General features: G+C 45.3%; 3 protein-coding genes, 2 long non-coding RNA genes and 2 pseudogenes across 13 annotated transcripts; 4 read left to right on the top strand and 3 right to left on the bottom strand.

Annotated features, from left to right (window-relative positions):
- Positions 1-2,545: 2,545 nt before the first annotated feature.
- LOC125538104 lies at positions 2,546-5,224 on the bottom strand (annotated as a pseudogene).
- Positions 5,225-6,564: 1,340 nt separating this feature from the next.
- Positions 6,565-9,007, top strand: LOC125540013. The gene is made up of 3 exons (XR_007297137.1): positions 6,565-7,453; positions 8,062-8,144; positions 8,501-9,007. It is a non-coding gene; the product is annotated as an uncharacterized LOC125540013 (long non-coding RNA).
- Positions 9,008-20,351: 11,344 nt separating this feature from the next.
- On the top strand, positions 20,352-38,497 carry LOC125540012 (collagen alpha-2(I) chain-like). 7 transcript variants are annotated; one of them, XR_007297136.1, is made up of 4 exons: positions 32,768-33,264; positions 33,375-33,433; positions 36,596-36,685; positions 37,805-38,497. XR_007297136.1 is itself a non-coding variant. In XM_048703577.1 (3 exons), exons 1-3 carry the CDS (start codon positions 20,380-20,382, stop codon positions 38,437-38,439), a joined length of 684 nt encoding a protein of 227 aa, XP_048559534.1. In that variant the 5' UTR covers positions 20,352-20,379; the 3' UTR covers positions 38,440-38,497. The 7 variants fall into 7 exon arrangements, 4 of the variants coding, with proteins under 4 accessions (XP_048559534.1, XP_048559537.1, XP_048559535.1 ...); XR_007297134.1 differs by having other exon boundaries at positions 37,756-38,497; XR_007297135.1 differs by having other exon boundaries at positions 37,695-38,497.
- On the top strand, positions 25,825-31,716 carry LOC125540010 (myosin heavy chain-like). 3 transcript variants are annotated; one of them, XM_048703573.1, is made up of 8 exons: positions 25,833-26,145; positions 26,825-26,998; positions 27,110-27,162; positions 27,810-27,863; positions 29,112-29,271; positions 29,376-29,444; positions 29,686-29,811; positions 30,535-31,716. In XM_048703573.1, the coding sequence occupies exons 1-8, from the start codon at positions 25,987-25,989 to the stop codon at positions 31,504-31,506; spliced, it is 1,767 nt and encodes a 588-aa protein (XP_048559530.1). In that variant the 5' UTR covers positions 25,833-25,986; the 3' UTR covers positions 31,507-31,716. The 3 variants fall into 3 exon arrangements, with proteins under 3 accessions (XP_048559532.1, XP_048559531.1, XP_048559530.1); XM_048703575.1 differs by lacking the exon at positions 29,686-29,811 and having other exon boundaries at positions 25,825-26,145; XM_048703574.1 differs by lacking the exon at positions 27,810-27,863 and having other exon boundaries at positions 25,829-26,145.
- Positions 38,498-43,025: 4,528 nt separating the features above from the next.
- LOC125538101 lies at positions 43,026-44,211 on the top strand (annotated as a pseudogene).
- A 4,596-nt stretch (positions 44,212-48,807) lies between these two features.
- LOC125534275 (c-Myc-binding protein homolog) lies at positions 48,808-50,838 on the bottom strand. Its single transcript, XM_048697538.1, has 5 exons — positions 50,696-50,838; positions 50,108-50,180; positions 49,975-50,023; positions 49,682-49,805; positions 48,808-49,239 (listed from the first exon to the last, which is right to left on the bottom strand). Exons 1-5 carry the CDS (start codon positions 50,696-50,698, stop codon positions 49,195-49,197), a joined length of 294 nt encoding a protein of 97 aa, XP_048553495.1. The 5' UTR covers positions 50,699-50,838; the 3' UTR covers positions 48,808-49,194.
- A 3,329-nt stretch (positions 50,839-54,167) lies between these two features.
- Positions 54,168-55,206, bottom strand: LOC125534274. Its single transcript, XR_007294437.1, has 3 exons — positions 54,871-55,206; positions 54,480-54,755; positions 54,168-54,396 (listed from the first exon to the last, which is right to left on the bottom strand). It is a non-coding gene; the product is annotated as an uncharacterized LOC125534274 (long non-coding RNA).
- Positions 55,207-62,892: the final 7,686 nt, after the last annotated feature.

Here is a 62,892-nt window from a genome sequence, read left to right as displayed (position 1 = left end):
ATCCATGTTATCTGTTTTGCATCTTCTCTGAAATTAAGGACATTGCTGGCATAATTGGTCCATCAATCACCCGCTGCTAAGTGAAAAATAATTGAACAACTGAAGTGGGGCCACACACTCTATATTAGATAGCATATCGAACAATACCAAATGTACCAAAACTCAATGAGAAAGAAATAGAGGTAGACATGAACATTTAAAAGTTTAAACAGCATGCACTTTACAAGAAAAATTGGACTGGTCTCTCTTGTCATTATCTTTCAAGTAGATTCCTTATCTTTCAACAGATTAACAGATTCAGATTCAACAGATTCAGATTCTACTACATATATCTGACAATGCATTTTCTTATGAGTCCTGCTACTACAGACTTGAGCTCCTTATTCCGAGGTAGTGAAGAAAAATTGGACTGGTCTCTCATGTCTGATATTATAGTAGATTGATTAACACTCTTGCCTAACATGCTGAATTCTACACATGAAAAAGCATCACCTCGAGGGTCAATTCTAGACATGAAAAAGCATCACCTAGAGGGTCTGAAAATTAACGCAATGTATGGATTTGGATGATGATTGACGCTCTGTGCATACATGGCTGAATCAAATGTTGGACCTGGCCGGTGTCTACTCTGCTCACGGCGCTTGTTAACAGGGGTCAAGTGGAAGTATACCTCTGGTGTAGACTCCGTAGGCGACATTGGAGTGCTGGACGGATGTTTGTGTACCTCCGGCGAACTCGGAGCTTCTTCCTCCTGTGACGCTCTTGACTGTCGTATCTGAAACTGATGAGAATTTTGTTTGCAACCAATTAGGCGATGATATGGAAACTGATGTACCCACTCAACAATTGGAAAAGGAGGCCATGGATCTTCAGAACGAAGAGCAAAACAAGATGGTTGAGGACCAGTGTAGATGGTTGAGGACCAGTGTCAGGAAGATGCAGCAGAAACTGCACCAGTTTCCTCTGACGAGCAAGACGGTAGCACTGAAGAAATAGAAAGAAGAGGCCATGGATCCTCATAACGTGTTAACATGGTTCAAGGGGAAGCATACCTCTGGACATTGGCGAACTCTGAGCTCCTTCCTGCTGCGAACTCGGCGGAAACATTGGATGTTTCGTCGACAATTAACGTGATGGAGATTCCAGCGTAGTACTCTTCCTTCTTATAGCAAAAAAGAACAATCCGGGTCAAACACTCGATTGAGTTTTGTTGGACAAGGACACGGTCTGCATCATCTAATCGTAATCGGATCCCCTTATGTACATGTCTGCATTTGGTCTACTGCTAAGGTTCCATCACCGTGCTTCTTCCTGATCCTGCCCCCTCTTGCGCAGCTCTTGCTTTCCTGGATCTTCCTCAGCCACTGTACAAGAGATGATTGTGGAATGGATGTTGAAGACCGAGTACCCGCGCTCGGCCCAGCTCTCGACAGACACCGAGGGAGCTGGCAATGCGCGCTCCTAGTCGCCGCTGGCATACATGAGCTGGTGGAGACGCCGGTCAGCGTGCGGGATGGAGCCGGCGGGGACGGCAGCCACGGCGCCGCCGCTGGCTTCCGAGTCTCCGCGGAGGAGGGGGGCGAGGCGGGCCTCGATGCGCTCCACACCGGCGGAGGCCACATCCTCGTCCCGCAGGTATACCAGCACGGCGAACACCTCGGAGATGAGCCCCGTGCGGTCGGCGCCCGTCAGCTCAAGCACGGTGGCCGTGGCCGCCGCCGGCAACGCCGTTTGTTCGCACGGAGAGGCGAGGTCGAGGAGGAGGCCGGGGTTGCGGAAGACGGCGGCGTGGCGTGGCTGGGGCCTCGGGGTAGCGCGCGTAGAGGTGCGACGGTCGCTGTTTATGGTCGCCGGCGACAGCGTGTGGCGAGTGGCCGCCGGAGCGGTGCAAGGAGGCGCGAGGCGCGGGCACAGGAGCTCGGGCGCGAGCGCGCCTCTCCGCGCCGTCCATCCTCCCGGCGATCGCACTCCATCCTCCCGCGCGAGGCACGGCGGCCGCCGGCGCACGACGGAATGGGCGTAGCCGCCGGCGCAGAGTGGATAAGAGGAAGGAAAGGACTGCGGACTGAATTGAAATGCCTATAGGTCTTTTTTTGTAAAAGTGAAACGTTTTCTCTGGGTGCCACTAAAACAGGGACTGCGGGTTGATTTCCTGTAAACCGAGGGGGCTTTTTGCGAAACAACCACGACGGACGACCAGAAGCAATAGCTGATTTATTAGTAAGGTAAAGATAAAGATTATAAATACCGATCATAGCTTTCGTTCCTCCTTGAAGTTAGCTGCAATCAATCTCTTTTTAATCTCTCCTTAATAATAAAGCATCGTTCCTCCTTAAAGTTAGCTGCAATCAATCTCTTCTTAATCTCTCCCTAATAATATATATATAATAATCTTTACTACTATTAAACAATCAAACAAGAACTTTCTTACATACACCTCGCAATTAGTCCCACAATAACGCACGAGCCAATCAGCACCACACGATTAGGCCAACAAGTCTCAATCTAACGGCCATCATTAATCCAATACCTCTACGGTGTGCACTTAGCATTTACCAATGACTGACCGTACTTCACCAGGAGAGTAGTAGTCGAACAACCAGCCCCGCGCGTCCCCTACAATCACGGAAATCAGATCGCAAACTAACAACCAGCCCAGCGTCCCCTACAATCACGGAAAATCAGATCACAAGCTAAGGGAACTTCACGCCCTTGACCTTGACCTCACCGCCAGGCACATACGCCGCCAACCAACGGCATCTCCTGCCTGCACGGCGACCACGCCGCACTGCACCATCCCGTCACCTCCGTGCATGATCGCCATCGCCGATTGTTGCCGCTTGTAGCGTGGCATCCGTCCTGCGAGATCGCCAGTGCCCAGGAGAGAGCCTGCCCCGGCACCCGCACCGCCGTGCCCGCCCTGCACTGGAACCCACGCCCGCCGGGGCAGGGCGCCAGCGCCTGTCGCGTCCCCTGAACCAGCCGGGCACACGCAGCTGTGATTCTTCCGAGGACTTCTTCAGGTTCGACTTCTTCCTTTGACTGTTGCAGCATTACTCATGATTAGATTTTTGATAATAGAGTTCTAACTAATAAACAGTTGCACAGCAAAATGCTATAAGCCTTTCATTTTACATACTGACTATACGAGGATAATGAAACTGGATTTGTGTTGCACAAATTGCCTTTACTATATCAAGTAAATACAGGAAAGTGACTTTACTATATCAAGTTCCATCAACATGACCACCAACACAATCGTTCTACAAAGTAATATAGCATCTATCCAGCTCCAGGGTGTTACAATGAATTGTATAAATCTGTATAAACCCACTTTTGCACACCACATGATTGAGAATGTGCATGATTATTTAAACTGAAAACATCTGGACTACACGTGATCCATTCTAATTCTGAAAACTAAAGAAGTCGCACTTCCTGCTCCCTGAGTACAAAATGGTGCATTTGAATGTCTGTTTGTTGGAACTACGCAACTTTAGCATATCTTTTTTTTTCATGTGCATCTCCTAATAGGTGAGAGCATCAACAACATTTTGTTGATCTATCATGAACCGGTTTAGAATATATGTTTTTGCAGGACTAATGCTTGTGGTAAGCCATCTAAGAAATATTTAGAGTTGCCGACAAAGGTAATCTGGAAGTATGATTTAGTAAACAAATATGCCCGACCATCACATCAAGGAAATGTTCCATATACAACTACATGAATTTCTTAGAACAATAAAAATATTGTGCAATGCAACGAAGATTCAAAACATACTCTTTGATTCAGACTTGTTGCTCCCATCCCCTTTCGGTATCAAAAAGTGTTCAAGTTTTGTACCTGATCTGGAATCCAAACCCCTGGCTTGCTGAATGACTCGAGCAGGTCAGAACCACATAGCAACATTACCTTGACACTTCCTGAGACAAAACGCAAGTCGTAAACAACTGATTTATATACAGTGTTATAGTACTGATACAATTGGTGATCCAACAATGTGAGAGAAGACACTACTGTGTTGCAACAACAAAAATCATTGTCACATACCTTGATCAGCTAAGCCGTCCTTGCACAGAAGAATTCTTAACTCTTGAGAAAATGGTCAAGGTACGCTGATGACCTTTCTGCATTGCCTGTATCAAGAACACAAGAATGTGTCCATCAAATGAACACATCATCCGAACTGAAAGTACCTTATGTGATAGCGAAAATCCAATGGTACGCATGTATTGATAACATGAAAAATCAGGTTATTATGCATGGATCAACCATCACGAAAGACGAGCTTCAACATGCCAATTCGCAGAGGCGAATCCGGTGAGCAGACGGCAAGAGGTCATGAGCAGCCCCAAATTGCAAATTCGGTCATGAGAATGTGGTGTTAACACAAACCCATACACATTTCCAGTTCCGCATAGTACCTTCTTCTTGTTAGCATCGGTTCACCAGGGACATGTATCCATTAAGGCAGTAACATCCCAGCACCGACTACCCTCGCTGCTGCAACTCATCCTTCGCAAGCTCTGTACGTATGAAACAAGAGATGGGGTAATATGCAATCTATTTGTTCTGATTCTCAGCCTGTTCTAATATTAACACAACACTTCAGAGTTGCTAAACAGATTTAACAGGTGTTGCGGCTTACCAAACATGCCTGTGCATGTAGGTGGGAAGGTTGAAGCTCCCGGTGGCCACCAGCACAACACCACCCCGCCTTCCCCCGTCTCTGCGGTCATCCAGTTGAATAAGGGAACGTATGGTGGACTAGGATGACTCTGAATAACGCAAGTGAAGAAATCCAAGATCAAGTTCTTTTCTTTCTGCTTACAGATTTGGATCCGTGGACAACTCTCTGTGGGGACGGGAACTTCCACCTCCTCCAAGGCCATGGCCACAGCCGTCCTCTTCAAATTCCCAGCTGAGCAAGAAGCCGGCACAAAATCTTCGCTTCTCTCTTCCTGGGGTCGGCGTGCGCCCCCCGCCTGAGAGGTCGGTAGTCCGGCGTGTGCGGTAAGGGGCCGGCGTCACCGGCGAGCATGCCAAGCTCGACCGCCTCCTCGAGCACTTCGACGGCCGAATTCGAAGGAGGAGTGAGGTGGAGCAGGGGCATGCACGTCCGCCGGCGTGGGTGACGAAGGGGAGGGGCGGACTTACAGGGAGCGCCGGCTATGGAGGGAGGGATCTGGCGACCATGGAAGATTAGGGAAGGGAGGAGAAAAGACAGGGGCGGTGGAATGACTGGCTTTTTTTAGTACAACTACAGTATATACTAGCAGTGTCCAGAGAAGGATTGTGAGTGACTGTGGCGTTGTCCAAACCAATTTTCTTTCATCCTCTAGAAAAATACTTTTCTTTTATAGGGCATGTTCGATTTTGGGTGCCATTTCTTTAATCATCATGGCTTGTTATGATCATGATGATCAGTTGATGGTTTAAAAAGTTTCGTATAAATATCTATAAAAATTAAATAAAACTGAATATATTTTATGTTTTTTAATCCTGTAGGTCATCTTGTGGAGTACTTCACCGGAGATATAAATTTTATGGATCTATCAAAACTAACTAACTCTGATTACTATTTTATAGGATCATATGACATATTTTAGAACAAAACTACCTGTCATTTTAGTGGATGAGGAATAAAATGATGATATTACAAGAAATCAAGACTTGAAAGATGACGGAAACAACACAGACCCCAAAGATTGAATGATTATTGATAGACCCCCTCCCCCCCCCCAAAAAAACATCGAACATATCACCCGAAGTTGAGCTCATCTCACAATCATTTATCCTTTCACCGACTGTCACTCCAACAAACGATGACTTAATAGAGTAACTTTGTTCATCGGTATGATTGATGATGTCCCTTTACTAGAGTAAGACATATTTTTTCATATTTTAAAGTATGAAGGAAATGAAGTTGACGAGGAAGTTTTTGATATATATTTTAAAGTACGAAGGGAACGAAGCTCAAACCAATATACCATCCATCGGATGAAGCACCATAGATCGTATCAATAAATGGACCTTCAAGAGATAATGGTGTTTAGTTGTGTTTTTTTTAAATTATGTAACAAATTATAATAGAATTATGTGATCATCAATGTTATATGAAGACATTTTTATGGGTCGTATGTTACACGCGCGCTCATATCACTGAGCATAAGACAGATTTGAATGGGTCGGTAAAAAACTCGCTAGAAGAGAAAATATACTCAAATAGATGTTTTTATTGTAGATTATGATATGTGCGTTGCACATGCATGTGTACTAGTTAAAGCATACATTGAGATTCATCATCGCATAACTTTTGCAAAAAAGTTCTTAAGTATTATGGAAATAAACCCGGCGTCCACTATAGGCCGACCATAATAATAAGTGAAAAAAAGTCTCATATGCAGTCCCGTCGTTGACATCGCTATCGCGCACGAGAAGACGAGGGTTCCCTCTGCCCCGCCGCCACGCCCCCATCCTCCTCTCCTCGATTTCACCGCGCCGGCGTGCTACCGTCTTCCTCCTCTCCCTCTCCGGCGCGCTCTACCCACCACCAACGGCGCCACAGACCGCATACTCCTCATGATGCGCCGCATGCGGGCGGCCACGTCTCGCCCGACCGTCCGCCCACACGCCTCCTCCTTTGGGGTCCGGCGAGCGGCATCGGCGGCCACGACGAATCGGCACGTGTGCGGCCACTCTGCTTCGGTTCAGGGGCTACAGACTATGCCGGATTGGCCACCGGCTCAAAGGGGACGTGCGGACGTCCTGGTCCTGCTCCTCCCGACCAAGTTGATGTGGCGCGGGGCGGCGGCCTCAGAGCCTGCGGTGTACGCCTGTTGACGGGGCTCGGGGTGGCTGTGGCTGAATATCACATCTCCTCCTCTTGTCCTCATGCTCTCTGCTTTGTGTCATCTTATCTCTCCGATTCTTCTTTGGCCACATGTGCAGGTGTTTGAGGCAGGAGCGGTGATTAGCATCGGCGAAAGTACTCCGCCCACATCCTGTTTGATGTTATGCTATGACAGACTGGGAATTTTCAGATCCAACTCTTACTACTATTTAGATATTCAGAATGAAAAAAACAAGTGTATCTGATGTCGGATCTGCACCTAAAACAAGTGTACATGATGTTCCAAGCTGTCCGTGTTGATGGCCAAAGAGTAGGCGAGGGTCCACTGTTCATTTGATTTCGTGGGGATTATCCAGAACAATGCGATCTGAATTGAAGCCAATCCGATCCAGGTGAAACAGAAGTTGATAGATTATTCTGGAGACGAGGTGATATATATATATCAAGCGGAAGTCTGTTTGTGTGACTCTGCCTGTATGTTGTCAAGTTGCAAATAGCCTGGTTTTATCAGTTGTTGCTTGATGAGAGACCAACCAGTTTATGCCTGACATTTGTGACTCTACATTTAATGCAGTACAATCGAGAGCTCACGGCATTAGGTATGCTTTAGATACAAAAACTCTCGCTCAGTTTAGTTCCCGTGTAGTGTTAAATTCTGGTGAACTATATTCGTTACAAATGGTAAGCTAAAGCAGATTTAAAAAGATGATAAATTTGCTCAAACCACGTTCAGTTTCAAAACTGACCTGAAGCTACACTCAATGGCCCTATGGATCCTCTCTTTTAAAGAATCTACCTGTTTGTTGCCATTTTGTGGGACTTATAGGAAGAAGACATGAGGTGGAGTACTTCTTAAGATAATCCTACTCAATGCATACTAGAAATTGCTATTTGAAAAAGTTGTTCTGAAGTGACTCTTCAGGGCTTGGGAGGTTGTCAATTTTTGTGTACATGTTACTGTTGTATACTACTAATACAAATTTTGTAGTCTACAAGGGGTCTGCGGTACTTTCATAGTAGCGAATAAAGAATGAATCAAATGGGATTGATTTACTACTATACCTAAATTAGTTACATATATTGCATCTTGTGGATTAATTCTTGGTCAACTAGGTGTAGTTGATTTTTCAGTTTTGACACACACTTATCCATTTACATAATGTGGTCATATGTTTCATTTTGTGGCTAACCACGTGAAAGTATGTAGGTTCAAACCGATGCTGTGGCCAACACAGATAGTAGCAGTCAAGACAATGACTTTTTGGATGAAGAAGAGTGACTTCATGCAAGGTACTAACTTGATTCGTGAGGACTGCTACCATATGCACACAGAGTTGTTCAAGATTTTTTTTTTTTGAAGGTTGAACATTTCTCTTGGGAAGCAAATCTTGTGGCCCATGAGCTTGCTAGGGAAACCAAATTTACTTCTCCTTGAATTTTGTTGGATAATCCACCTAAATAGCATGTACCTTTATTAGTTAATGATGTAACAATCATTGAGTAATAGAAATACTTTTTTGTAAAAATAAACTTATTACTGGCATGGTGATTTTGCGAATTGATGGTTGAACTGAATACTTCGATTTTTTCCTTTTGGTCGATCGCCTAGCAGATATTTGTCTTACCTAACCTTTTGATGAAATCAGGAAATGAGTTCCAATATTGGTGTGACGAGTCCCTTGACTGAAGGAGGAGGAGGACGTCAAGGGAGGCATGAGCCGGCGGTGGCAGCATGAGCCATCACGACGCATCGCTGGGAGGCTCCGGGCGGGGGGCATGAGAGGTGTGACACAAGTGAGGAGGCGAACTAGAGAAGATGAGTAGATCGAGATGGATCATACAAGGATGAAGGGATGTTATAGAGCCGTTAGCCGACGGTGCTAATTTCCTGTGTGTGTCGATGTCGGTTGCCATGCAGTAAATGAAGAGTGTGTGTATGCCTGTGGCACCCTCCATTTTCATATTTGGAGTCCACACAGGCTGGGTGGCCGAGGGGAAGAGTGAGCGATTTTTTTGTTCCGTTTTCTTTGCCTGAGTAGGTGTCTGTGAGGACTCCTCCCCCCAGGCTTGGTGATTTTGGTGATGGTGGTGAGATGGTGGATTCTTTTTTTGCGGGATCGTGTAATATACATAGAAATTTTTCTGAGCTTCTATTTTACATGTGATGATTCATAATTCCATATAGGCATCAGGGGTTGGGTCGTTGCATGCAGAATATGACCATATTCATATCTTTTTAAAACATATACCCCCTTCGTTTTTAAATATAAGTCTTCTTAAAAATTTAAATATGAACTATATACGAAGTAAAATGAATGAATCTACGTTCTAAAATATATCTATATGTATATTCGTATGTTCATATATTTGTATGTAGTCCGTATTGAAATATCTAAGATGACTTATATTTAAAAACGGAGGAAGTATTTCATGTTTTCACTTTTCAGACAGATGGATGGATAATGTCAGTGTTTCGAGAGAAAAAAAGATGGTGGGCACCTACCTACCAAGTTTTTTTATGTGGACAATGCGAATGAGTTTTGCTCACACAATGTCAATTTTTTTTCCGTTGCGACGCACGGGCATATGTCCTAGTCTATCCCTAATTAATAATAAAGCACGGATTGACTCCGTGGATTCACCGTCACAATACACTTTCTTCTCCTGAAATTACGCTTTTAGTTTCAATTTAAAACATATACGCGAGGTGGTACTAAAGCGTCAATTTCATTCAAATTGTTCGGCATCGAGAAAGCGAACGAAACAGCCCATCCAGAAAAGGACCCACCTTTTTTTCTCCCGTTGCAACGCACGGGCATATGTCCTACTCTATCCCTAATAATAAAGTACGGATTAACTCCGTGGGTTCACCGTCACAATACACTTTCTTCTCCTGAACTTTCTTCTCCTGAAATTACGCTTTTAGTTTCAATTTAAAACATATACGCGAGGTGGTACTAAAGCGTTAATTTCATTCAAATTGTTCGGCATCGAGAAAGCGAACGAAACAGCCCATCCAGAAAAGGCCCCACCTTTTTTTCTCCCGTTGCAACGCACGGGCATATGTCCTACTCTATCCCTAATAATAAAGCACGGATTGACTCCGTGGGTTAACCGTCACAATACACTTTCTTCTCCTGAAATTACGCTTTTAGTTTCAATTTAAAACATATACGCGAGGTGGTACTAAAGCGTCAATTTCATTCAAATCGTTCGGCATCGAGAAAGCGAACGAAACAGCCCATCCAGAAAAGGCCCCACCTTTTTTCTCCCGTTGCAACGCACGGGCATATGTCCTACTCTATCCCTAATAATAAAGCACGGATTGACTCCGTGGGTTCACCGTCACAATACACTTTCTTCTCCTGAAATTACGCTTTTAGTTTCAATTTAAAACATATACGCGAGGTGGTACTAAAGCGTCAATTTCATTCAAATTGTTCGGCATCGAGAAAGCGAACGAAACAGCCCATCCAGAAAAGGCCCCACCTTTTTTTCTCCCGTTGCAACGCACGGGCATATGTCCTACTCTATCCCTAATAATAAAGCACGGATTGACTCCGTGGGTTAACCGTCACAATACACTTTCTTCTCCTGAAATTACGCTTTTAGTTTCAATTTAAAACATATACGCGAGGTGGTACTAAAGCGTCAATTTCATTCAAATCGTTCGGCATCGAGAAAGCGAACGAAACAGCCCGTCCAGAAAAGGCCCCATCTTTTTTTCTCCCTTTGCAACGCACGGGCATATGTCCTACTCTATCCCTAATAATAAAGCACGGATTGACTCCGTGGGTTCACCGTCACAATACACTTTCTTCTCCTGAAATTACGCTTTTAGTTTCAATTTAAAATATATACGCGAGGTGGTACTAAAGCGTCAATTTTATTCAAATCGTTCGGCATCAAAAAAGCGAACGAAACAGCCTATCCAGAAAAGGCCCCACCTTACGTATATCATTTGGCCACAGGATTACTCATGGGCCGGCAGGCATGGGTAGGCAAGAAAAAATAATTGCTTCATGCGGGAATTGAACTCATGACATCATGTCCCAACCACAAAGGAGCTACCAACTAAGCTGTCTCATGCTCATGCAAAATATTAGGATACACAATCTAACTAATAATCCTACATCGCTTTTTTACACCAAATTCCATTAACTTATATACACACGACTGCGAGAATCAACGGGTAGAGATGTAAAAGAAAGCAACAGATAACAGACATCTAAAGATAGATATATTTGCATGTGATGTGATGTCGTCCAACAAATCGCTATCCGTTGTGTTTTCAATTTTTTTTTCTCTTGCATCGCCCGGACTGCTTGAGGGCAGCTCCTCTGAACTAATCTTCCGGCTGCAGTGGTAAGCATGTCCATGTTCGGTGCTTCCAACAGCACGCAATTTTCTACAGTGTAGGTCTTGTAAGTGCGAGCATAGTAAATATATATGATTTATCTAATCCATTGTATTAAGGAGTTTTATAGTTCTGCTTCATGCAAAGACTATTTTATTATTAACGGCTGCTGCTACCGATCAGCCGGATGATTTCCAGTCTTCCTTTCCTTTTCAGGCGTCTACACACAACGTGCCCTGTGATGACACCACATGACCTTCTGCACAAAATGAGGTTGCAACAGCAATGCCTCGGCCGCGGCACCGTCGCCGGCAAGCACACAGCAGTGGATGTTGCAATCCCGACGAGCACAGCTTCGACGAGACACGAACCTAGACACTATCTGTTCCATCTCTCGCCACGCAGTAGGACTCATGCTACGAAAAGTCTGAGCGACGCCGGCCATGTCCTCGCCGCTGGTGCCTCCATGTATGTGACTTTGCAGCTGCGCCACCCCCACCCCGTCCGTGGATGCTTCGCAGCACGCACCAGCTCCCATGGCAGCACCGACGACGTCGGCGACGCTTCAATGCAACTCCGGTGAAGCTTCAATGCACCTGTGGTGCTTCAATGCAGCTCCGGCGACGATTCAATGCAACTCTGGTTGCGCTTCATTGCAGCGTTCAACGGCGTCGCGGTGCTTCATTGTAGCTCCAGCGGCCCCATCGATGCTCCACTACAGCAACGTGCATGGCGAGCTCCATGGCAGCATCCGCGCCGGCGGATGCTGCGACGCCGCGTGTGAAGGCAATGGGGGATGCACCGATTTAAGAACGACAACAAATGGCGGCGCCAATAGATGCTTCGATGCAGTGCCCGCTATCGACAGCACGCGGCGGCTCCGATGGATGCTGCGACGCCACGTGCGACGGCAATGACGGATGCTCTGATGCAACAACGACAACACACGGCGGCGCTGATGGATGCTTCGATGCAGAGCCCACTATCGACAGCACACGGCCTCCAGTGGATGCCGCGACGCAGTCCTGTTGTGGTTCTCGACGATGTCATCCTCTCTAGCTTGAATCAATGGCAGCTACGAGCATGGCGGGATTTGCAGCTGCAGGGTGGCTCATGGGGCAGGGTAGCATCCATGCGGCGACGGTGGCGGTGGCTCTCAGTTCCCAGTTGTGGTGGTTGGTGGTGCTTGCCATGGTATTGACGGCCTCTCCTGTGGCAGTTACGAACAAGAAAGAAAGGGGAAAAAAGAGAGAAAACGAGTGGAGAAGAGGGATCGCGAGGAGACAAGGCTATTGGAGTAGTGGGTGGCCTTTCATGGGACATGTGCTGCACATAGGAGCCGGTTTAAGGGAGTAAGAAATCATTTGGCTGAAAGTAAACCTTTTTCATTATTAATTCGGCTATATATAGTGGGAAAATCAAAGAGTATCCTACTTAGTCAAACTGTAAAATGTACAATGTCAAAGTGTTGTTATCTTCGTCATCTCCTCCCAATTGCACAATATATCTTTATTATTAATTTCACCACAACAGAATTATTGTTCTTTTTTTACTTGAGAATTATTTCACCACAACAGAATTATTGTACTTAGTATGCGAAACAACATGTTATTTCTCATCCTCAAACCAGAGTTCAGGTAATTCTTAAAACTTGAACTTCTCGCGTGGTCATGGCCTTTAGTAAGATGCCATCTGGTAGTTTCACAATAAAAAATTGTCATTATCCCGAAATTTTATTTTATTTTCGTTCATGAGTGTTTTTTTTGTTCAGGAATATCTTTCATGGGTTTCAAAATGATTTTTTAAGGTATAGGGCCTATTTCTAAGTCACCAGTGATCGATCCCCCGCCGTTGCCGTTGATCCTTGCCGAGCTTCAAAGATCCTCTCAGGGCCGGGCCCATAGTTGTGCAGACTGTGCGGCCCGCACAGGGTCCATAAATTTTGGGGGCCCCAAATTTTTGTATAGGCCTATGACTAGTATAGCTGGGGGCGTGGATGGCGCTGGCTTCAGTAGCCCAACATACAGCCCAGGCCAAAGCCGTCCTACTCATGCGGTACACATCGAATGACCTAACGCACTGGACTGGAGGGAGGCGACGCGACCTGCTCCTGCCAGTCCGCCGCCAGCCGCCAGAGATGTCTTCCCGCTCCCCGATCGCCCCCTCCCAACCCATCAGCCATGCCCTGGCCGTGCTGCGCCGGTGCGCTCGGACCCACGGCCTTCCACCACTGATGCGATGAGCCCAACCTCCGCTTCGCCCTGCTGCCGTCGTGCTTCCATCCGCCCCAGCCAAGGCCGGCGGTGGCCCCTGCCTATGCCTTCACGCTCCCTTGTGCAGAAGATGATCTTCAACGATATGGGAACTAGTTGATTTTCGAAGGAAATTCCCAAGGAGATGCGTGCTTCAGTGCTTGAAGATAGATCAATTTGGATCCATTAGAAGAACGATGGAAAGCCAAGGCATTACAGTACATGCAGATGCAGAGCTAATTCAATGGTGTTGTGGTCAGCAGATGCATATTAGGCTGAATAAATATGTAAACTGTAGGTTTCTAGTCAACAATGACACTGAAAAATTAGGATATTGGCACTTATATTTGAAGAGTGAATATTAATAAATATATAACTGATTCTAAAATCACAATGCTTGAACAGAAGCATACATTTTAACCTGAAATCATACAACCTTAAAGGTCTCGCAAATGGTTTTTATATCAACCGAATGGTAAGTATTTCAATTTATATCAATGGTAATTATTTCACCTGATGATTATGCATTTTCTTATGAAATTATACTTCTGATGCCTTGAAGGTATTGGTTCTTCTTCTACTATTGATCTGGTTATGGAAGCTATGGATGAAGCAAACAATTGATTTGGTACTCTTTTCATCCCTTTATTACTATTTGCAATTTTCCATGTTTATCTACTTTTTGGATCATTACCAATTGAGTTCAAACTCTACATTTATTGAGTAACCGAGCTTTATTTTGTATGTTTTAGAATGGGGTATTTTTTGGGAATGTTATGAGGTATTTTTGGGTAGTAACAACTTGCCAAAATTTATCTATGTTGCCGGAAAAAATATGACCGGGGGTTTGCTTTCCGCCACTGCTTGCCACCTCAGTTAAAGATCATAGCATAGCAGTTCAATCGGACGGGACACAAGACTAGGTGAGTTAGACGGTTCGTCTAATTGCCAAACATTGACGCATAATCTTCAATTGGTATTTGCTTCATTTTTTTCTAGTGAGATAGGGCCCCAATTTTGAATTTCACACAGGGCCCCGGATTTTGCCGGCCCGGCCCATCCTCTATCCGAAGTTACGCTACCACAAAACGCCAGTTCACTAATGTATTCTATTATTTTTTCTGATTTTGTGTCTATACTGTAGTCCCATGCTATACAATTCCTCTCAATGAATTAGATAATAATGTGCATCTTCCTATTTTTATAAGTTTTGTTATCTGGTTTCTCTGGTTGATAAAGGAATTTGCATGGGTGCACTTAAATTGATTATTGTTATAGATGACGTATGACCTGCATCGTTCAATTTGGTACATTCTTGTTGCGCCTAAACTTAGGTATATACATGTTCATTGAGGTTGAAAAGTCATTATCGTTATTTGAAATTATTAGGATCTCAGGTGTTGTCAGGTTGTTGTACGTGATATAGAGCAAGAAGAGTGCCAACCAGGACGCGGCGAGGTCAAAACAAACATAATCCTCCATGTTTTCTTCCTTGCTCATTTCGCTGCCGTGACAAAAAATTAACAATGTATTCCCGTTCGCACAAGCAATTTTCTTACTGAATCTGAGTACACATCAGTATTCTCTCCCGTTGCAACGCACGGGCATTTGTACTAGTAATAATAAAGTACGGATTGACTTTGTCGGATTCACCATACAATACACTTTCTTCTTATGTCATAATACGTTTTTACGATTATTATTTGCACCGTTTGATGAGAACATTAACAGTTTAGATTTTATAGTTTTTACGTAACACATATTTAACATGTATATGTGCCAACACATTGAGTTGTCATGTACTCCCTCCGTCCGGAAAAGTTGTCTTCGTGGCAATTTTACGAAAACCTCCTCGGTGTATTCTGTTGGGGAACGTTGCAGAAAACAAAAATTTTCCTACGGTTTCATCAAGATCCATCTATGAGTTCATCTAGCAACGAGTGATTGGATTGCATCTACATACCTTTGTAGATCACGCGCGGAAGCGTTCAAAGAACGGGGATGAGGAAGTCGTACACGACGTGATCCAAATCACCGAAGACCTAGCGCCGAACGGACGGCACCTCCGCGTTCAACACACGTACGGTCAGCGTAACGTCTCCTTCTTCTTGATCCAGCAAAGGGGAAGGAGAGGTTGAGGAAGATGGCTCCAGCAGCAGCACGACGGCGTGGTGGTGATGGAGCTGCAGTACTCCGGCAGGGCTTCGCCAAACGCTATGGAGGAGGAGGAGGTGTTGGAGAGGGAGAGGGAGGCACCAAAGGTCGGGGTAAGAAGTCCTCCATCTCCCCCACTATATATAGGAGGGCCAAGGGGGGGGGGGCGCCGGCCCTAGGAGATCTAATCTCCTAGGGGGGTGCGGCCAAGGGGAGGAATCCCTCCTCCCCAAGGCACCTAGGAGGTGCCTTCCCCTCTTAGGACTCTTCCTCCCTTGAAACCCTAGGCGCATGGGCCTCTTGGGGCTGGTGCCCTTGGCCCATGTAGGCCAAGGCGCACCCCCTACAGCCCATGTGGCCCCCCGGGACAGGTGGCCCCACCCGGTGGACCCCCGGGACCCTTCCGGTGGTTCCAGTACAATACCGGTGACCCCGAAACTTGTCCCGATGCCCGAAATAGTACTTCCTATATATAATTCTTTACCTCCGGACCATTCCGGAACTCCTCGTGACGTCCGGGATCTCATCCGGGACTCCGAACAACATTCGGGTTACTGCATATACATATCCCTACAACCCTAGCGTCACCGAACCTTAAGTGTGTAGACCCTACGGGTTCGGGAGACATGTAGACATGACCGAGATCGCTCTCCGGTCAATAACCAACAGCGGGATCTGGATACCCATGTTGGCTCCCACATGCTCCTCGATAATCTCATCGGACGAACCACGATGTCGAGGATTCAAGCAACCCCGTATATAATTCCCTTTGTCAATCGGTATGTTACTTGCCCGAGATTCGATCATCGGTATCCCAATACCTCGTTCAATCTCGTTACCAGCAAGTCACTTTACTCGTACCGTAATGCATGATCCCGTGACCAAACACTTGGTTACTTTGAGCTCATTATGATGATGCATTACCGAGTGGGCCCAGTGATACCTCTCCGTCATACGGAGTGACAAATCCCAGTCTTGATCCGTGTCAACCCAACAGACACTTTCGGAGATACCCGTAGTATACCTTTATAGTCACCCAGTTACGTTGTGACGTTTGGCACACCCAAAGCACTCCTACGGTATCCGGGAGTTACACGATCTCATGGTCTAAGGAAAAGATACTTGACATTGGAAAACTCTAGCAAACGAACTATACGATCTTGTGCTATGTTTAGGATTGGGTCTTGTCCATCACATCATTCTCCTAATGATGTGATCTCGTTATCAATGACATCCAATGTCCATAGTCAGGAAAACCATGACTATCTGTTGATCAACGAGCTAGTCAACTAGAGGCTTACTAGGGACATGTTGGTGTCTATTATTCACACATGTATTACGATTTCCGGATAATACAATTATAGCATGAATAAAGACAATTATCATGAACAAGGAAATATAATAATAATGCTTTTATTATTGCCTCTAGGGCATATTTCCAACATATTCCCGACAAACGACGCACTCCCCCACCTCCGCTCCTCTCCCCGCCGGTTCCCCTGCTTGTCTCCTCCCTTGTCGGAGCCCTCTGCTCGGCTCCCCAAGAAGCTATTGCTGGCGTCGCCGGAGATTCCCCGCGCAAGAAGATCCCTGCTCTGCTCCCCCTCCTTGCTCCCCTCCTCCTCCGCCGCATTGCTTCCCCGGCGAGGAGAAGCATCGATTTTTCCGACCTCCTCCGACAGAAGCCGCAGCTGCCCTACTCCACCACCGCCACAGCTTGCCGCCGCCGTAACTGCCTCCTCCGCGGCTCTCTCCTGCTCGCGCAGCTCCAGCTTGCCTTCCTCCCCTAGCTTCCCTAGTGACCGCCGTGCTCTGCTCCGGCTGCTTCAGATCCGGCGTCGGCAAGGCTGATATGGTGGCTGCGAGGCCAGACGGCAGGAGACGTAACCGACGAGCCCGACGACAGCAAGCTTGATGGCGAGCTCGACGTCGGCGGAGACGTCTTCTGTACTGCGAGCTCCACCATCCCTGCACATACTGTACTGCGAGCTCGACGATGGCGGTGGCGTCTTCTTGGCAGGTTAAGCCTCCCTCCTTCAATTCCCCTCCATGATTTATGTGTCAAAACTGATTTTTTTACTGAAATTTGCTGCTTCTGACATTTGCTTAAGACTACGAGGATCACACTTGTTTCTTCAGTTAGCAAAACCTGGTAGACAAATCTCACTAGGCCATTTGTTTCATGATGTGGCAAGTAATTTAGTCATTGTTTCAGACTGCAATCAAGTCTTCTGTCATTGTTTCAAAATTCTTCAGACTGCTAGATTCAAGTTCTGCTATAACTGAAAAAAGGGACATAACCACACCTGAATAATTTTCGAGTTCAGAACCACACATTTTATCATCCTACTTCCAGGAATTTTTCTTGATGAACCTGAGATTTATTGGTAAGAGTATTCACTAGTCTACTAAGTCCAGGGTATCAGTAGCATTTTCTTATTCTTTTGGCAAGCCTTTTCTTGGTTGCGCGGTTAACTGATCTTGTTAACATGTTAACTGAATTTTGCAAGGAAAATTGAACTTTGCGTTGTTGGACTGACAGGAGTAGAAAATTTGGAGTACACAGTGTACTGAGTTCTCTTACTCCGTCAAATTACTCTTGGCTGTAGCTCCCATACAAAATTAAAGGATCAGAATTACTATTGCAAATAAATTTCTGATGTTTGAAAACATCACAATTTTTGAAAAATGCCCTTGGGTACAATGTAGGTGTAGTAGGTTTTTGCCTATTTGCAAGTTTGGCATATCTTGCATGGGTTCAGGTACATCAGTATGTTGTTTCTATACCAGTAAGCTGGCATCAACCAAATACTTCTATTATTCAAATAAATCCAAATACTTCTATCCTTTCTTTTCCTATCCTTTCTCATTGAACACATGACACAATACATACACATGACACAAAGCCATACACATGACACAAGACATACACATGACACAAAGCCATACACATGACACAAGACATACACATGACACATGACACATCACATACTCCTATACAGCGGTTATTTCCTCTCCAGCATTTTGTAGACGGTCCTTGTGTAGATGCGGCAGCTTATAGTTGTTTCCTCCTTGATCTTTCATCACTTCCACCATGACTGCTTGCAACGTCATAAAGCTTTTCAACAGCTTATGGGGATCGTAGTTCTCAAACTCCTCCTCTACACCCTGTACCAGTTCCTGTATATTCATAGGCGCTCTGCAGTCGGTTAGGGATTGGAGGGAGCAGTGGAAACAAAGATTCAGAACATTGAGCTCAGGGCTGTTTGGTGGTTGTTGCAATAATCGAATATCCAGATCTGTCTGTGCCACGGCTTCTAGAAAACCAGCATCATTAGGGAGGACATGCGGTGTTGCATTATCTTGTTGAATAAAGATCGTTGTGTCATCGTCACCGTCCGGCCATTTGTCTTGAATGGCAGGGATTACTTTATTGATCAAGTAATCTCTGCACACAGGTCTAGTAACTTTGACCGGCTTCAACTCTATTGTCCCCCTATCTCTATTCTGGCTTGTTCGTTGTGCCTCGGTCTGTACCACGAACGGCCAAATGCCAAGTTTCCCATCAAATATCATCTCCCCATCTTCATTGTAGCGAGGTTTGGCTACAGCTGTTAGAAACATTACCTTCCCAATGCTATGAGTATTGTGCACAGTTCGGTTTGGTTCTTCTTCTCCAGGCAGTACGTAGTAGCTACTCTTCACTCGGGTCATGTCATACCATTTCTCGTCGATGTGGACCATATTTGTCATTGGCTTGAAACTGGGCCAAGGACTTGATATCCATCTTTCATCCATCATGGATAGGCAGAACTTTAGTCTCGCTATCTTGTTCTGTGGCTTGAGGGGGGGTTTGATGGTGCTTGTGATGCTTTTCAGCTCTTGCAATTGAAATCTGTCATGTAGGGTTGATCGGGGCACACCTAAACACCTTGCTAGAGACCGGATTGTTCTTCTTTTGTTCAAGGGGATTGTGGCTGTTCTCGACAGATCTAGTTCTTTTCTCTTCCTACCACTTTTGTTCTTCTTGCTTGAAACATCAACTTCTTGGCCTGCCGCAAGTTGTCGTTTGGCTAGATTCCATATTCTTGTAACTGTTCGCGGGTGAACATTCAGCATCGTCGCAATGAGCACCTTGTCATACACGTGAACCTGTCCATCTCTAAGCTCGATTACTCGCAGAGCAAAGTAAACACCATGTCTCTCCTTGTCTGTCAAGTCCTTGCCTCTTGGATTGCCATGTGCATCAGCTTCTTCCAATTCTGCATCTTCTTGTGCCTCTTGAGCTTCTTCCAATTCTGCATCTCCTTGTGCCTCTTGAGCTTCTTCCAATTCTGCATCTCCTTGTGCCTCTTGAGCTTCTTCCGGCATCAAGTTCAAATCAATAGCATCACCCTGTTGAGCTTGTTCTTCTTGTTGAGCTTCGTCCTCATCTTCCTGCATCAAGTTCAAATCAATAGCATCACCCTGCTGAGCTTGTTCTTCTTCTTGAGCTTCGTCCTCCTCTTCCGGCATCAAATTCAAATCCATAGTTGTGTGCTCCTATCCGATCTCATAACAAGAGTATACAAAAGATGAATGGTGAGCATATAATCATAACAAGAAAACCATGAAGAATCCTAGACAAAAAGCAAAGAAACCAAGAAAGAGAAAAGTAGATATTAAAAGTACTCCTTGTTCATAAGCAACTACAGGTCCTACTACATCTCTCTTTTTTGCAGGGACTAGGGCAGGAATTAAAAAGCAAACAAAAGCAGGGGCCATGAGTACATCTCAACTTTTACTGTATTTCTTGTTGACAACTAGTGCAGGTACACATTTTGAATATTGAAATTATCTTCTGTTAGTAGACCATGGCAGTAGTTATAGAACTATGAATATCTATTACTCCCTCTACAACATCAGAAAAGTTAATAACATCCTCTACAACATTTTCTGTAGAATAGAGTAGGCTTCAATTTGTCAAAACTGAATTTTACTCACTAAAAATATGATAGTGGAGTACTGTCCAAACTGTATTCACTGTCTAAATTTCATTGATGTCAAATTTTATTTATGTGTCAAGTTTGACATCAACTTGACTGAACATCAACTTGACAGATCAAAACCTGACAGAAATTGACAGGTTTTGGAACAAAATGACAGGATCTGAACATCAACTTGACTGAATAATATAGTGTCAATTCTGATTGTTAACAGCAGAATAATACAGTTAATAGCAGAGTAATGGAGTGAGAAATCTTACTATAAATTCAGTTACTGTAGTTACTGAAACTTCACTGTAATTATGCAAATGAAACTATTATTCTGTAAATTCAGTTAACAATCAGAATTATGTAATGGAGTGAGAAATCTTAGTGTAAATTAGGTTAACAAGAAATCTTAGTGTAAATTCAGTTAATAGTGTGTTCCTAAATAATCTGAGATTTATTGTCAAGTCTGAGATTTTGACAGAAATGTTGTGACATGTTCAGACTAGGACTAATCAAAGTTCAAAGAATTAGTAGAAGAAGCTTGTATTTTCAGCTTATAAATTTTAGGACTATGTGAATAAAATGCTTTCAACTAAGAAGATAATCTGTCTTCCCATCTCACTGCTCACTGCTAGCAAGAGTAGAAGAAGAAGAATTCCAAATAATGTTTCCAATTTGGCTAAATCTGGCCTGAATTTGTTGTAATTTAGTACATGATTTTTTCCTTCTTTTGTCAATGATTCTGACCTCTATAACCTTTCTCATCATCTCATGATTCTGCCCATGACTTATTTTTTACTGCCATGAATGATTCTGCCCCTCTGTAACATTTTTTTGGCAGTACTAAAGATTGGTCCATCAGAAATCAACATCAATGTTAACTGAATTTTTTCAAATTACAGAGCAAGCAAGCAAGCAATGTACATAGATCAGTTATGTTTTAAATTACAGAGCAAGCAAGCAAGGCACTGGAGATGAACAAATTACAGAACCCTGTACTTGTTCTCACCAGCAGCAGCACGAGTAGGGGACCTCAAGCGGCAGCACACGAGAAGGGGATCTCCGGGCGGCAGCACGAGCAGGGGAGGAGCAGCAAGTTGCCGAGAAGCAGCAGAAGGGGCTCCAGCTTGAGGTCCAGGATCGCAAAAGAGCTTGAGGATGAGCTTGAGGGAGCTCGTGGTCCAGGCGCTCGAGACCCAGGCGCGCGCGGGTCTTGGCCGGCGGCGGCGCAGGCCCTGCGAGAAAGGAGGGGATATCGTCGACGCAGGTCCTGGGCGGCGGAGGAGCACGTCTTGTGCGGTGACGGAGCAAGCAGGGCGGCGCAGGTCCTTGGCGGCGGAGGAGCAAGCAGGGCGGCGCGGGTCCTGGGCCGCGGAGGAGCACGTCATGTGCGACAACGGAGCAAGCAGGGCGGCGCGGGTCCTGGGTCGCGGAGGAGCACGTCCAGTGCGGCGGCGGAGCAAGCAATTGGGCGGCGCATGTCTTGGGCTGACGACTGGCCCTGGCGACGCGCCCCGGCGACGGGCGGAGGAAGAAGGAAGAAGACGCGACCTATATGGTGACCTGTTTGTAACAAATTTGAAGTTATAAGGGTGTTTTTGAAAAATTGACATTACACTACGCTGTGGACAATTTTTCCCGAACGGAGGGAGTATAATATAAGAGCATTTTTGACACTGACCTATAATATAAGAGCATTTTTGACACTCGACGAGTGTCAAAAATGCTCTTATATTATAGGACGGAGGGAGTATCAGACTAGTCATTAGCCATTGGATATTTGGATTAGAAGCAGGATGTATGTTGGATCTACTACTGTAGGCCCGCGTGAGATTAGTTGTAGCCGCTAATTGAATGCTTCCTAACTGCTCCGGTAACCCACGCTCAGGTTATTATCTCTCTCCATCTGTTTCTTTTTCCCTAAGACGTTGCTTCCTTGTTGCATTGCTTTCTTAAAGCACGCTAGGTTAGCAGGTTCAAGCACCAACGATGATGGAAGCATTACTTGTGAGAATCACTACATCTGATCTTTTAGGAAACATAACCACTAAATTCTAAGGTATAACCCCCATAGATGATGCTTCTACTGTAGGTGACGAATCTCCAAAATCTTCCTGATTGTTTCTATTCCGTAACACATATGGCAATGGAAGCATTTTCCTTTCTTTTTTTGAATTGCAATGGAAACATTTTTTCATGAGATGAAAACAATTTATGTAGCTATTGATGTAAACAATTATTCAGCCAAATTACCCCATGATTTTTTTTGCGAGGTAAAATTACCCCATGATTGATTCTATTCCATAGCCCAACATTTGTCACATTCCATTGAAGTTATTGGTGCAAACATTTTTTCAACCAATGGGCGCATACTTATGTTTTGTAATGGAAACATTTTTCAGTGTCAATGAAACACTTCTTCACGTCGGTGCTTCATACTCAATATTTTCCACAAAACATAATAGAGCTTCATTGCTTATCATCCGATGTGTCATTCAATTTGCTTCATACAGAAATTAGTAAAGATTCATTGCTTATCATTCAATGCTTTGGTTACACAAGCTTTGTCATATCTCAATATTTTCTGCGATGGTAGACCAACGCATATGCAGTATATATATGAAATGTAATATGTTAGCAAATCTGAAAAAAATGGATTAGATGAAATAAACAAATGCACTCGCTATCTGATGAAAAATAATTGTATGGAAGCAAGGCATTAGAACTAAGAATGCTTGTTTGTTGAATGCAGTACAACAAGCAAGAATGTAGGAAGCATGGAAATATGGAAACTCAACACTAGTAGACAAGGAAGTAAGATTTGTTTTCTTTTTTGGCAAGAAAGTAAGATTTGTAACATCCTAAGGCCGGCCCTAGCATCTCGGAAGCCCTAGTGCGAACATGGTACAATGGGCCCTACGGTCTCCATGTTGGCAGCTGCACGTTGCAGCCGCAAGTTCGTTCAAACTATCCCTTGACCCGGCAGGAGAACCCATCGACCTCGACGACCTTGGATGTGAACGAGGGCATTTTGCCAATGCGGTCTTCGCTGCAACAATGCAGTCAAAAAATAGATGTATAGATTCAACAACCGCACATATTGTGTCACCTGCATACATTCCTGAAGCCCAGAGCGGTTTGGGTTGCCTCTGATCTTTGTTTTTAATTTCGGTCGTGTCGCAGTGGCGCACGTGCTGCCGGGGAGCGAAAGGAAGGTTTGATCACGCAGAACATGGAGCGCTAGGTGGGATTCCAAATTCAATGACGTCAAGCAAGATGCATGGCACACTGCGATTTCTTCCTCGTAGATCAGTTTTGCTTATCAATGGTCAGAGCATTGTCCTGGACAGTCGTTCCTTACTCCTTAGTGCTCTTATTATGAGTTATGGTGATGAAGAGGCAAGACAAACACATTTAACCTAGAGAGAACTCCACTAAGTTTGTGTGGCTAACGTTACTGATGGATTAATTCTGCCATAATGCTTAATTTTGCAGGAGAAGAGAAAATATGGTTTCTTGAACCACTCCCTCCGTTCACAAATATAAGATGTTTGGATATTTTAATATGGACTGAAATGAGTGAACAAACACACTAAAACATGTCTATATACATCTAATTCAGTAAAAAGTCAGAACATCTTATATTTATGAACAAAGAGAGTACTTCTCAACCTGGGGATCTACTTGCCAACCAGGAGAGCTTCTTCAAAAGTGGCTAAACACAGTATCCTTTGTTTTTGGATGGCCATAGTGGGGGTAACATAGTATCATGTACTTGGGACTCGCAAACATGTTTATGTGGCAGTCAATTAAAGAAGAGAGAGATGGTTATAGTAACATAGGTAGATACCGTAACATAATAAATGTGGTGCTACTATGTGTCATGCATGACAATAAATGAGATCATCTATGATACTAATCTATGATACTATGCACTATAGAGGTAGTAACATAGACTAGTAACATATGCATGTGACTAGTCTAAGTTACTCCCCACTATGGCCAGCCTTAGTATTATCGATGCCACATATGGCCACGCACAACAGAGTAGGGGCACCTTTTTACAAATTCCTATGGGAACATTGTATCGCAATTCGCAGAGGTGATGGTCTAGGAAATGCAGTTAAGCACTATGATGGAAATATTAAAAATTCTTTTTAAAGATAAGGCTAAGGGCTAAAGTTTGTTGCACATGATGCCATCTACTTTGGAAGATTCACCACTAACATTCCTTAGTTTCTATTTTCCATTGTATTTGTGCGCTTCAATCTTTGTGAAGGGATTGGGCAGCCGCTACTGCATTTTACTCCTGCAAAATGACTGGGAAGCCGCACGCTATGTTTGCATCTTCCGAAAACGTGGTCCGGATTCTTTGCAATATACTCCCTCTTAGTATAAAGTTGGGTCATCTATTTTGGAACGGAGGGAGTATTAAGCACACATCGGTGACTAACTATTTGCATGTTTTTGTTACGAGTTGTCTATTTGCAGTAACTGTAAATCAGGATGTCGTTAAAAATAGGGCGGTTCTGAAAGAGTTTGGGAAGAGAGAAGAAACGACACCATGCAGTATTTGGTTTCCAATTGTGCGGCACTGCACAATAATAAGCAACTAACCAAATGATCAAGGATATTTGTTTCCACCTTGAGCTGGAGAGATGCACGTGTGTCTGGACTGGAGAGACGAGTCTGATCATAAGTTAGATTGCTTGTTTTTGAGAGAGATCATAAGTTAGATTTGATCACATGATCTGAGACCAGTCGGTAGATGTTTGTCCAGTTTGTAGATTAGCTGACGTGACAAAAGAACATGCATGGCTTGCTTACTAACGAAGCAACAGAAGGTACGAACAAAAGAGAGCAATCCATCTGATTGGGGCGAGGAATCCGATCGGCTTTCATTCACATTATTGAGTCGCAATGAAATGACGTACCTCCATGAAATCATTGTTCATAGAAAATTTTGTTCTCTTTCATGTTTGAAAGCCCAAACATGCGAGTGTTTCGACGAATTAATCGTATACATGCATGTGAGTGTTTCCACGAATCAAAAAGGCCTTGGTTTACAAACCCGTTCTCAACACAGAAGAAGGATAAGAATTGGCTAATATATATATACCCTCCCGTACATATATAGTACATGATGTCTATATCCACAGGCAAAACAATCAAAAAGCAGAAGATGCTACCATGCTTTTGCTGGGTGCAATGGAGTCTTTCCACTTTCTTAGATTAGAGACATCAACCCCACCTCCCAACCACTTGCTTCCGATATGATCTGTTTCACCTGCCCACCAAGTAGCACACAGATTTAAGGTAGCCGGGATTCCCGAAACAAAACAAAGCAGAAGCATAGAGGACGGAGCTACCCATAGCACTGATTAATATTAGATCTCATGGGGAACATACACCAGGCCGGCGTCAAGAAAGATGACCATGGCGGCGGTGACAACCAGCAGCTACAGGTGGTCTCCGTTCTCGAGCTCCAGGCCGGCGTTGTGGAAGACCAGCCGCAGCCACTCGGCGGATGGCATGCCGTCGAGGCAACCTCCATGGTACGTGCTTCCTTGCCTAGTGCGTATACCTGTGCTCCGGCCACGGCAAGCCAGCATTTTTTTTGCGTGTGAAGTTTATCGCTGTTGCACCTATTTCAATTCCTGGTCAAACTTCTTTTGGATGAAACAACTCTTTCATTATCTGCATTGAAGATGACAATACAAGAAATTTGTTGATTTGTAACGCTGAGATTATGTCGGTTTTGTGATGAAATTCAGGTGGTCAAAAGTTGAGCATCATTACTAGACTGTACTACGCTTCTGAAAATTTTTAGGTGGTTAGAGTGGATTTTTGAAGGAGTTTGGGTTTAGGATCTTTCATCGAATTTCACACAAGAATACCTTTGCCTGCTCCCATCTTAATTGTATGATTTTCCTACACTCAACATGAATCTTGAATTCACCAAAAACCTGCTAAAAGCTCGAGGTAGGCAACTTGAAAAGTTGTAGGTAGGGGCCGGTCACCACTCATATTCCACTTAAAGTCAATATGACTGAAACCTTTTTTTAGGGGAGTAGGACTAAAACCTGAAATAAAACATTAGTCCTCACGATGGCTGGCTTGTAATTTTTTCTCTCTGATCAACGTGGAAATTATTAGGGAGTATGTAATTAGTATAGTGTTTTTTTTAATAAATTTTGTGATTCACCTGTGCCTAATTTGTGTATGCTCTTGCAGTTGGAAAATTGCAAGACAAACAGTACTGCTACAGATGGAGGCACCAGCAGCAGGATAGATATCCTCGGGCCTGCAACAGAACAGAATATCCCAAAACCCAGTGATCCTCCTCATCCATGCCCGCCGCCACAGTCGCTGCCGGAGGGTGTGCAGTCCGTGCTCAAAACGTCACGGGTCAGATACGATAATCCATCATTCACAACCCTGATTAAGTTTAGTTTGTTACCGCCAGCATCTAGTAAAGTGATCTTAATTTGTTACATGCATGGATAAACACGCGCACAGGTTAATCGAAAGTGCATTGGAGACGGCGATGGCTTCACTGCTTATGAGGAGAGGTATATGCAAATTAACTCAACCTAGCTAGATTTAGTTTCCTGTCCCTGCTCCCTCACTTCAAATATATGACCTAGCTTTAATTTCCTCTCCCTGCCTCGCTGGAAAACTAGCTACTTCAATATGCACATGTGAAATATTTGTTGATAAGAGTAAACAATATTTTTTTAGTGAATTTGGTCTCACTAAAACTAATTAAATCACAATGCTTAATTGTGCTGCATATGTGAATATACTATGCATCTAGAGAATTTGTGAAAACATCTAAATCTCTCACTGAACTGAGCAAAAGTTGGATTTAAATTCAAATTCAAATTCAATTACGTTAACGGAAACACGAGCTTTCATGATATACTCCCTCCGTTTCTTTTTAGTTCGCATATAAGGTTTGGTCAAAGTCAAGCTTTGTAGAGTTTGACTAAGTTTATATTAAAAAGTATAAACATTCACAATATGAAATCAATATTATCAGATGCACCATGAAACATATTTTCATACTATATAGTTTTAGTATTGTAGATATTCATATTTTTTTATATAAATTTGGTCAAACTTTGTGTAGTTTGACTTTGACCAAATCTTATATGCGGAGTAAAAAGAAACGGAGGGAGTATTTTTCTCTCGTCTCATTCAGTATTTCTGTGAGCAGGATTGCAGGTGATACAAACATCCGAGATCCACCGAAATACAAAATTAGAATGAAGTATGTATATTGTTAATTCTTTACATGGATGGTATTGTTTTTAAAGTTCAATGTACCTAACTAGCTAGCCTTGTAAATGGCAACATCTAGCATATTGTATAGAGCTAGTCCTATTTCCATTGTCCACATGGTCATTTTGAGTACTCATGGAGCCCAAATGGACATTCCATGCAAAATTTGTAGCCATTCACCAGCACTGTCGGTTGGCTTTTTTTCTTCTGTCGCTCCCAACAAACACATCATAGGCAGGTAACACTTGCAAGTTGTCACTATTGACATGTTATCACTGACACACTGATTCATATTGGAAGCATCCCAATCTATGATAGTGTCTCATCCTTGAGGGGATTTGTTAAGTACTCCCTCTGTAAAGAAATATAAGATCATCTAAATGATCTAAAGTAGATGATCTAAATGATCTTATGTTTCTTTACAGAGGGAGTACATGTTTGTACTAGTGAGGATTGTGTCTATTGAATTGGCAGATGTGTTTGATAGATTGTCAAATTTCAAATGTAGACATGTAATTGGGAGTTTCAATTTTAGTACATAAAATATATTTTTTAATTATGTAAATGCATTCTTCTTTTCAAATGCCGAAACATATATTTAATAAACAATAAACTTCGTAGTACTATTTCTAGAATTAAATGGTAGTTTTAGTGTTATAGCTACAATTTATTTAAGGATATTTAATACAAATTTGAATTATAAAGAAATTATAACATAATATTTTGAAACATATAATATTGAATTCATCTTCAAAAGTGTTCAAATATCAAGACCAAAATAACTCATACTTGTACATTATATTTACTGATTAACTTGTGTTTGACCTTAGGACTGTATCTACACATAAAAAGTTGTTTTATATTATTTATAAAGCAACATCTCCATCGAGACTTGCCTGGCCGCTGCCAGACTCAGTCAACAAAGACTACATACTCTATTTTCACCCCAAGATGGTAGCAACAATGCCTTCACCAGCAATGCCTTCATGAAAGTAACACCGCACAAACATTGTCCTTGCCAGATTTGACCACCAGGGCAAACCTAGGGTCTTGTCTCTACCGATGACTGGCATTATTTGGCTCAAGTCACAACTCGTACTTTTTATCTATTTTGTCAAAGTTTATAGTAACTAGTACATATTGTCTTATGAGAATTAATTAATGATCATATGTCGTGCCATCGGCTTTTACAATAGGCTTCAAGAGAAGAGTGCATTTACTTTCTGTGAATCAATAGGGGGATTGATGCACCGGAGCTGGATATGGAATATGGCATGGAGTCAAAGGATGAATTGGTGAGGCTTATTGGGGGGAAGCGTGTTTCGATTCTTGTGTATGGGCCAGACAAATATGGACGATCTCTTGGTGACATCTACTGTGACGGTGTCTTTATCCAAGTGAGAAAGAAGATCTGATCTTTTATCGAAAAAAAGAAAATATGATCTAGCTTGTACATCTTTTCCCCCTGCAGTTCTGTGATGTTTGTGTCTAAATTCTTCAGGAACAAATGCTGAAAGGGGGCTTTGCCTGGCACTACAAAATGTGCGACAAACGTCCTGAATTTGCAAAAGTAAGATATCTGATCTCAATCCATTTTTGATACCCCCCCCACCCCCCTCAAATCATTCTAGCATCTTCAACATAATTCTTACAAGCACTTTTGATACCCCATAACTTAGCATATGATGCCGGTTTGTTATTAACCAATGGTCAAAACTCCAAAGCGAATGCCTATAATGTGTGATTTTCTCATCCTTAATTATACATGGCATGTGTTTCTCACTCACATTTTAATCAATTGTTTTGTTCAGTGGCAGAGAGAGGCGAAAAAGGCACGACGAGGGCTTTGGTCGTTAGATAAACCACAGAAACCATGGATTTGGAGGAGAGATAATCCACGCATCGACAACAAGAAGGGGAATGCAGATGACATTCAGGTTAGTGAAAATTCCCTTTCTTTAATGATCCAAGAGCATGGTTTTGGCGTGAGGTTACCAAGAGCTTCACCCAGATGCGCGCTCTTTGGCTTTTTGGATAGATGCACATCCAACAGTTTAGGATTGTTCGTAGTTTCATAGTGATAAGAATGTTAACAAATATAGGCACAAATGCCTAAAATAACCAGGAAGAATAGAGACTATGTCTAAAACGCCACCCATGTGGCGAACATAAAGTCCCTGGTAGCAACTTCTAGTTTGTGAATAAGTGGCGGGTTTTTCAGTTAGTAACAAGCAGGGTATTGGATAGTGGCGGGTTTTTCAGCATGCTCTGTTGTTACAAGCAGGTAGTTAGATCAGCATGTTTTTCAACATTTAGGTGCTAGCCAATGACATGCTACTTCTTCCCTGCTGTGCAACTGCTCTTCTACTTTGGTTGTAGCTAGATTAGCAGTCTTCAAAGAGCCTGTTTTCGTTTCTCCTTGGGTCGCTTGTAATCTGACTTTATGTTTCTATCTACTCCCTCTGTTCCATAATATAAGAACGTTTTTCAAACTATGTTAGCTTGGAAAACGTTCTTATATTATGAGACGGAGGGAGTATTCACATAGAGTCCTCGTGCATGGTTCAAAAATAAATAAATTGTACGTTATTTCTATGTGTTCATAATGCACTTGTAGATAGTCCAACAGATTGTTTTACGGCTAATTAAATTTCTTGCAGGTAGAACCGCAGAACCAGGTCAATGAGAGCAGTATAGCTCTACCATTGCTGATAATGAAAGATATGGAGGATCTGGGTAGGAAATGGAAAGGGAGTTTGGAAAATTTTGTGTCTGAGAACATGAAACTACACGATCAGGTACAGGAGTTAAAGAGAGATAAGAAGGAGGCTGAGGAACGTGCTAGGAAGGCAGAAAAAGAAATGGAAAGTGCTGTGGCTGACAACATGAAGCTGAATGCTCAGCTTCAGGAATCTGAAATTAATAAAAAGGAGGCCGAGGACCGAGTTTTACAGTTGGATTTCTTCTCAGGAAGTGTTGCAGCTGTGAACATGGATTTGCACAATAAGATTGAGGTTTTAGAGAATGAGAATAAAAAGGCCGAGGACCGAGCAAAGGAGGCAGAAAGCGAAATGGAGAGTGTTGTGGCTGAGAACAGGAAACTGAACGATCAGCTCCAGGTAGTAGAGGGCCAAGCAGTGAAGCTGAAATATTTTTGTGAAAAGGTTGCAGGTGTAAACATAGTTTTACACCGTAAGCTGGAGGGTTCAGAGGAGAAGAATAAAATGTCCGAGGAGCAAGCCAAGGAGACAGAGAAGGAGATGAAAACTGTTCTGGATGACAATGTGAAACTAAGCGGTCAGATTCAAAAATTAAATAAGTTAAATAAAGAGATTACCGCCTTTGCTAATAATAGTAAAAGGAAATTGCAAAGTGTTCTAGCCGTAAACATGGATTTGGATAAGAAGGGGGAGGAGGGAGCTACTTTGCCAGATAAGGGATTGGAAACCGTTGGAGTTGAAAACGTGAAGGGGAAATTACAAGGCATAAGTCACAAGAAGAGTGAACAAATTGCGGAGACCCCATCGGCAACTCCAACCAAAGACTCTGGCATGAAAAAACCCACTGTGTGGCGGATAAAAACGACCGCAACGACATCTTCGGCGCCTCCACCAAAGGGTCATTATGAATAGACACAACTATGTGTTGAATTTAAGCTATATATACAAGTTCAACGGCGGCATGTGTTGCTACAAATTAAAAAAAACTATAGATTATATAATCTATAATCACGTGGCATTTTGTGTTTCACCCAAACATATTTCCTTTTGTTTTCTATAAATAATATAATGACATTTAATTCTATCGTATTGATCCACCCCTGTTGGAGAGGGTCTCCATGCTATTTGGCCTTGATCCGTAAGTAGGTATGTTTACTCCTGTCATTATATTATGCGGCTTCGTTCTTCAGGGTCGATAATGTGACGGTGTCGAGCTCTCTTGCCGTGTCAATTTGGTTCGTGTTCCTTTTCTGAAGTGCGGGTCCCCTTCGTGGTCGTGCAATAGCGACGACAGACCTCTGATGGAGCTAACTATGGTCTGCTTGTTGTGTCCCTCCTATGGTGCTCCCGGTTGCCACACGACCATTCGGATTCTCGGGGGAACCACTTCTCCTTCCGACGGTGCGGTATCCTTTTGATCTGAATGGATGTCGATGTGCCCATGTTGTTCATCATTCAGGAATGGACTTGGGCCGTCACCTTTCACATTGGAGCCCCCAACAAGTTTTGTGCTGCTTGTCTAGTGCTAGCTGCTTTAGCGGACGAAGACCCCGACGAATCAAGTTCATTTCCTTGGTTCATCTTGGTAGTTGCTTGTGTTGTATTCGGTCTGTGCACAAACTTATTTGCAGCATGCATCTGTCGTCTGAGGTTGTTTGACCATGGTTTCTTTTTTATTTCTTTCTGATGCTTGTAAGTGGTTGATCATTGTAATTCTGTCTGGGGTTTTGGTAATTGTAAGTCGGGCTAGGTTTGAGCCTTTTCTTAGGCTCGGACGATGTCTTTTTCTAAAAATAAGGACTCTGACAATACACATCTTAACGTGAAAAACAACCAACTAGTATTATGTAGTGCTGAGAGCATGACTGATGCCAAAAACATTTGGCATTTTCTAAGCTTATCAAAAATTGACAAGCAAAATCAAGCAGCGTTGCACGCTCGCTGTCCAAAGAAAAACAACATCGAACACTTAATTACAAATTTTCAATCGATCAATGCGGCGTGTTCACCAAACCATGTCGCTGGGCAGGACACACCCACTGAACCGTGTGTCCTGCCCAGCGGCTTTGTTTTTTTTTCCTGTAAAAAAAAAACCACGCCGCTGGGCAGGACACACCCACTGAACCGTGGGCCCCGCGTGTCAGCTTCACCTCGCCAAAACCACCAATCCCCAAACCCCACGGTGTCGTAACACCCAAACCACCTCCCACTCCTCTCTCCCCTACCCCTCGCCCCATCGCCCCGCCGCCGCCGCCGCCGCCACCGGCGACGGCGACCCCGATGGGCGCCTCCGCCTCCGTCCTATCTCTTCCCGTGGCCGTCTCCTTCCCTGGCGCGGCCACCGCTATCGCGGGCGCCGCCGGCTGCTTCGCGCTCGGCTACTTCCTCGCCCTCGCCCGCCTCCCCATCCACGCCGCCGCCGCCCCCGACTCCGGCGACGACGATTCCGAGGACGACTCGGACGAAGATGATGACGAAAATTCCGGCCGCGCCCGGCCGGCGAAGCGAGCCGCCGGGCGGAAGCGGACCGGGCTCAGGCTGCTGTTCTGGTCCCGGAACGTGGTGACCAAGTCCGACTCCGCCAGGGAAGCCGAGAGGGCGCAGGTCCAGACCGCCGCCGCCCCCCTGGAGATCGAGAACCTCGCCAAGATAATAGAGGATTTCAAGATGGTATTGGAGTTTCTTTCTAGCCAACACTTCTTCCCTTTACTCGGATTTTGGTAATTTTCATTTGGGGGAGGGAATGGGAAATAACTTGGCTGATGTTCTTGCTGGTGCAGGTGCTTGTGGTGAGAAACGACCTAAAGATGGGAAAGGGGAAAATCGCTGCGCAATGCAGGTAACACATTTCAGTATCAGGATTGGCTAAGAATAGAAACTTACTAGATTGGGAACCGATATCGATGGTTAACACAGAGTGATGAAATGGTCAGTGTATCATGTTGTTAAGAGTTGATGTCTTGTTAAGTTTGCCCATGTTTACTGTTTACAACAGGCGATATTGGGCTGGCATACCTGTTTGACACTTTAGATTGTTGTTACAGCTGATCATGACATATTTTTATGAGCTTCAAATTGAACAATGATTATGAAATAGACAAAATTTCCCTTTCTGTTAATATAGATGTTTTTTCTGGAATGAATGCAGTTGCACACAAATTGTTCATGCCAAAGCCATGTGGCAATCTGTTATTTTTCTTGCTACTTGTTTTCTATGAACATGTCTGCTAAGTGCCAATGGTGCATGTCATGTCCTTTCTTAGAACTATCCTGCAGCTATAGTACACAGTTCATGACTGCAATTGGCATTCTTTACATCTTACTTTTACATTACAAAAAGTATTGGGGTGTAGGGGTTCAAGGAATGGAAGACTATTTTGGTTTGGGCTGATGCTCAAACCAGGTAGCCGCCTCACCTAATTCTTCGCAATTGCTATTTGTTTTGAAAACTAGATGGTAGTATTTTCCATAACACTTAAGCCAGCTGGCTTCTTTATCCAAGACAAGAGGTATGTTTGCTTTTAGCCTAGCTTTACCCTAGCATATAGTTGGCTGGCCAAAATTTTGGTGGAGTTGCTTGCCCACGAATTGGCCGACATTGGCAAGAAAAGTGAACTAGATTGGTAAAAGAAGTATTGGCATGCCAAAAAGTTGGTTGCCATCCAAATATAGACCAAAATTTTGGTCATGATTTTTTTAGTAGGGTTGATTTTGGCCACCATCCAAACACACCCAAGGTTTCTGATCACCAGTATTCAGTCCTCCCAAAAACCGAGGCAAAAATTTATCATGGCTGCATGAATGCTTATTGCGGTAGAACTTTTGCGATGTCCCGATGTTGATCTTTGTACTCATACCAACCACCCTATATATTTTCCATCAGATTTCCTTGATCAGACAGCAAGGAAACACTGCATATCTACTAGCCGCGCCAAAGCTGAGGTACCAGGATTCCCCTCCCCGCCACTGGCCGCCGGAGAGGCATGTAGATGGGAGGCGAATCCACGGGCTCATCGGCAGAGATCAAGGGGAGGAAGGCTTTGCCCTAGTCACCTTACAAGAGGGGAAAGAAAAGCACGTATATGACCGTTACGTTATCTTGACGGCATCAACACTTATCAGGGAGAGCTTGGACATCATTGCTCGGGCAAATGTGTCGTGCATGCTCTCTTGAGTAGGTGACGAGGGCCTAACTCCCTTGCCTGATCAGACAAGCAAAACTATACCCGATTGGCAGGCCAGTCACCGGTTATTTCCTCTCCAGCATTTTGTAGACGGTCCTTGTGTAGATGCGGCAGCTTATAGTTGTTTCCTCCTTGATCTTTCATCACTTCCACCATGACTGCTTGCAACGTCATAAAGCTTTTCAACAGCTTATGGGGATCGTAGTTCTCAAACTCCTCCTCTACACCCTGTACCAGTTCCTGTATATTCATAGGCGCTCTGCAGTCGGTTAGGGATTGGAGGGAGCAGTGGAAACAAAGATCCAGAACATTGAGCTCAGGGCTGTTTGGTGGTTGTTGCAATAATCGAATATCCAGATCTGTCTGTGCCACGGCTTCTAGAAAACCAGCATCATTAGGGAGGACATGCGGTGTTGCATTATCTTGTTGAATAAAGATCGTTGTGTCATCGTCACCGTCCGGCCATTTGTCTTGAATGGCAGGGATTACTTTATTGATCAAGTAATCTCTGCACACAGGTCTAGTAACTTTGACCGGCTTCAGCTTCAACTCTATTGTCCCACTATCTCTATTCTGGCTTGTTCGTTGTGCCTCGGTCTGTACCACGAACGGCCAAATGCCAAGTTTCCCATCAAATATCATCTCCCCATCTTCATTGTAGCAAGGTTTGGCTACAGCTGTTAGAAACATTACCTTCCCAATGCTATGAGTATTGTGCACAGTTCGGTTTGGTTCTTCTTCTCCAGGCAGTACGTAGTAGCTACTCTTCACTCGGGTCATGTCATACCATTTCTCGTCGATGTGGACCATATTTTTGTCATTGGCTTGAAACTGGGCCAAGGACTTGATATCCATCTTTCATCCATCATGGATAGGCAGAACTTTAGTCTCGCTATCTTGTTCTGTGGCTTGAGGGTGGGTTTGATGGTGCTTGTGATGCTTTTCAGCTCTTGCAATTGAAATCTGTCATGTAGGGTTGATCGGGGCACACCTAAACACCTTGCTAGAGACCGGATTGTTCTTCTTTTGTTCAAGGGGATTGTGGCTGTTCTCGACAGATCTAGTTCTTTTCTCTTCCTACCACTTTTGTTCTTCTTGCTTGAAACATCAACTTCTTGGCCTGCCGCAAGTTGTCGTTTGGCTAGATTCCATATTCTTGTAACTGTTCGCGGGTGAACATTCAGCATCGTCGCAATGAGCACCTTGTCATACACGTGAACCTGTCCATCTCTAAGCTCGATTACTCGCAGAGCAAAGTAAACACCATGTCTCTCCTTGTCTGTCAAGTCCTTGCCTCTTTGGATTGCCATGTGCATCAGCTTTCTTCCATTCTGCATCTTCTTGTGCTCTTGGAGCTTCTTCCAATTCTGCATCTCCTTGTGCCTCTGAGCTTCTTCCAATTCTGCATCTCCTTGTGCCTCTTGAGCTTCTTCCTCTTCAGGTGTCTTCATCCTCATCTTCCGGCATCAAGTTCAAATCAATAGCATCACCCTGTTGAGCTTGTTCTTCTTGTTGAGCTTCGTCCTCATCTTCCTGCATCAAGTTCAAATCAATAGCATCACCCTGCTGAGCTTGTTCTTCTTCTTGAGCTTCGTCCTCCTCTTCCGGCATCAAATTCAAATCCATAGTTGTGTGCTCCTATCCGATCTCATAACAAGAGTATACAAAAGATGAATGGTGAGCATATAATCATAACAAGAAAACCATGAAGAATCCTAGACAAAAAGCAAAGAAACCAAGAAAGAGAAAAGTAGATATTAAAAGTACTCCTTGTTCATAAGCAACTACAGGTCCTACTACATCTCTCTTTTTTGCAGGGACCAGGGCAGGAATTAAAAAGCAAACAAAAGCAGGGGCCATGAGTACATCTCAACTTTTACTGTATTTCTTGTTGACAACTAGTGCAGGTACACATTTTGAATATTGAAATTATCTTCTGTTAGTAGACCATGGCAGTAGTTATAGAACTATGAATATCTATTACTCCCTCTACAACATCAGAAAAGTTAATAACATCCTCTACAACATTTTCTGTAGAATAGAGTAGGCTTCAATTTGTCAAAACTGAATTTTACTCACTGAAAATATGACAGTGGAGTACCTGTCCAAACTGTAATTCACTGGTCTAAATTTTTCATTGAATGTCAAATTTTATTTATGTGTCAAGTTTGACATCAACTTGACTGAACATCAACTTGACAGATCAAAACCTGACAGAAATTGACAGGTTTTGGAACAAAATGACAGGATCTGAACATCAACTTGACTGAATAATATAGTGTCAATTCTGATTGTTAACAGCAGAATAATACAGTTAATAGCAGAGTAATGGAGTGAGAAATCTTACTATAAATTCAGTTACTGTAGTTACTGAAACTTCACTGTTATGCAAATGAAATTATTATTCTGTAAATTCAGTTAACAATCAGAATTAATGTAATGGAAGTGAGAAATCTAGTGTAAATTAGGTTAACAAGAAATCTAGTGTAAATCAGTTAATAGTGTGGTTCTTAAATAATCTGAGATTTTATTGTCAAGTCTGAGATTTTGACAGAAATGTTGTGACATGTTCAGACTAGGACTAATCAAAGTTCAAAGAATTAGTAGAAGAAGCTTGTATTTCAGCTTATAAATTTTAGGACCTATGTGAATAAAAATGCCTTTCAACTAAGAAGATTAATCTGTCTTCCCATCTCACTGCTTCACTGCTAGAGAGTAAGAAGAAGAAGAATTCCAAATAAATGTTCCAATTGGCTAAAATCTGGCCTGAATTTGTTGTAATTAGTACATGATTTTTTCCTTCTTTTGTCAATGATTCTGACCTCTATAACCTTTCTCATCATCTCATGATTCTGCCCATGACTTATTTTTTACTGCCATGAATGATTCTGCCCCTCTGTAACATTTTTTTGGCAGTACTAAAGATTGGTCCATCAGAAATCAACATCAATGTTAACTGAATTTTTTCAAATTACAGAGCAAGCAAGCAAGCAATGTACATAGATCAGTTATGTTTTAAATAACAGAGCAAGCAAGCAAGGCACTGGAGATGAACAAATTACAGAACCCTGTACTTGTTCTCACCAGCAGCAGCACGAGTAGGGGACCTCAAGCGGCAGCACACGAGAAGGGGATCTCCGGGCGGCAGCACGAGCAGGGGAGGAGCAGCAAGTTGCCGAGAAGCAGCAGAAGGGGCTCCAGCTTGAGGTCCAGGATCGCAAAAGAGCTTGAGGATGAGCTTGAGGGAGCTCGTGGTCCAGGCGCGGCGGGAGCTCGTGGTCCAGGCGCTCGAGACCCAGGCGCGCGCGGGTCCTGGCCGGCGGCGGCGCAGGCCCTGCGAGGAAGGAGGGGATATCGTCGACGCAGGTCCTGGGCGGCGGAGGAGCACGTCTTGTGCGGTGACGGAGCAAGTAGGGCGGCGCAGGTCCTTGGCGGCAGAGGAGCAAGCAGGGCGGCGCGGGTCCTGGGCCGCGGAGGAGCACGTCCTGTGCGGCAACGGAGCAAGCAGGGCGGCGCGGGTCCTGGGTCGCGGAGGAGCACGTCCAGTGCGGCGGCGGAGCAAGCAATTGGGCGGCGCAGGTCTTGGGCTGACGACTGGCCCTGGCGACGCGCGCCGGCGACGGGCGGAGGAAGAAGGAAGAAGACGCGACCTATATGGTGACCTGTTTGTAACAAATTTGAAGTTATAAGGGTGTTTTTGAAAAATTGACATTACATTACGCTGTGGACAACTTTTCCCGGACGGAGGGTGTATATGCATATAAGGTAAAAAGAATTAAAATAGAAAAGTAGAAACTATAGCAGACTAACGGACACGTACGCCAAATTATCTGTACTGAATCGGAAACTTAGAACCACAGTCCATCACGTTTCATCCTAAAAAAAACCTATCACGTTTCTATGTGCACCTAACGGCAGGGAGACATAAATTAAAAAACAACGGAACGTGCATTACTTCAATCGGACATGGCAAGTCAAACGACCAAGCTGTAGCCAAATACGTATACGTATCAGAACTGAACACCGGTTATTAAAGAAACAGAACACTGGCCAATATATCAAAACTGAACACCGGCCAGGCCATCTAAAAAACCTAAGCCCAATCTAAAAAAAGGCCCAACCACACAAGGAGTCGAGCGTGTGTGTGGGCTGTGGCCGGAGGCTGTGTGGAGCTGCTGAATGATGCTGCACGACAACGATTCTGCAGAGCCACAATGTTAATTGGAGCCAAGTCATTCATAAATTTGGACCTCGGGCTACAATGAGACAAAAATAAGAAAAATATATTCAAAACTGACATTAAAATAATTTAATACCGCAAAATAATTTATTGTACTTTAGTATCGCCTAATAACAAATCTATACGTATCACGAATATATCAATATATACGTGTGGAACTAGGGTCACTAAAGCATTCGCAAAATGCAATTCCGGCAAGCCTCTGTCTTTCGTAAGCAAAAAACTGAAGCAAGAGAAAGACAAACCAAGTCACACAAATTTGGAGCTCGAAGCCAAAAAAGATTGTAAAATATATAAAAAGCATATTAAAAATGTTTACATTTTTTGAAAAGAGATTTCAACCTTATTTTCGGATATCATTATGACAAGATTTACACACAAGCCCAATACATGTATATATAAGTGTGGACTGACTCCCGATGGCGCGCGGATTTGTTCGTCATCTTGCATGTAGGCAGCAAGCAAGAGCACACGAGAGAATGGACGCGAGCCCCACAGGCGGTTCTACTGCCCCGGGAACTGCAGTTCAATTGCCAGCAGGAGAAGGGATTGAACCCGCGGGCCTCGGACAGCGGCGCCATTGCTCCAGGCCATGCTCCAGGTCCAGGCCGTGTCCAGACCAAAGATACGGCCGAACGGCGAGCTCGACGGCCGCTGGGTATGATGTAGGGTGGAGGCAGCAGAGCATCACGCACACGCAGCAACTCCTCGCCACGGGCTCGCGCTATCCTGGATCCAGCGATGTTTGGAGTTCCTCAACTAACGGCAGCAACAGCGGAAGGACATTGGTGGCGCGAGTAGAAGGGGCAGCGAGGTGCAGGGTGCACGCGGCGATGGGGCTCGGGCAGGGTGACCGTGAGTTTGAGGCGGTCGTCGGGGACGGCGGGTTGGGGCGGGGCACGACGCCAGGGAAAGCAGTGGCCGTGCACGGGGGCTCAGACGGCGACGTACTGCTGCTCGGGCGGCGAGCGGGGTGGCGGGATGGGGAGAAGGCCGGCTCTGTCGAAGAAGGACGCCGCCGGGTCTGTGGAAGAAGGCCGGAGGGGCGGGGATGGGGCCCGCCGGAGGGATCCGTGGCCGGCGGCGGGATAGTGGATGTAGGGTGCGGGAGGGTGGGGGCAGCGTACCAGGAAGGGCAACGGGTAGCCAGGGGTTGGGAGGTCGGAGGACGAGGACCTGGGGCTGGAGACCGGGAAGTCCGTGACGGCGGCACGCTGGAGAAGTCCACGGTGGCGGCGCGCTGGTGCAGATTGCGGTTGCAGTGTGCTGGGTCTCGACGGCGAGGGATGGCGGCGGCACGATGAGCAGTTGGCGGTGACGGCGGGAGGATTTGGGAAGGACAGGGTCGGGTGGGTTCTTTTTTGTTTTTTGTTTACATGCATCCTTTGACTAGGAAGATTTCAGATAGTGTGCCATGAACACCAGATGGCAATGCACCTGATGGCCATGGATAAAATCATCTTTTCAACTGTCTCTTGACAGACAACTAATGTTCAACTAAATAGCTGTGAAATTTTTGGGAGAAGGGAATTTTGAGTGGCATATATGGTTGAAATTTGAGTAGTAATACTCTAGAAAAATTAAAAAATAAAATGTTCATCTTTTAAAAAATGTTTGCAAATAGTATAAAATGTTCACGTATTCAAAAAATATTCTTAATTTAAGAAAATGTTTAAAAATTTGTAGAAGTGTTCATGAATTTGAAAAATGTTCACGATTTCACATATGTGCATGAGTTCAAAAAAATGTTCATGATTTCAGGAAAAAATTGAGAGTGATAGTCTATCTCGATGATGCAGCAAAATATGGTCATGTCATTGAAAATTACAATATTTTTTTTCCCGATGTAACGTACGGGCCCTTTTGCTAGTCAGTTCCTATATTCAGATCCAACATTCTATTTCGATTCGATCCATCGGGCCGATCGACTGATCGACGACCCTAGCTAGCTAGCATGTTGAGCTCTTCCGCGGCTGTCGGCGACACACCGCCGCGCACAGCGTCGACCATTGTTGCGCAAGGCATGTCCGGGTCTCATGTGCTCACAGTTCAGGGATACTCTTTACTCTTATACCCTTGGAATCGGCGTCTACAGGGCTATTCCGGCCGGCGTCCTACGCGTTGGAGGGCATATCTGGAGCATCGCTTAGAGCATCTCTAGTGGTTGGCCCTCAAGAGGTGCTAAAAATCGCCCCCTAGGAGAGCACTGGCGCAAAACGCGCGCTGGGGGCGTGATGCCACCCAGTCACGGCGCCCACGGGATTTTTTTGAACGGCGCAAACACGGCGAGTTCATGCATATTTCGGCGACTTCAAACCAAATTCAACCAAACACGGCACAAACATGCCCGCTCATACATATTTAAAATATTTTACAAAAGAAAAACACTACTAGCTAGGCCCGCCCGCCGTCTCGCTCGCCTCTCCGCTCCTCATCGCCCGCCGCCCTTGCAGTTCTACATGCCGTGGAGGTTGTAGAACCGCGTGTAGTCGCCGCCGCCGTCGTCGTCGTCGTCGTCGCCGCCTCCGTCATGGCCGCCGTCCCTGCTGCAACCCTCCCCCGGTTGGCGCGGCGGGTTGGACGGTCCGGCGGCGTCCTCGTCGTTGTCGCTGTCGAGGATCACAACGCCGTGCCCGTCCTCGCGCCCACGCTTGCGGGCGGCGATCTCCTCTAGGGCCCGGGTCTGCCGGGTCATCTCCGTCCGGAGGTAGTCGTCGCGCGCCCACCGCAGGGCGTTCGCGTCGGAGAAGCCGCGCCGGGCTATCTCCTCGTACTCCGGGGGGAGACTGAGCTCCGGCTTGGGCGCGACGAGGACGAGGCGCCCGGAAGCGGGGGTGGAGTCGGCGATGCGGATACCGGAGCTGCGGGTGCGCCGGCTGACAGGCGTGTCCTGGGCTCCTGGGGCTCCGGCTTGACGGGGCGGAGGGTGGGAGAGCCGGTCGACCGACCGGACGAGGAGGAGGACGCCCCGGGGTCCATGCGCCTCGGCGTCCACGAACTCCCACGGCGTTGAGAGAAGGACGGCGGGGAGGGGTACTCCAGCCTCGGTGTGTTGCCACCCTCGATGTACTCGAGGACGGCCTCCAGCGTGCGGCCGGGCACGCCCCACCATCGGCGCCGCCCCTCGGAGTTGAGCCTGCCGGAGGGCACGGCGCCGTTGGTGGCCTCGAGCTGCTCGGCGTGACGGTGGCGGAAGTAGGGCTCCTAGACCGGGCTGTCGGGGACGTAGCGCGGCCCCTCCCTCGCCGCCCGCGGCAGAGAGGCGCGAATACGCGCGATCTCCGCACGACGCGCCGCCCCGGTGGGCGGTGGTGGCACCGGGACCCCGCCGGCGCTGATTCTCCACGCCCCGGGCACTCGCATGTCCGGCGGGACCGGGTACTCAGCCTCGTAGAGGAGCCGAGCTTCGTTTTCGTGAAGGCGGCGGCGGCCGAACACGTTCACCGCCGCGCCGTCGCCTGGGAATCGTTCGGCCATTTCTACGAACTGGGACGGCGAGGGGAGAGGGAGGAAGGGGAGATAGGGCGCGTCGGCCGTGGAGACTCTGTGCGTGCCACCGGCGCGCTGGGGTCGGCTTATATAGGCGGAGGCGGCGCGAGCACGCGTGGCAGCCTCGTCTACGCGTGGCATGCGCGGGGACGCGCGTCGTCACGCCTTCACTGCGTCGCCCGTGAGGCATCAATGGCGAAGGCTGACCGGCGCGGCAGCGCGCGACAGCTTTGGCATTAATTCGCCGCGGGAAACGGGGCGATGAGGACGACGAAGCGGCGAGAAGCGAGACGAGTCGCTGGCAAGGAGGGCCCGCGGCTCTTTCGCGCCAAAAACGATACGCCCGGCGCCCCCCAGCGTGCCGGGTTCGGGTTGGGCACGCCGGCGCCAATTTCGGCCCGAGCCGGCGAAAATTGGGCCCTTGGGGCGCGACTGGGCCGATTTTTTGGTGCCGGCGATCGAAAAATCGCTTAGGGGACCTTGTTGGAGGCGCGGCTGGAGATGCTCTTACTACCTTGATGGTTTCGACAGAGATTCTACCCACTGTATATCTTTTTTCTCTATTTCTTCACCACGCTGATGTTGTCGGCCATAGTTATGATACTGATGATGATGATGATGATGATGATGTTGATGCTAAGCGAGCTATCAAGATGAGATGCAGGTTTAGCCTGCTGGACCAGGCGGGCGAACCGGTGCCAAATCACACGACGCCATACATGACGTCCATATGATGTGCGCGTGGGCAGGGAATCACGTCTCACAGATTCATCACAAGGGCCGATTTGGAAAAGTCGGCGCATCTTAAAGACGATTGTTTCAGCGTCAGATGCGATGTCAGCGTCACCAAGCTCATCCGAAAGCAGCCCACAACACAAGAATTTGTGATCGTGCCGCCTTCTGACATGGCTCATCAACTTGGCCGTATTTTGGAGACCGGGGAGTCCGGGGACGTGACCTTTGAGGTCCGCGGGGAGACCTTTGTGGCGAGAGACGTAATTTAGGACTATGGTTCAGCCGAACCTATGGTTTATGCAATACGATTTAACATCCTATTACATGTGGATATGTAACATGCATGTCAACTGCATTTTTTAATCAACCATGTATGGATCCTCATGAATAGACATGCATGTCAACTGCATTTTTTAATTAATGATGCATGAATCCTCATGAATAGTGTTTAGAAACCAATGGTGTCGAGCGTAGGTTCGGCTGAACCATGGTTCCGTAAAACATTTTCGCCTTTGTGGCCCATAAGCATCTGCTCGCTGCTCGGTCGCCGATGTTCATGGCGCAGCTCTTCGGCCCCATGATGGAGAATGATGCAAAGTGTATACAGATTGATGACATGGAAGCCAAGGTTTTCAAGATGATGCTCCACTTTATTTACACGGACACACTGCCTAATATAGATGAAGGTGAAATCACGGAGATGGCTCAACATCTGTTTGTGGCGGCAGACAGATACAATTTGGAGAGGCTCAAATTGATTTGCGCGAATATGCTGTGCAACTACATGGATGTAGGTACAGCGGCGACTACATTGGCACTGGCTGAGCAGCATGATTGTGACAAGCTTAAGGAGGTATGCTACAGGTTCCTCAAATCTTTTCAAAATTTGAAGGCAGTCACGCTGACTGTGGCTTTAAGCATCTCAAGATCATTCGCCCCAATATTCTAGAGGAGCTACTCCGTCGTTAGGTGGGTGGTTGATGCTCCTTGATCTTGTTCCCTTTCTACTCTTCCTTGGAAAGAGATAATGATGATGTAATTATTATGTGGACCAAGTTAGCAATCCAGCTTTTTTCGTTTATAAGCCTCTACATCTTTGGTAAATAAGTATATGGAGATACAAAATAGTATGAAAGACAAATTTGCATGAACTAATTGATATACTGGCCATAATCCAATAGGTGAGTCCTGATATAAGGTTGTCGGGAAGTAGTGCAGCAGTATGTCGACTGATTTATTTCCTGGGTCCAATGGGCTTGATGTTTGTCCGAGCATAGCCTTTTTCTATTATGACAGCTGATGGTAAACTCTCTGCATTGCAGCGCCCATTCATATAATTACAGAAAAATTGGAGATGTAAATAAGTACGTACAATATAAAAGAAACAAAAGTGTATCTACCTCAACTGATTTATTTTTTCATTTATTTTTTGAGAAAACGCAAAGGGCATTTGTGTTCCATTGCATTGGAAAGATAGGGAAGTTACATCCTCCTAGGAGGCAAATGTTACACAGCTCAGTGGACATCCCAAGATGATGGCAAAACGACCCTGAGCCCTTGAGCCCTTGAGCCCCAGCCTTTGCCCAGCATCTGGTCTCGTCCTTGATCCTGTCTACGAGCTCATTGAGTGATGGGTTCACATGGTCAAGAACACACGCATTCCTATGCTTCCAGATCATCCATGGCACCAAAAGCGCAGTGGATTTCAGCGCCTTGCGGAGCGCTGGCGGTGTGGATTCCTTCGCGCGAAGCCACCAGTCCATGAGCGAGGCGTCGTGCTCGAGCGCTGGTGCCGGCAAGCGCAGCCAAGAGAGGACCTCGTGCCATGTTTGCCTAGCGAAAGGGCACGTGAGCAGCAAATGCCGGATTGTCTTCGGTTCTTGGTCGCATAGAAGGCACCGCGGGTGGTGCTACAGGCCGCGGCGTGCGAGTCGCTCCGCAGTCCAGCGTCGGTCTTGGTTTGCCATCCAATAGAAGAATTTCACTTTCGGCAGCGCTCAGCTCTTCCATATGAGCTTCCAAGAGTGGCAGACCGTCGATCCCTGGAAGGTGGCCCGGTAGCAGGACTATGCGGTGTATACGACGTTGGCCGTCCAACTCCAGAGAAGCTTGTCTGGCTCGTTGGACAACGCGGCATGCTGCACGAAGTGCAATAGCCTCATGTACTGCCCAATCTCGTGGAAGCCAAGGGCGTAGTGAATGTCGCGCGCCTAGTTGTTGCTGGTGATGCCCTCCGCCACCGTTCTCGATTTCTAGCGATTCTTGGGGATGCACTGATAGAGCATGGGCGCTAGCTCGCAGACGGACTGGTCGCGGAGCCAGCGGTCCTCCCAGAAGAGGGTGGTCGTGCCGTCCTCGATCGCCATGGTCGTGGAAGCGTAGAAGAGCGCGCGCTCCTCCGGGGTGAATTGCAGGTCCAGTCCCTGCCATGCGTGATTAGTGTCCGTGCGCGCAAGCCAGAGCCATCGAAGCCGGAGCGCGAGCCCAGTGCGCTCGAGAACGCGGACACCTAGGCCACCATATTCGATCGGGCGGAAAACCCGGCGCCAATTCACGTGACAGTGACCGCCATGGGCGTCTGCGCGACCGGCCCAAAGGAAACCACGCTGAATCTTCTCGAGTTGCTTCAGGGTTTTCTTTGGGGGCGCGGGCGCGAGCAGCTGGTGTATCAGAATCGCACGGAGCACCGACTTGGCAAGCGCCAGCCGTCCGGCCTTGTTCATCAACCATGCCTTCCAGGTTGGGAGACGCCCAGCCATCGCGTCGACAAGAGGCTGCGGCTGGGCTGCGGAGGGACGACGAGTAGTGAGCGGGATGCCGAGGTAGGTGACCAGTAGGTCCACCGCGGGGCACCCCAGCAGCACAGTCAGGTGCGCACTAGAATCGTCGCCATGAAGGACCATGGCGGAGCTCTTGGTGTAGTTCACCTGGAGTCCAGAAGCCGTGCCAAACACGTCTAGGATGCCCTTGACAACGGAGACCTTATTAGTCGTGGCGTGGCAAAAGAGAATCACGTCATCAACGTAGGGAGAAATCGTCGGGATGGCGTGACGGGGGTGGAGCTGCTCCATGATGCCGGCCTGGAGGGCGCAGCGCATTAGTCGACCAAGCGTGTCCACCGCAAGCACGAAGAGCTGCGGGAAGGTGGAGTCACCTTGGCGCAGTCCGCGGTGGTGCCAGATCGTGGGGTTGGGGACTCCAGTGAGCATGACACGAGTATTGTCCGTGGACAGGAGGATGGTCGACCATTCCCTCAAGCGATCCCCAAGCCCATACTGGCGCAGAACCTCGAAGAGGAAGGGCCAGGAGATGGAGCTGAAGGCGCGCGTGAGGTCGAGCTTGAGCATGATTCTAGATGCGCCAAGTTGATGCAGCAGCTTGAGAGATTGCCAGAGTAGAATGAAGTTGTCGTGGAGGCTACATCCGACGATGAACACGTTCTGGTTGCGGCTGACAGCAGTGTCGAGCTTGGGAGCAAGGAGCAACGATAGGACCTTCGCAAAGATCTTGGCCACAATGTGAATCAAGAAAATAGGGCGGTAATCGCCGAGCTTGTGGGCGTCTGCGCGTTTGGGCAGCAAGGTTGGCAGAGCTTGGTTAAGCTTGCTGAACCCGCACCCGCGCAACATGTAGAGCAGCTCGAAAACATCAAGGATGTCCTGCCCAATGACGCTCCAGTAAGCGCGCAAGAATTCCATGGTAAAGCCGTCCGGCCTAGGCTCCTTGCGCGTCGGCATGCGCTTGACAGACTCCCATATCTCCTCCAGGCTGAAAGGCACTTCTAGGCATGCTAGGTCGCCAGGTGCGATGACCTGGGAAAGGTCCAGGGTGTGATCCCGGGCCACGGCAGTACCCAGCAAGTCGTCGAAGTGCGAGAATGTCGCATGGGACATATCCTCATGATCTCTGAGCACATGCCCGTCCGCGGTGAGGCTATGCACGCAGTTCTTCCGCAGGCGGTAAGAGCATTGTTAGTGGAAGAAGCTTGTGCTGGCATCGCCGTCTTTGAGGGTCGATATGCGGGCTTGCTGTCTGGCGATCGTGCGCTCCATGGATGCCATGCCAAGGTAGGCGAGCTTGAGCTGCTTTTGCAACCAATCCTCCGGGGGCGAGAGCACACGATCCTCAAGGGTCTTGTCGAAGTGGGAGATCAGCTCGCGGGAGATGGCAAGCTTGTCCCGGATGTTGCCCGTGGACTTGGCGCAGCAACCCGTGAGGCGGTGGGCCATGGCTTGAAGGCGTTTGACCAGCTGTTGAAAGGGATCGTGGTCGTGCACCGAGCCCCAAGCCACAGCGACGATGTCATGGAAGTCGTCCAGTCGCAACCAATAATCGTCGAAGTGGAAGCGCTTGTGGGCCGTCGGCATGGGGGAGCAGTCCAACAGCAGCGAACAGTGGTCTGACACGACCGAAGCAAGGCAGCAAAGATGGCGCTCGCCGTGTGCGTCTTCCCAATCGGATATGCAGAGAACGCGGTCGAGGTGCACCAGCGTAGGCGGCGATTGCTCGTTCGACCAAGTGAAGCAGCGTCCGTTGAGGTATATCTCCTTCAATTCGAGGTCATTGATGGCAGGGCGAAATCTACCCATCATGCGGCGGTTTAGACCACCATTGTTTTTGTCGTCGGCTCGGTAGATGCGATTGAAATCACAGCACGTATGTCACGCAATTCCTGCAGGAAAAGGATTTTGTCAGCATCAACATGAGGTCCGTAGACCGTCGTCAGCCACCACGGCGTCCCATTGGCCGCGGACACCCTGGCTGTGAGCGCGTTCTGGGTGAACAAGGGGTCCGAGATTGTGACAGCCCCACTCTTCCAGGCGAGGATGATGCCGTCGGCCAGGAGGTAGGTGTAGTCCTCAAATTCGGACCCGAGGATGTCGCGAGTAGACCAATGCCATCTTAGTTTCTTGTAGGCATACAATGAAGGCGCCAGTAGTACACAGCAGCGAGCGCATGGCACTGCGCCTAGCGTGCGAATTAAGGCTGCGAACATCCCAAACCGCAATCTTAAGGCCGTGATCCATGGACAAGGATCGACGATGGACGGACCGGCAGGCCTAGCTTTTGCAGGCCACAGCATCGCGCGCCGAGGGGGCGAAGCACGCTGGGATCTCACGATCAACCAGGGCAGCGATGGCCTTGAGCAGAGACGGTGGAATTGGTGCTGCGAACATGTCGTGGTAGGCCTTCATCTCGATGGGGGTGATACCCAGGGTGCGCAGAATCCCCAGGGTACACAATGATATTTATTTATGTATTCAACTCCTGTAGGCTGTAATTTTTCCGTGCTTTTTCGTGTATCATTTTCTGCATATTAGGAATTGTGGGGCTATTGGTGATGATGATTTTATAGACATGAGAGAGAAAGGTGGTTGCTGTCAACGCCCTCACCAAAAATGCACCCTCTCTGTTTTTACTGTCGTTTTCTGTTTCTTATATACTCCTAATATACTGTATTATGTTGACAATCTCCCTTCATTGCTTTTGTCACTCATGGCAAATGTTATTTAGGCCATGGCTCATTTCTATTTTTACACATGGAAAATTTTCAAACTATGTACATAACCAAAAATGGGAAGTTATAAACATCTTGACCTGGCAATTTTAGCTATTGACCAGGTAATTTATACATGGAAGAAAAAATATGTTACAACACAAACAGTAGCACTGCTCTACAACATCAAATATTATACTTGGAGTTGATTCCACTCTTCAGTAAGAATCATAGTGCTGAAGTTCAGCTGTGACCATGAAGGTGTTGGTACTTCTGGTCTTGAGTGGAACACGCACGTCATTCAAAGGGACTAAGGAGCGTATAATGCATTACATCACATGGTTGGCAAAGTTTAGCCAAGAAATGTTTCTTTTTTACATGACTTGGTGATCCAAACTGAAGAGGCATATATATTTGCTTGGTGACACCTACTATGTCAACACCTGTTGGTTCCATTAGTTCCAAGGTGCGTCGATCTTCAAATTCTTAAGTTCCTCCAACTGCAAAGAGAAATGTATATTAATGGTTGGGTCCAATTTCTAACAAGACCATCTCCTGCAGTTCATCCTTCAAATGTAAACTGTGCTTCGACTGGAAATGGTAAGGCAACTATTTCCATCTAGATGATCTAAAAAAACTATTTAATCTAACAGAACTTATTTTTCTGTAGCTTTGTGAATAACTACTTAACAAGTAAAGCAGCTTGTACTGAATACTGATATTCCAGTGGCAAGAGCACACCACACCGCACACAGCCCAGCCCACCATTCAGCTGTCCTAATGTTAGCTATGTGGAATAGTTACCTAGCTATTTCACAACTTTATGATATCCAAATATGCATTAGAAGCTGAGACTCCCATGTAAATAGGTAAAGTGGCATTGCATAATCTGTACTCCTTGATGGCATTAGGAGTATTTTGCACACATGATAGCATGTTTACCTGTCTACTTGTTTCCTTGTGAGTCTCTAAAAGCTCATTATACTTCAGTTGCAAATCCAACTTCTCGGCTTTGAGCTTTTCATAGTCGGAAATCGATGGACCACCCAATTTCTGCTGAACAAACCTGAGATATATGAGCATGCTTAGTCCTAGCATGAATATCGACCCACACACATTATTTTGCTGTCATTTTAAGCAAAGTAAGAGCTACCCAACCAGGCTTCAATTACAAGAATCACTCCTTTACTATATCGGTCAAGAAAATAAACATGCCAAAATTCAATTCAACTCACTCGACTGCAGATGATGGCTTGTCGTTCTCCTCATACAACGCAACAAGAGCTGCAACATCATAAGAAGTAGACATAATTAGCCAGTGCGTGACCGCAATTTACAAAGATATACGCACTTCACATAACGCCAAACCTTTCGTGAGAGTATCGAGCACGCCGCTGGATTCAAGATACTTCCTGAAACCTTCTTTCTTGGCTTCTCTATCCTAAAAAGGACCATAACACTACCATTAATAGCCATCATTTGGGAAGCAAATTACATGATAAATATGCTGTGACTTCAGGAACTCTCCTCTGCCTTTTAACTTGCAGCTCTAAACAAAGCAAACATGTGAAATTATCTCTCATTTCTATGCTACAAACTACTATCTGCCATTTTAAGCTGAAACTACCCGGGCGAGGCGGAAAACATAATCCTCCAGGCAAACCGGAGAAAACTTCACCAAATCTTGCTCCCAAATTGCATGATTGGTGAATACTGACCAGCTGCCGTCCACATAGCAAATTCAGTTACAGATAGGACCTGCAAGCCAGTCGTGTTCAACATTTCTACTGGCCAACCATACCGCATTTGACCACCATAGCTATGCTACACTAATCTCGCCAAAAGAAAATCGACGCGCACCGGATGCTCTGCTAAAGCTGAAGAGACGCGGCGTGTTTGGCTTATCCAAGAACGCGCGGGGCGCTCGGGGAGAGTTGGGGGAAGGAAGAAAAGTACCATCTCGGCAGCAGATCCGGGGGAGCAAATCTGCGGCGGAGCTCTCGTCGGCGGAGAATGGCGTGGGGGCGCTGGCGGCTGGACGGATCTACCGACTTGAGTTGAGCTGGTGGGACCGCGGGAGTGTGCTGTGCTACACTACGGCAGAGTTCGAGAGTGATGATGATCTGATTCGGAGGGTGGTGGGTAGTACTGAGACTTGGGCCGGATCGGGCCAGCACGGCACGGGCCGCGTCGTGCTCGGGCCTGCCAGCCCGGCCAGCACAGCATGAGCGTCGAATCATTTATTTAACATCAGTCAGCTCAAAAACTTGCCTAAAAAAAGTCAGCTGAAAAACATGTGTTTATAGGGAGATAACAAGATTTCCAGATCCATTTAAAAGGGGCAGGCGGAGTATTATTTCCAATCAGTGCAGTATATACCTTCTTGGTACTAAAACATTCATGGCCCCATAAGAATTTCCATTTGTCATGTTCAGTATGTGAGCTCGCATTATCCAGAAGTATAGGCATCCGATGGAATTGCTGCTGGGCCTCAACAGATAGAGGCATTTGGAACATGTTGTAATCATAATGGAGTGTTTAGCCTGCGTAATGCACATGTTATCTTCATAAGAAAATGAGTGAAGTTCAGGAAAAGCTTTCATAATAATATCCCCATTCCAAATGTCCTTTCATAATAAACGAGCCTTTCCAAGATGGCACGCGCCAGACCCTTATATAAATCAACAAGACTCGAACACTCTTGCCGCGGAAAAGATCCTTTAAGATTACAAGCATCTTGCTGGAGAAGCCATGGATCGCCTTAGAGGCCGCCAGAGGAGAGGTGGGGGGAACCATCTTCCCGTTCCATGATGGAGGTGAGTCTCCCCCCTAGCGACCGTACAGTGAATTACTTTCAAATCATTTTTATCACTTCATATTTTTTATTTCAAGTGGTTTCATTTTAATTAAATAAAATTGATGATTTAAAAAAAGCACGGATTTAGAAAACTTTTCATGGATATGAAAAACACTTGCAGTTCAAAAATGCCTGAATATTAAAAAAATGTTCACTTAATGCACATGAATTTGAAATAAATGTATCTGAATTTAAAAAATATTAGCGGATTTGAAATAAAGTTCAAAATTCATATAATATTCGAGAATTCAGAGAAGTTCATGGATTTTACTAAATGTTCACGAATTTAAGGAAAATGCTCACGTATTGAAAATAGATTCATGAATTCAAAAATTGTTTGTGGAATTTTAAAAAACTTCACAAATTCAAAAGATGTTCATGGAATTAAAAATGTTCATGAAGTAGAAAATATTCATGTATTATAAAAAATGTTCACCGATTCATTAGTGTTCGTGGATTTTGAAAGTGTTCAGAAATTTTAACAGTATGTTTGAGAATTTGAGAAGGGTTCAAAAATTTTAAATAATGCGAGTGCATTCAAACTAAAGGAAATGTTCTTGAATTTTATAAAAGTTCAAAAATGCAAAAAAAATATATTGGTGAATTTACAAAAGAAAAGGAAGAGGAAAGTTTATAGCAAAAAAGAAAAGAAAACGCCAAGAAGCAAAAAAAAACAGGCAAAGAAAAAACCATCCGGATGCTTTCAAAAACCACATGGAAGCTTCAGCTTCCTAAAACCGCTAGGAACGCTTCCGCTTAGTGGACCTGCCCGGTTGACATGCAGGTAGGTGATCGACGCGATAATGCTCGCAAAGCGTGATATATATCATTTGGAGGTATATTGCTCTCTCGATTGATGGATCGAACCACTGGCAACGGGTGAAAGGTGGGACATCTTATGGAATTTTTCTTCCTTCGGGATCTTTGTAAAGATGTGCATATAAATGAAAATGGTCCGGATACCATATTTTGAGAGCTCAATACATCAAGTTCATACTCGTCAGTGTTTGTCATATAATGCTCAATTTATAAGAGTAAACAGAATGGTCATGAAAATGCCAATCTGAAATACCTAGCACCACCGTAGCTTAAATACTTCATTCGGCAAATCGTGATAAGTGAATTTTGTGCGCACGGTCATTTCCATGGTCAAGAATGGCCACAGAGCCACAACACCCCCCCCGTATTTGGGCCATGCTTAGAATTTTGCTCGGTCTTGTTCCATTCCTATTTGGGCAATGCTTACATTTTTGCTCTCTCCGGCTGAGCTGCTCATTGATAATTGGTTTGACATCCAAAGAGTAAAGGCATGGTGGTCCTCTTCCATGGCAATCGGAGGCAAAACATTGACCGCACTTCAAACAACCTTGGGATATGAGGGGTATCTAGTTGTTTAGGGCCGGTGTGAGGAGCCTGCCTGGGTCATTTTCTTTTTTGACCGGTTATTGACCAGACCGTCTGCCCGGGCATTTGAGGTTGGTTTAAGACGATCGGTTGTACATGCTCTAATCAAGCGATACAACATCGATCAGAATCACGCACACCAACTTAGCATTTGAAATCGACCTTGCCCGGGCGCACGAGTGGTAAACCATCCTCTTCAAATCAAAGAAATACTGTGGCAGCTAGGACAAGAAGATTGGTTGGTACTTGGTGGTGAAATCCGACCACGGGCAGTCCGGCAAATCCGGTCTTGGCGCGCGCCCTCACTGTGGCCACGATTTCCCCGTGCAGCCAAAGACTCCACGGTACGGCGGAGATTACCTAACCTAGGGTACGTACGTGCTCCTAGCTAGGCCAGGACTCGGGAGCGAGCAACAAGGCAACAACACATGCGCTCCCCACGAAGACGCTCCGTGTCGGGCGGGCCTGGGTGCCGGTGGGGGTCCGGGTCAACGATGGAGCGCGCGCGCGTGCGACACAACTCGTCTTCACGGGCCGGAGTTCCCTCACGTTTGGTCTGGTCATGATTCGTTGTGGACACAACACACAACGACCGGACGCCTTCGTCCAGCTCCGGCGGCTTCGTCTACGGTCGGGCACGGGACGGGAGGGAGGCGTGCCGCGCCCATCGACGGCCCACAGTCCACAGGAGTTCGACCGGCTTTGGCTTTGGCTTTGCCTTTGGCCCTTTGCCATGGGCGGGGTGCAGCGAATGGTCGATTTCTACGTTTCTTAATCCTAAAGGTCGTGGTACGGGATGACCAAATAGACGACACGTTGCGCTGGCTCCCTGCTTCTACTGTGAATCGCGAGTGACAGGCCGAAATAAAGCTCCGCGAGTTGCTGTAGTCTCTAGTACGTTTGCAGGTATACGGTTCCTTTCGTTTCCAAGCACATATTATAAAGTTTTCGGAGGTACTACTGCATAGTAGGCGAATCCAGAAAGGAAATGGAGGGGGGGCTCAAAGTTAATATATCAATCCCTTTGTCCAAAGATGCTCAAACTTTCCCAGATTTATAGTAGTCACATGAAGTATTTACAGGAGTTTTCTCAGATTTTTTCCAAGTAGTCAAATTTTGAGGTAAAAATTGGTATGGTCAATTTAAACAGCCAACACGTGCCAAATATGAGCCTGAAACGACATGATATTTTACAACAGCAATACTAGTAAGTAGTAACATATTTGGTCATACCACAAACTTTCGATTCCAAAGCATACAATTCACACAGCAATAGATAAAGTACTACAGAAGCAACAAAAAGGAAGACGAAACCAATGATGCCGGTTTTGCTTCTAACCAATGCTACTGTAGAACTATATAGATTATATGCTTCAGATCCCAAGCGCCATGCCATCTGTCCAAAAGTAGCTAGTTTATTGCGACAAAACAGTTGTATACAAAGTTGAGTACTAGAACTAGAAAAGAAATGAGATATACCTCTTAAGCAATCACATTATACTCACGAGGCAGGTGAGCTTTCCCATCACTCTTTTTCTGGAATTGTATCATGATCTGATCATCATGAATACTTTTGAATATCCTTTTCTCACAATAGCACACCATTAAGTCATTGAGCCAATCATCCGAGATCTTATTGCGCAAATCTGTTTTGATGATCTTCATAGCTGAAAAAATTCGCTCAACAGATGAAGTTGCCACGGGGGGTGTTTGAAGTGCTTGCAAACCAATTGTTCAAAGTCTTTCTTTTCATTTCTACAAAAAACATAGAAATAACTCACAGATTATGACTAGAAGCCCAGGCCAACTATGCTATTGAATTTCTGCAAAAAACAATAGTATGAGCAGCGTTGGGTAGGAGAAAAATAACCTCTTAACTGGACCTGATGAGCCAGCGCCCCGAGCAGTCGATCCCTTGACGCAGGGCTCTGCGGATGGCCGGTGGGCTCCACGAACGGCCGGTGAGGTCCCAACGGCTGGCTCCGGCGGCGTCGGTGGCGCCCTGGCTGTGTGCTCCGTCGACGGCGTCGCGGCGTACCGTGCTGCTCTTCGTGGGCGTGAACTCCGTGGACGGCGTCACGGCGTGCTCTCCGTCGACGGCGTCGCGGCGTGCTCCGGCGGCGGCTAGGGTTGCGGTGCGGTGCGGCGGAGCTGTGGCTGGGTAAGGCGTCGAGATGTGTTGCAGCACGCTCGAATTGGTTGCTCGACACCAGCGTTTACAGGGGCTGGGCTGACTGCTGAGTAGATGGGCCTGTGTTTTCTGGGCTGGGCTGCTGTGATGAGTAGTAGTAAAAAAAAAGTGTTCGATTTTGGAGGGCAGGCTTGAGCCCATCCAAGCCTGCCCCTTGGATGCGCCGCTGCATACTACGGCACAGGCGCACAGCCCACAGTGATGAGCTGTAGCGTACAGATACATCCGCATCCAGCTCCAGCCGTAGCCTGCAGCGAGCAATTAAAGCCCACAGTGATGAGCACGAGCAAAACGCTTGCGAAACGTGGACGCGGCGGTTGCAGAGCCCAAATCTGTCAGGACGGGAGCTGCATGCATGCGCCAGCTTACGACGGACCGCCCATTTCTCCTCGCCGCTTCTTTCTCTCGGGTCTCGCCACGAGTACAAATTAACTGCTGATTAGAAGAAACAAACCCCCAGGGATGCGCGAGGAAGACGAAGCTGGTGCGCGTTGGTTGAAGCCTAGCGAGTGCACGTGCATTGCATAGTAGAGATCGCGCCGCAAAGTGAACCAAAATGGCCGCGCGCGAGAGAGGAACAGAGCTTGAGCTCGGGAGGGACCGGGCTGGTGGTGTGGGGAAGGGGATTCCGCGTCGGTTGCTTGCGGTTTTGATGTGATGGACCACTCTGAGTCTGTAACACGGCAGGGCTGGATGAGCATCTTGGTTCTTGGAGCAGTGACATGTAGAGTACATGTACATTCATCACCATCACCCACCCTGTTTAAAACAGTTCACCAGTCCATGCCTTTGGTTCTTTGCTGATTAGTATTAACTCTGTTTCTGCGCGACTCTGACGGGTGCAAACCACCAGCAGTCTGCGAATAGCCATATAGTAATCTGAAAAGAATAGCCATGGGAAAATTATGCAGAGAGCGCAGGGTTTCTCTGCGAGAACACAGGGACAGAGAAACGAGAGGAGGTACAGGGACAGCATGTCGTCGCATCGTAGCTCCGTTTCGGAGATAAAATAAAATTTGCAGACACACACAGGAAACTCATACGTGCGTATGGTGAGGTTAGCTCTCTGGAGTTTCAGAAGCTGACTATGTTTTGAGAAATCAGTTGCAAACTGATTTGAATATGATCCTTAGGGGAGAGGAGATTAAGTGGTACCAGAGGTCTAAAGAGAAAGATATTAAGGAGGGTGATGGTAACACAAAGTACTTCATGATTAAAGCTAGCGGTAGGAAGCGTAGAAGTAAAAAAATTAGATTCATCCAGGAAAGATATTAAGGGGATCATCCAAGGGGATGAGCAGCTCCTTAAATATGCGACCAATTTTTATAAAAAGCTCTTTGGGCATGTTGATTTACTCCCGGTTTCCTTAAACATTCCTCTAGAAGATATGCTTTCTGATGAGGACAAAAGTAAGTTGGTTGGTAAATTTACATTGGATGAGATAAAAATGGCAGTTTTTTCTATGAGGCATAATAGAGCTGCCGGTCCCGATGGTATGCCTATTGAATTCTTCCAAACCTTTTGGCACCTCATTTGTAATGATCTGCTGAGTCTCTTTCATGACTTCTATGATGATGTGATTGATATCTCTAGGCTAAACTATGGGGCGGTTACTTTGTTAGCTAAGGGTCAAGGGGCGGATAGGATTCAAATGTATAGACCTATATGCATGCTCAATGTCCCGTTTAAACTATTTACCAAAGTCTTGAACAATAGAGCTATGGCTACGGCTCACAAGACGGTTTCTAAGGTACAATCTGCGTTTATCAAAGGGCGGTATATTTTAGATAATGTCGTTGTTCTGCATGAGACACTTCACTCACTTCATAAGTATAAATGCTCTGCTGTTATTTTTAAGGTTGACTTCGAGAAAGCTTATGACAAAATTAATTGGGACTTTATGCTTAGTACGCTGAAAATGAAGGGGTTTCCTGATAAATTTATTCATTGAACGAAAGCGGTTATTCATAATGGTAAAGTAGCTATAACGTTAAATGACTTGATTGGCCCTTATTTTGTTACTAGGAAAGGACTGAGGCAGGGTGACCCGTTCTCCCCACTATTGTTTAATCTTGCTGCTGATGTTCTTGCTACCCTGGTTCAAAGGGCACAAGAACAAGGGTTTATTAAGGGTGTTTTGCCTAGATTGTATGAGGGTGGTCTTACCATTTTACAATACGCGGATGATACGATTTTCTGCTTTGAAGATGACTTAGAAGGGGCTAGAAACCTTAAAGTCATTCTATGCGTGTTTGAGCATTTGACAGCTTTGAAAATTAACTTTTTAAAAAGTGAAATCCATTGCTTTGGTGATGCTTTCTTGAAACAAGAAGAATATGCTCAAATTTTCACTTGTGCGGTGGGGGACTTTCCCTTTACTTATTTAGGTCTTCCCTTAGATTTTAAAAAATTGCATAATGCGCATTGGAAACCAGCTGAAGAGAAAATTGAGAAGAAAGCAGCTACCTGGCAAGGGGGCTTGCTTTCAATGGGCGATAGGATTACTCTCGCTAAGACTTGTATGAGTAATATTCCTAGCCATTTAATTTCTTTTTTAAACTACCTAAAGGTGTAGGTAAGGGAATGGACTTTGTCCGTACTCGTATGGTTTGGCAAGAGAGGGATGGAGTGAGAAAGTATCATTTAGTCAAGTGGTTGGACGTCTGCCAACCTAGAGATCAGGGAGGTTTGGGAATTACTAATTTGGAAATTAAAAACATCTGCCTTTTATGTAAGTGGTTATGGAGATTAGAGAATGAGGAAGGGGATTGGCAGGAGATGATTAGAGCCAAATATTTGAGGAGGAGATCTTTGGCTCAATGTGAATCATCTTCGGGTAATTCCCACTTTTGGAATGGATTGTTGAGTATAAAGGATATCTTCTATTCTTGCTGTCATAGGGTGGTAGGTAATGGTTGTAAGACGAGATTTTGGGAGGACACATGGCTGGGGAGAAAGCCACTTTGTCAATTTTTCCCTCGCTTGTATAATTTAACTTTCTGTCAACATGTTACTGTTGCAAAAGTCTTTAACCAGGATTTTGATTGTATTAGATTCAGGAGATGTCTTTATGGAGAAACTCTTAGGATATGGAATGAATTACTCGATATGTGTAGTCAGGTTACTCTGTCAGAGGAGCCTGACAAAGTTAAATGGCTTTTAACAAAATCTGGATCCTTCTTGGTTAAATTGCTTTATCACTACCTTATAGCTAGAGTGGTTGCCTTTCCTTTTAAACTGCTTTGGAGGTTGAGAATGCCTCTAAAGGTAAAAGCGTTTATATGGTTAGTGATCAAAGGGAGGATCCTAACCAAGGATAACTTATCTAGGTGAGGGTGGAAAGGATTAAATTTTTGCAAGTTTTACGGTGTCCTTGAGAGCATTGATCATCTGTTCTTTTCATGCTCTTTTGCTAGATTTTTATGGAATGTGATTTGTGGTTTGTTGGGTAACCCAAAATTACCTTTATCTTTCTTCGATCTCTGTCAAAACTGGATACCAACCTATTCTGGTAAGGATAGGGCTGTGGTTTCTATTGGCGCTGCTGCTTTGATCTGGACAATTTGGAAAACAAGGAACAAATCCTGTTTTCAACGTGTTTTCCTTTCAAACCCCATCAATGTAATATTTACCCTGTGTTCTCTATTGGATTCATGGGTGATTCTGCAGAAAAAAGAAGTGCAAAAAATGCTTAGGGAGGTTTCCAAGAGGCTATCTCAGGTAGCAAACAAAATCTACAGAAGAGCGTATGGGTGGAATCCTTCTGCTCAAAGACTGTGCTTTGTCTCAACCTGAAGTCGGGCGGCTCTGTAGTGCATTCATATTGCAGACTTGCTTTACTATTCTGGCCGATGTGCAAAAATGTAATAGATGTTAAAAGTTTGTTTCTCTCCTAGTAGTGGGTGGCTTGGCATCCTATAGATGTGGTTATATGTCTAGGATGTAGGTTGTTCTTCAGTTTGGTGAGGTGATGCATCAGGTCCGAGAAAAAAATGTGTTGGGTGTTGAATTTGTTGTATCCAGACTCCTATTTTCATTTTGAAAATGGAGCTATGTGGCCCCTTTTACCGAAAAAAAGGTTGGCCTGTTTTGGCCGTCGCCCCCCTGTCGCTTTCACCTGGGCCCGCTTGTATCGTGCTACCTCTTCCCGTAGGGCGCCCTACCAGGCTACCGACGGTTGGTTGGCAATTAGTTGCCGAAATTACCTAACTTTCGCTAGTTTTATGTAAAAATACGCCGTCATTTTTAAATGTCATATACACAAAAAGGCATTTTCCTTGTACCATACTTTCTCCATCTAGATTTATTAGTCTCATTATATTTTGGGTCAAAGTTTCTTTTGGCAAGAATTAGGTCAAAGTTTGACCACATATTTGGCTTCAAAATAATAATACGTGTCACTAAAAACATATTGTTGTATTTGTATTTTATTCTAGTTTCCAATCAGCTTTTTACGTATATTTTTTATTTTATCAGTTAAAATCATGATGAAAATATGAACACAATAGAGAAGAACTACTAAACCCAGATGGATGTACTGCATTTTAGACGAAGATCTTCTCACATTTCTTGTCCCATTTTCCTTTCGCAAACAACGAAATCTAGCCAAAGTCTTGTAATCCACCATGATCACTTGATCATGATCATATTTCCCGCCTCTCTCCTCTTAATATATGAATGCCGGTGATACACCGGTTCTTTCAAAAAAAAACAACGAAATCTAGCTAGTAGTAGCTGGCTAGATGCTTCGGAGGCTCGATGAGATATTCTATCAGCTACATTTCGGCACGCGCATTTGATTACTTCTAGATCTCCATCAACTCATTAGGCCGCGTGCGCTATGACCTTGCCAGCTTTAAGGCATCAAACACCAGCCACGATTAAGGATTTTAACTAATCAGCTGTCTGCTTTAATTAGACAAACAGTTTTCGGGGTGGACGGCGGTACCGTGGTAGTTTGGCTAGTGATTTCCATGTCCCTAGCGAGCTACCTTAACCACTTCATGGAATCTTTTGACCTAGAAGGGCCAAGATGGAGAAAAAGTCTGTTTCGCCGGTTAGGAAGGACGATAGTATAAGTCGTCCTGACGTGTACTAGATAGTTTACTTGTCCTTGATGCACATAAAACAAATCAGAGCGGTGCATCATTGCCCATAAACACGTGGAAAGCAATAGAGTTCGGCGCATTGACAATAATAATATAATTTCCTTCTACTACCATATATATAGGCGTTGAGTGAGAGAAGTAAAATGAATACAATACGTAGCATCATTTTCAGACTTTAGCCGTAGCAATTTGTCTTGTGGATGCCCTGAGTATAAATCATATTTCACCCCAAGAAAAGAGAGAGTATAAATCATATTTCACCCCAAGAAAAGAAAGAGTATATATCATATTGAGTGTGGTACACGCGCTTACTCGAGGTGAGGTGATTATATGAAGTACCATTAGCTTTCACTTTGTTGTACATCTTAACTGATGGACGAAAGTAAAAGTCGCTGAAACACTAACTTGGCTTGAAAGACAGTTTAAGATTATCATTGTTTTCATTTACTGCCGTGTGTCCAGTGTCCACTGACCGAAGCTGATAAAACTGGTAGTACTATTAAACAAGTGACTGGCACATGCTTCAAACTCACACGACACATTGTATGAGACTTTTTAGATCAAAAAGAAATACGTACTATCTTCGTGACTGTAGATTGAAATAACCAGACGGGCGGATCAGTCGCTCACAGATCGTCACTAATAGAAAAAGGGTCATCTGTTATGCCTAAACATAGCTTAGATTGAAGTGAGGCAACATGTGTGATGCATGTCGAAAGTAATACTAATATCCTAACTTGATCAAGTTTGGATTAGTAATATTTTCGACATGCACCATATGTTGCCTTCACTTAAATATAATCCATGTTCATTTCACTCACTGATATATAAAAACTCTTCATGCTCGCATCATGCATCATCATAATAACAAGTCCTACTAATCATCATCATACAACTTCTATTCGTTATTAATAACAAGTCATACGATTATCATCCTCATAGTTATCGAACCAACCCAACTTAATTGTTCTTAGCACATGATCATCAGTATTAGGTAGGACCTAAATGCTCTCTTTAAAGTAAAATAGCATAAAACAATATAGGCCCTGACTCTCCATTATGGAGAATGGAGATCATCCTATCTCCAATTCTTGCGCTTCGCTTCCTTTTGCTTCCAAGAACTTCCTTACGACAGTCCATACATTTTCTCCATTCTGTGATTTTCATGTCTCCACTTCTTTTAGAAATCCGATATGGACAGATGAGATTCGTAGCATGACCTGGCCGTATGTCCAAAACATCGAGGCGGCCATTCTGATACATCAGATGAGGCACACAATCATTCGGGTTTTTCTGTTGAAAAACATAGTAATAACTTTGTAGTTAGCAGTGTAGTTACGTTTTAAAACAATTTATGCAAAAGATGTACGGATGTCGTAATAGTAAAAAAATCTTACCATGGCATCTACATGGATGTTACCGTAGTTCAACACATGCATTAGTGACACGTATTGACCATAATATGGAGGAGTTTTATAATAGATATTGTAATTTTTAAGATCAGTACAAACTTCGACCAGATAATTTTTCTCCTGATAAGTTAACTCAGAGCCATCAGTGTAGTAGTTTCTGTCTACCATGTTCCGCACATTGTTTGAACAAAGAAAATAAGCTTTCAATGGAAATAAGTTGTCAACTATATATTTTGAAATAAACAATATAAATTAGTTAATAACTATGTTTGAGAAACTCACATGGCGGTAGAATTGAAAGTGTATCAACAAGGACCCAAATGTCCATATTGTCTTGGTCGATGTCAGGATCACGGAGATCCATGGTGACAAGCATACCCTCATAAAAACCATACATCTTGCAAAGTGCTTCCCAATTTTTGCAACCAAAATGGGTTACGCTCTCAGAATTATACAGATTTACTTCAAAATTCACATCATGATGGGTCCTTAGGTGAATTTTCTTTGTTTCAAAATTTTCATGGTCTTCAAAATTCATCCTCTGCAAGACATAGCGTCTTGCATGGCATGGGATAAGCTACTCGAATTGTAAAAGATGAAAATTACACGTTGAAATAGTTGAAGTCATGCTTAATTACGAGAAAACATTTTTCGTCATTGCATACCGTTTCAACATCGAAGGTCTCCCGGAGCTTAATGCTGAAGCGCCGATCTTCGTCCAGGTGAGGCCTGTCGCACAGACCTCGGTCGTCATTGCACCAGCTGCACTCTCCCGGGAGAATTTCGTCGTCCGATGACGACATTTCCTATGTTCATAATTCAAAGATTAAACTTGTACAATTCAATATATGTACTATAAAAATTAAAATAGATCATTATTATTCATCACGGGTTGACTATCGGTCTGCCGAGTCTATATGGTGGAGACTCTCCCTCACTGATTCCTCTCTGACATTTGCGATCGTCGGTGATGGTCGTTACTCCTTCTTCCTCTAGTGCATAACAAAGGTCTAGCAGCCGGAGAAGAAGGAGAAACGACCCCCACGACAACAGTCGGGCTTCTTCGTCCTCTCTCATATATGGTGGAGCCTCGACAGACTTAAAGTCAACCCGAAATATCGTTTAATTATCTTTCTAAAAAGGACATATCGAGTGTTTAATTTTAGCATACAAAGTAGGAG

This window comes from Triticum urartu, chromosome 2 (assembly GCF_003073215.2).
Source record: "Triticum urartu cultivar G1812 chromosome 2, Tu2.1, whole genome shotgun sequence".
NCBI classification, from domain to species: domain Eukaryota; kingdom Viridiplantae; phylum Streptophyta; class Magnoliopsida; order Poales; family Poaceae; genus Triticum; species Triticum urartu.
Note: the sequence above shows the minus strand (reverse complement) of the source record. Positions and strands in the feature narration are given on the sequence as shown.

Excerpts from the sequence above, each read along its gene's own strand:
- LOC125540012 (XM_048703577.1), top strand. The coding sequence starts at position 20,380 with ATGAGTACATCTCAACTTTTACTGTATTTCTTGTTGACAACTAGTGCA. Across the intron at positions 20,429-21,541 it reads CTTGTTGACAACTAGTGCAG|AGCAAGCAAGCAAGGCACTG; the intron begins GTACACATTTTG and ends TTTAAATTACAG. Across the intron at positions 21,776-38,038 it reads TGAGGGAGCTCGTGGTCCAG|GCGCGGCGGGAGCTCGTGGT; the intron begins GCGCTCGAGACC and ends CTCGTGGTCCAG.
- LOC125540010 (XM_048703573.1), top strand. The coding sequence starts at position 25,987 with ATGGGGAACATACACCAGGCCGGCGTCAAGAAAGATGACCATGGCGGC. Across the intron at positions 27,163-27,809 it reads TTCACTGCTTATGAGGAGAG|GATTGCAGGTGATACAAACA; the intron begins GTATATGCAAAT and ends TTCTGTGAGCAG. Across the intron at positions 29,272-29,375 it reads GTGACGGTGTCTTTATCCAA|GAACAAATGCTGAAAGGGGG; the intron begins GTGAGAAAGAAG and ends TAAATTCTTCAG.
- LOC125534275 (XM_048697538.1), bottom strand. Across the intron at positions 50,024-50,107 it reads GCTCGATACTCTCACGAAAG|CTCTTGTTGCGTTGTATGAG; the intron begins GTTTGGCGTTAT and ends ATGATGTTGCAG. Across the intron at positions 49,806-49,974 it reads AAGCCATCATCTGCAGTCGA|GTTTGTTCAGCAGAAATTGG; the intron begins GTGAGTTGAATT and ends CATATATCTCAG.